Source organism: Symphalangus syndactylus, chromosome 16 (genome assembly GCF_028878055.3).
Source record: "Symphalangus syndactylus isolate Jambi chromosome 16, NHGRI_mSymSyn1-v2.1_pri, whole genome shotgun sequence".
NCBI lineage: Eukaryota > Metazoa > Chordata > Mammalia > Primates > Hylobatidae > Symphalangus > Symphalangus syndactylus.
Genome location: NC_072438.2, coordinates 59,877,311 through 59,949,399, shown reverse-complemented (window position 1 = coordinate 59,949,399; position 72,089 = coordinate 59,877,311). Strand labels below are relative to the sequence as shown.

The 72,089-nt window shown below is 35.9% G+C and overlaps 1 long non-coding RNA gene across 1 annotated transcript; it reads left to right on the top strand.

Annotated features, from left to right (window-relative positions):
- Positions 1 to 45,633: 45,633 nt before the first annotated feature.
- On the top strand, positions 45,634 to 50,504 carry LOC129464878 (uncharacterized). The gene is made up of 3 exons (XR_008651792.2): positions 45,634 to 45,721; positions 45,808 to 45,884; positions 50,315 to 50,504. It is a non-coding gene; the product is annotated as an uncharacterized lncRNA (long non-coding RNA).
- Positions 50,505 to 72,089: the final 21,585 nt, after the last annotated feature.

Below are 72,089 nucleotides of genomic sequence, written 5' to 3'. Positions count from 1 at the left end.
ATATGTGCCACATTTTCTTAATCCAGTCTATCGTTGTTGGACATTTGGGTTGGTTCCAAGTCTTTGCTATTGTGAATAGTGCCGCAATAAACATACGTGTGCATGTGTCTTTATAGCAGCATGATTTATAGTCCTTTGGATATATACCCAGTAATGGGATGGCTGGGTCAAATGGTATTTCTAGTTCTAGATCCCTGAGGAATCGCCACACTGACTTCCACAATGGTTGAACTAGTTTACAGTCCCACCAACAGTGTAAAAGTGTTCCTATTTCTCCACATCCTCTCCAGCACCTGTTGTTTCCTGACTTTTTAATGATGGCCATTCTAACTGGTGTGAGGTGGTATCTCATTGTGGTTTTGATTTGCTCTGATGGCCAGTGATGATGAGCATTTTTTCATGTGTTTTTTGGCTGCATAAATGTCTTCTTTTGAGAAGTGTCTGTTCATGTCCTTTGCCCACTTTTTGATAAACACTAGAAGAAAACCTAGGCAATACCATTCAGGACATAGGCATGGGTAAGGACTTCATGTCTACAACACCAAAAGCAATGGCAACAAAAGCCAAAATTGACAAATGGGATCTAATTAAACTAAAGAGCTTCTGCACAGCAAAAGAAACTACCATCAGAGTGAACAGGCAACCTACAGAATGGGAGAAAATTTTGGCAACCTACTCATCTGACAAAGGGCTAATATCCAGAATCTACAATGAACTCAAACAAATTTACAAGAATTTTCTAAAATTGATTACAGACACCAAACCATATCCAGGAAGATTAGAGGACAGCAAACAAGATAAATACCAAGAAATCTACACATAGGCATATATATTCAAACTGCAGAAAGACAAAGACAAAGAGAAAATCTTGAAATAAGCCAAAGAGAACCTTACCTACAGAGCTATGGTCTCCAACTCCCAGGCGGAGGGCAAGTGAGAGCATTACCACCTGAGCTCCGCCTCCTGTCAGATCAAAGGTGGCATTAGGTTCTCATAAGAGCACAAACCCTGCACATGCAAGGGATCTAGGTTGTGTGCTTCTTATGAGAATCTAATGCCTGATGATCTGAGGTGGAACAGTTTCACCCCCAAGCCATTCCCTGCCCTGCCTTCCTGTCTATGGAAACATTTTCTTCCACAAAACCTGTCTCTGGTGCCAAAAAGGCTGGGGACCACTACTATAGGGGAACAAGCATGAGAATTATAATGAGTTTCTCATAAGAAACTATGCAAGCAAAAAAAGAATGGAGTGAAAGATTTAAAGTGCTGGAAAGAAGAAAAAAATAAATATTTGACTAAAATTTTATATTCAGTGAAATTAACCTTCAGAAAGAAGGAAATAAGGACTCTACCAAACAAACAAACACTCGTGGAATTTATTACCTTACCAACAGGCCTGATCTAAAAGAAATTTAAAAAGAAATTTTTCAGAGATAAAAAAGATTATATAGGTTAGAAATTCAGATCTATGTAAAAAAAGGCACTGTCAGAAAAAGAATGAATGAAGATAAGGTAAATTGTTTTATTTTTAATTAATCTAAAAATTATGGATTATTTTTAAAATAACAATGTATTGAATGATTATAACATATAGGTAAGTAAAATAAATGACAATACTGTAAGAGACGGGAAGGAGGAATTGGGAATATTCTGTTATAAGGTACAGGTACTACACATGAAAATAGTGTTATCTGAGGGTATATTTAGATTCATTAAAAATATAAATTGCAGAATCTAGGACAACCAGCAAAAAAAATTTTATAGAGGTATTATTAGTCACCGATTGAAACTGATAGCATTTGCCCGAGTGAATCAGAGTGACTCCTGAGAGTTGGCACTGAGACTTTCAACCAGTTGGGCTCTCTGCAGCAGGAGATCTGAGTGGTGTGTTCCTATGGCTGCCACATAATGTATGTGTGTCTGTGTGTGTGCGTGTTTGCAAGTGGGTGTGTGTTTATGTGATAAATGTTGCCTTTCAAATTAGTGAAGAAAGGAAGACAAGTTCAATAAATGGCACTGAAAAATATTGGCTAGTATAAATGCTACCTGATAGCAGCAACTCGATCATATTTTTACCTGGATTTCCACCACCTAGAACTATGGCCAGTATATTACAGTAGAAAGTAATGGGAACAGGGTAATGTTGTAATATCGGTTGTGGTGATAGACTCACAACTCCATAAATATACTAAAAACTATTCAATTTTACACTGTAAATGGGTGAATTGTGTGATATGAATTATACCCTAATAACCCTATTAAAAATATAATCTAAAACAATGTTATGTATTTTCTGTAATGGCATATAGATGCACATAAATTAACTGAAAAAGCTTACACACCAAGTTTATAATGATGTATCTGAGGAAAAAGAGGGGACAGAATTTACAATATTCTTAAAATAGACTTTAGCTGTATACTTATTTCAATTTTTTAGGTATTGTGCATTTGAGTACTATTAGTGTAATTGATAACTAATTCTCAAGTTATTTGCCTAATAGAGGGTTTTTCTGCATCAGACCTATTGAAGGACTTCAGTAAAGTGAGGTTCAGACTTCTCCATCCCTCTTCCCACTCAAATGTCTCACCACCAAATCTGGCAGAAAAGCTGGGTATGTTGGAATGGTATTCTTGTCAAGTGCAAAGTAGAAATCTTCTGGAGGCGATGGCAGGGAGGGAATCTCTCTTTGTCACCCAGGCTGGAGTGCAGTGGCACAATCTTGGCTCACTGCAACTTCTGCCTCCTGGGTTCAAGCGATTCTCCTGCCTCAGCCTCCTGAGTAGCTGGGATTACAGTTGCCCACCACCATGCCCGGCTAATTTTTGTATTTTAGTAAAGATGGGGTTTCACCATGTTGGTCAGGCGGTCTTGAACTCCTGACCTCAAATGATCCACCCGCCTCAGTCTCCCAAAGTGCTGGGATTACAGGCATGAGCCACTGCTCCCAGCCTAAAGTAGAAATCTTGAGAAGTGCATTAAAGTGCTGCCCAAAATGCTACCCTTCCACTGAGCAGCAACTTGATCTTCCAGTAATGTAAGGTGGCAGCCCACAGCCCATGTCACACTCACTCCACTCATATTCAGCTGTGCATTGTATGAGGAGTGATGTTCTAGTTTATGAGCAAGCTAAGAAAGTTGCTTCCATCATGCCTGGCTTACTTATTTTATCTTCACCTGCTCCAGCTCCTTCCACCTTCCCCACCCAAAACCCTGAAATAATGGGCAGGGTCAAATTAATAATAACTAAACAAAAATATCAACTTGAATTCATTTTGCCGTATAAAAGATATGCTACTTAATGTGTGACAGGCCTGAAATATGTAAGAGATTAAATAAAACAATTTTAATATCAAAACTCTGAAAGAACAAACTACTCAGCTAGACAGCCACACAGTAAATCCGCAAAAGAAATTTCAGCTTAATGAACATATTAAGATTACAATGGGCAGTTTTTCCACAGTTTATAGAACAACCAGAACAGCACTTCAAATATTTTCCTCCTCTTCTAAGATCTGTAGAATTTAATTCACAACATCTAGAATTTCCAAATTAAAATCACCTTTAATGATAGAACTTCAGCCAGCCATAGAAACAAAGAATGTTACATTGTCTAAGTATAAGTAATTATATTTATCAAAGCTATATCTATATTTAAATGGCAGATCTAAAAACAAACGGGGTTTCTGTAAGCCAGAAAGTAATTAGTCTCAGGTGTTTTCTGTTAATAAACTAGGATAAACGTAGGGCCAGACTTGCAAAATAATTTTTCTTAATTGAAAAAATCAAGGGTTTAATTTTTACTCTTTTCCCAAAGGTGATCTGGAAAACTGTGTTCTCTATTAAAGAAGAGAATGTAATTTCATTTATCCTTCAAGCTTTGAAGTATCACTTTATTTTTCCAAATAACCAGGTGGATATTGAAATGATGTAAATTAGGAAACTGATAAACCAGATCTTTCAATCAACTATTAATTATTGGCCATCTATTTTGTATATATGACTCTAGGAGCCAGGGTCCAACACACTATTTACTAAACATGTATCTTGCCTCAGAAGATTTCTAATCTAAACTAAAATATATGAAACAACATGCGTCAGTGGTATTTTGTGGGATACACCCTCTATGTCTGATTAAATGGTGAATAAGTGTAGTAATCGTATTTATGGGGGACTACTGTCATAAGGAAACGAGAATGGAACTGGAACTTGGAAGATGTCTGGGAGATTCAGAGGTGAAGAGGATAAAGAAGGATGCCAGGCAAGTCAACCATCAAGCCAATAATAGGGTTCAGACTGAGGAGTGTGATATGCTCAGTGATTTGAAAAAGTACTTTCTGATATAAGAGAAAGGTGTCCATAAAAGAATAGAGGAAAGTAGGTAGGACAAGTGGAGTAGGATCTGGCTAAAAGAAGTCTTAAATCCAGGCTGAGGAGCCTAAACTTACCTTGATAAGAAATAGGGTATATGGAAGCTTTCAGAGTAGAAGACAGACCTCGTCAAAGTGGTAGGTCAAGATCGGGTTGGCTCTGATTTTGCAAGAGGGAATTCCTCTAAATAATTTTATTATAGCATTATTATCTAGATGGAAGTAAAATTGGATTTAAATTTTTAATTAATGTTAAGTTTTCTTTAACTACTTACTATTGCAAGTGTCAAAGAAACATATGAATAAAAGATAACTTCTGATATTCGATCTCAGGTAAGCATACCTGATGGAGAGATGCAAGATGGAGAACATTATGAGTTCACCTGCAAACACATTGACTTGGTGGTTACAGCAGGGAGCTCATGTTAAAATCTCAGGAAACATATGTATAGAACCAGAACTTAGATGAGAATTATCTGGAAATGGATATTTGAAACTCATCAGCATAGTTGAAAAGGAAGTCCATAGAAAAAAAAAAAAAAAAAACAGGACTGAGGTCCCAAAACTGGAACTCAGTAGTATCAGTGGTTAAAGAAGAGGAGCCAGCTAAGGAAAGCAAAACGCACTAATCAGAGAAGCAGGAAGACAAACAGGACATTAGGACATTATTTCATGGAAGCCAATGGAGTAAGACAGTTCAAGAAGGGTGGAGTCACCAATTTCGGATGCTACAGAATCATCAAAGAGAATGAGAACAAAGAAAAGGGCCATGGGGTTTGCAATTATACACACACAAACACAAACACAAACGTGTACGTCATTGGCGACCTAGAAAGAATACACATGGTGAAGTTTTTTAAACTGCATACTAAAAAGCACAAAATTTGATTTACACTAGCATTTAAAATGCTGTTTCTGTTTCTCCCTGAAAGACAAAAAGCTAGTTTATCGGGCATTTGCAGTATTACTCAATACCTCAACACAACTGCAGCTCTATACAAAGGGATTTATAACAAGAGGCTTAAGATATTTAAAGTAATTTTATATGATAAAAATGTTAGTGGAATATAGTACTATACACAATTACCTAGTTAGTATGTTATCAATGTAGATTATATAAAGGGGCACCTAATGTAGTGACAAAGTCCACGTCATAAATCTTCAAGCTCACTCCCAACAAATAGTCAAAAGTAAGTATCAAAAATCTGCAAATGCCAAGATCAAGTATGCTGTTTTAGCTTCAATGTAGCTCACTGCATTATCATTCATTTTGTCAAATATGCACTTCATATTAAAAAGTCTATATGATTCACCAAACACAGTACCCTAAAGAGTTAACTGTGGTTGGGAAAATGTGGAGAGTAAGTTAGAAATCTATGACTGTTAACTTAATTACAGAATGGCTTTCACAGGCCAGTAATTATTTTCCTATTTTTTCTAACAAGGCTAAATTGCTTTATCTCCAACACCACAATAACATCGTTAAAGTTAGAAATGAAATTAATAATATTCCAGGAAAATGGCTCTCTTGACCGTAATAATAATATTTTACCCTCTTTTAAGCAAGAAAATGTAGTCCTGTGAGAAAAAGCATTATTTTGGGAGCAAACTTGGCTTCTCCCTGTAGCATTGCTATACCACCTCAGCTAAGTCCTTTAACTTCAGTCATTAATTTTCCTGTCTCTCAAATACAAATAATGATTCTAGCACTATTAACCTCATAGAGTTTTTATGAAAAAAATGAGAAATTAATGTAAAAATATTAGCCCTTATAGATTCAATCCATTTTTTTCCAGGCTAAAAGTAATGATTACTTAAAAATATTAAAATGTAAGTGTTGGTTTTGTGAAAACAGGCAGCTCTGCTGCCAATTTTTGCACAATGGAAGCTTTAGACCAATTAATTATTAAAAGAATAATATAGGTTTGATTTTTGTAGCAGAAAATGCATGTTCATTGCATTCTAATTTACTCTTGACACATGAATTGTAGCATCTAGAAGGCTGAAAGAAAATACACCATTTTTTCCCGTTTTAGGCTTCACCATCTTTATAGCAAGCTTATCTTCTGAATTTTCTCTTTCCATAACTGCATTAGAATGTTTATATTAGCTGTCAGAGAGGGAGTAAACCCTAAAGCCACAAGCAGCCTGGCTAGCTCAAGGGAACAATGGCAGAGCTCCCATTAGAGGGTTCTTATTGTTGGCGAGAGTAACTGTTCACAATCATACTTTAAGACTCCCTGTAACTAAAGGGTTTGTTTTGTATTTGTATGCACTCTAAGCATCCTCCTTACATGAAACATTACTCATCAATGCATATGGTCCATTAACATTTGACCACTGTCCACATGGCAAATGCTGTATACTCCCTAGGAGCAGGCAAGGGGTTACACAAAGGCTGTAGGGAGTTCTAGGGTCAATAGATCTTCCTAACTGACTTAATTAGGTACTAATTAACCATTATGAATAAAAGTCTCATTCTGATCAACATTTACTAAAGAATTAGTTGAGTCAGTCTGATTTTTGCATTAAGCAACTACTGCTGTGTAATCCCCCTCACCTTTTTAAATAACCCTGGGACATTTCAGAGAATTACTCAATTATTTTCATTCTTCCTGGGTATTCTCCCCTCAAGAATCCTTCAAAATGTTCATGCTGTTATCACCATATATATTAGTTGCACGCATTTAAATGTTATGGGTTATAACATATTATGCTTTACTTATACCCTAAATCAGGCCAAACTCTTTTTCAAATGTTTGGTTGACCTCTACCAACTTCTCATTCCTTTTTCAATCAATGTTTCATCCATTCCAAGCAGTTATTAGAGATAGCAATTGCTAAAAACCTAAGCAGAAACCTCAGAATCCACTGCTGTTCTATTTTAATTTTCAAAATCTGGAAGCATCTAAGATATTTTATTATTTCCACATATCACTAAATCTACAGATGTATTCCAAGAAAATGTTATTTTAAAATTCCAAACATAACTACTTAACAATCATTGAATCTTCTGTTAGCCTATTGTTTATAATCTATATCAGGTTTTGATTAGTAAGGCATCTAAATAAATTTGGAAACAAGCTTTTATTCGCTTATATAGAGCTGAGCACAGAATTGCTGTTTAGTTATAATTTTAATTTAAATACCCTTATATTCATTTTCTGCTACTCTGTAACAAATTACCATAAAACAACACCCATTTATTATCCCAGTGTTCTGTAAGCTAAAAATCTGGCACCAGCTCAACTGGGTTCTCTGCTCAAGGTCTTATAAAGCTGAAATCAATGGATGAGCTATGTTCTCACTTAGAATCTTGATAAGGGAATAATCCATTTCCATTTCCTTTCAAGGTGTTGACAGAATCCAGCTCCTTGTGGATGTAGGACTCAGGTCCCAGTTTTCTTGCTGGCTGTTGACTAGAGTTGCTCTCATCTCCTATGGGCCACCTTTATGTCCAAAATAGCTCTCTTCGCAACACAGCAAACTGCTTCTTGAAAGTCGAAGACAGTGAGAAATAAAAATGCAGTTCTAAGCTCCCCAGCCAACTCAACAGATCCCTTCTTGGCAAGGAACCCCTGAAAAAACTTAAAATCTGAGTTCCTGGTCCTGACAGGATGGAAGGTGGAACAGGCCTCCTTATACCTCCTCCCTTACTAACTGCCATTCACAGCTGATTTCGGCCAACAACCTGACTGCTGCCCCTCTTTTTTGTGGTTTGGACACAGCCACTGACCAGCATTCCTTCCTGATAAAAACCATTGACCAGGGAATGGCTCTGTTCAGTCTACGAAAGCTGCACACAGAGGGCCTTATGGGCCTCTGCTCCACTGTTTGATGTATAGAGCCTGATTGATTGCAATACATTTAAATGTTAAATCTCTACCCAAAGTGAACATGGGGTGCATGTTGCATACATGTTAGCCTACGCATGTGTGCACCTCCTCTTCATGAATATTCAGAGATCCTCCTATAATCTGTTGAATATGTATGTTAGCCAACACATTCAGCATAAATTCCTGTCTCATTCTTCCCTCCCTCAAAGTGCTCCTCTCTGCTTTCACCAGGGGCTGTGCTTCCTAGCCTGGGAGATAGCCAGACTGCAGGCTACAACCCTTTATGAGAAACAGTACTCTTTTTTCTAAATTTATGAACCACCTCATTCTTCAGTTGACAAAAGCATCTGCAGCTGCTACTTCAGGTCTTTCCAAAAAAGCTCACTTGATCAGGTGAGGCCTATGCAGGATAATCTTTCTTCTGATTATATTAACATTACCTGATTACATTTGCATATCCTTTCACCTTTAACAAACACAGCCTAATCACGGGAATAATATTTGTCAAATTCATGTGTTTTGTCCAGAGTCAAGCAGAGGAGATAACTCAAGGACATGGGTGATATAGGGCAGGAATCACATGGCCATCTTAGAATTCTAATATACTCTAATTTTTAAAAAACTAATAATTAAGACAATGCTGATATTGTTGTTGATGTTACTGTTTTTATTTTACTGGAGTCTACTTGAAAATGACCTCAACTCTTCAGGGAATTACAAGAAATATAACGGGAAACTTTTGCTGAAAACATCTAACAGTCATGATAGTAAGCTATATTTATGAAGGTTGCCTGATTCCTCTTGATATTCTAAACATTATCTTGAAGCAAGATTGTTTGGGAGTTGGGATACATGCAGCACATTGCTTGGTCCCTCAAAGTTTTGAATTTATTATTCTTCACTTTCCTATTACCTCTCAGTCTACACTGCTTAGAATAAACACCCCTAAGAATGGCATCATAATGATCGTGATATGGTTGATGCTCACGATATAATATGGTAACATCTTTATGAAAGAGATTTGCACCAGGCATGGTGGTGCGTGCCTGTGGTCCTAGCTACTTGGGAGGCTGAGGCAGGAGAATCACTTAAGCCCAGGAGTTCTGGGCCATAGTGCCCTATGCCAATTGGATGTCCACACTAAGTTCAGCATCAATATGATAACCTCCTGGCAGTGGGGGACCACTGGTTGCCTAAGGAGGGGTGAACTGGCTCAGGTCAGAAATGGAGCAAGTCAAAACTCCCATTCTGATCAGTAGTAGGATCACACCTGTGAATAGCTACTGCACTCCAGTCTGGGCAACATAGTGAGACACTGTCTTGAAAGAAACAAAGAAAGGGAGAGAGAGAGAAACAAAGAGAGAAAGAAAAGGAAGAAAGGAAGCAAAAAGAAGAAAGGAGAGAAAGAAAAAAGAGACGGAAAGAAAGAAAAAAAGAAAGAAAGAAAGGAAAGAAAGAGAAAGAAAAAAAAAGGAAAGAAAGAAAGAGAAGAAAGAAAGAAAGAAAGAAAGAAAGAAAGAAAGAAAGAAAGAAAGAAAGAAAGAGAAAGAAAGAAAAGAAAAAGGAGAAGGAGGAGGAGAGGAAAAAGGGAAGGAAGGAAGGAAGGAAGGAAGGAAGGAAGGAAGGAAGGAAGGAAGAAAAAGAAGAAAGATTTGCCTTAGGTTTCAGTAGAAGGAATAACTGTATGTCTTCTGGAAAATTAGTTTGTATTATATGGATGTTGACTCGTACAACAGACCAAGATGCCAGTTTTGTCTTAGCTACCAGGAAGCATAAAAGTAAATTTATACCATACACCTAGGAAATACGAAGACATTTTGGGTTTTCTATTTTTATTTGGGTATTCATCTTTATTCTAATCTTAATTTATTTTCTTACCTGTGTTTTCTTTTTCACTTTGAACTTCTCTGCTTATTTTTTTTTTAATCTCATGGTTCAACAGGCGTCTTTATAAATTCCCTTAATTTTTTTCTGAAATAATCAATTAATATTTATCAAGCATTTTAAATTGAGCAATTTTAGGCACTGCCGCAGTGCTTAAACAATAAAACACCTTTTTTAATTTCTCCCTGAAAAAAGAGATTAACTAATGGGTTTGTGAAATAACTAAAAATGCACATAAAAGAAAATTAGAAACGTGTTAAAAGTAATATAGAAATTAGCATGTGTATTAACCATTATAGCATACAACAGTATAACACTTTATAGTATAAATGCTCCTTTTGAATAAACCAAATGCCATCAGGCCTTACTTGTAGTACAGATGAAATCATATGAATTCTAACAACACAAATTCCTCATCTTGCATCTATCTGCTCATGTAATGTCCTAATTCTATTGACAATGTCCACTCCAACTATTTTGAGGAGTTCCCCAAAGGTTGCCTCATCCTCAACCCAGTCTGTCAGCCACAGTCATCATTTGATACATGTCTTTGTGATCTTCTATTTCTGATCTGGCTCCTATTTTTCAACTCTAGTGGGTTACATAGTATCTTAAGATGTTTCTTGTGATGCTTGGGGTATCCAGACAAGCAATGATTTCCTCTAGTCCTGATCTGCGTTTGACTTCCTCTTTTCCTAATTGAATACCCTTTATTTCCTTCTCCTGCCTGATTGCCCTGGCCAGAACTTCCAACACTATGTTGAATAGGAGTGGTGAGAGAGGGCATCCCTGTCTTGTGCCAGTTTTCAAAGGGAATGCTTCCAGTTTTTGCCCATTCAGTATGATATTGGCTGTGGGTTTGTCATAGATAGCTCTTATTATTTTGAGATACATCCCATCAATACCTAATTTATTGAGAGTTTTTAGCATGAAGTGTTGTTAAATTTTGTCAAAGGCCTTTTCTGCATCTATTGAGATAATCATGTGGTTTTTGTCTTTGGTTCTGTTTATATGCTGGATTACATTTATTGATTTATGTATGTTGAACCAGCCTTGCATCCCAGGGTTGAAGCCCACTTGATCATGGTGGAGAAGCTTTTTGATGTGCTGCTGGATTCGGTTTGACAGTATTTTATTGAGGATTTGTACATCAATGTTCATCAGGGATATTGGTCTAAAATTCTCTTTTTTGTTGTTGTGTCTCTGCCAGGCTTTGGTATCAGGATGATGCTGGCCTCATAAAATGAGTTAGGGAGGATTCCCTCTTTTTCTATTGATTGGAATAGTTTCAGAAGGAATGGTACCAGCTCCTCTTTGTACCTCCGGTAGAATTCAGCTGTGAATCCATCTGGTCCTGGACTTTTTTTGGTTGGTAAGCTGTTGATTATTGCCTCAATTTCAGAGCCTGTGATTGGTGTATTCAGAGATTCCACTTCTTCCTAGTTTAGTCTTGGGAGGATGTATGTGTCGAGGAATTTATCCATTTCTTCTAGATTTTCTAGTTTCTTTGCGTAGTGGTGTTTATAGTATTCTCTGATGGTAGTTTGTATTTCTGTGGGATCGGTGGTGATATCCCCTTTATCATTTTGTATTGCATCTATTTGATTCTTCTCTCTTTTCTTCTTCATTAGTCTTGCTAGCGGTCTATCAATTTTGTTGATCTTTTCAAAAAACCAGCTCCTGGATTCATTAATTTTTTGAGGGGTTTTTTGTGTCTCTATTTCCTTCAGTTCGGCTCTGATCTTAGTTATTTCTAGCCTTCTGCTAGCTTTTGAATGTGTTTGCTCTTGCTTTTCTAGTTCTTTTAATTGTGATGTTAGGGTGTCAATTTTAGATCTTTCCTGCTTTCTCTTGTGGGCATTTAGTGCTATAAATTTCCCTCTACACACTGCTTTGAATGTGTCCCAGAGATTCTGGTATGTTGTGTCTTTGTTCTCGTTGGTTTCAAAGAACATCTTTATTTCTGCCTTCATTTCATTATTTACCCAGTAGTCATTCAGGAGCAGGTTGTTCAGTTTCCATGTAGTTGAGTGGTTTTGAGTGAGTTTCTTAATCCTGAGTTCTAGTTTGATTGCACTGTGGACTGAGAGACAGTTTGTTATAATTTCTGTTCTTTTACATTTGCTGAGGAGAGCTTTACTTCCAACTATGTGGTCAATTTTGGAGTAGGTGTGGTGTGGTGCTGAAAAGAATGTATATTCTGTTGATTTGGAGTGGAGAGTTCTGTGGATGTCTATTAGGTCCACTTGGTGCAGAGCTGAGTTCAATTACTGGGTATCCTTGTTAACTTTCTGTCTCGTTGATCTGTCTAATGTTGACAGTGTGGTGTTAAAGTCTCCCATTATTATTGTGTGAGAGTCTAAGGCACGGGCAAGGACTTCATGTCTAAGACACCAAAAGCAATGGCAACAAAAGCCAAAATTGACAAATGGGATCTAATTAAACTAAAGAGCTTCTGCACAGCAAAAGAAACTACCATCAGAGTGAACAGGCAACCTACAGAATGGGAGAAATTTTTTGCAACCTACTCATCTGACAAAGGGCTAATATCCAGAATCTACAATGAACTCAAACAAATTTACAAGAAAAAAACAAACAATCCCATCAAAAAGTGGGCAAAGGACATGAACAGACACCTCTCAAAAGAAGACATTTATGAAGCCAAAAAACACATGAAAAAATGCTCATCATCACTCGCCATCAGAGAAATGCAAATCAAAACCACAGTGAGATACCATCTCACACCAGTTAGAATGGCAATCATTAAAAAGTCAGGAAACAACAGGTGTTGGAGAGGATGTGGAGAAATAGGAACACTTTTACACTGTTGGTGGGACTGTAAATTAGTTCAACAATTGTGGACATCAGTGTGGAGATTCCTCAGGGATCAAATACCATTTGACCCAGCCATCCCATTCCTGGGTATATACCCAAAGGATTATAAATCATGCTGCTATAAAGACACATGCACACATATGTTTATTGCGGCACTATTCACAATAGCAAAGACTTGGAACCAACCCAAATGTCCAACAACAATAGACTGGATTAAGAAAATGTGGCACATATACACCATGGAATACTATGCAGCCATAAAAAATGATGAGTTCATGTCCTTTGTAGGGACATGGATGAAACTGGAAACCATAATTCTCAGCAAACTATCGCAAGGACAAAAAACCAAACACCGCATGTTCTCACTCATAGGTGGGAAATGAACAATGAGAACACATGGACACAGGAAGGGGAACATCACACACTGGGGCCTGTTGTGGGGTGGGGGGACTGGGGAGGGATAGCATTAGGAGATACACCTAATGCTAAATGATGAGTTAATGGGTGCCGCACACCAACATGGCCCATGGATACATATGTAACAAACCTGCACGTTGTGTGCATGTACCCTAAAACTTAAAGTATAATAAAAATAAAATTTAAAAAAATTAAAAAAAAGAAAAAAGAAAAGTAAAACATTTTTGTTCATTAGCTACAGGATTCTAGAGTTGATATTACATTAAAGCGATGTTATAACAATTTTGATGTCCACCAATGATCATGGCTCTGTAACTTACACAGTTCATAGATAACGTTCAGCTTATTTCAAATTGCTTTCAGGTGAGGCATTGGAATTACAATGCCTAGTTAATCCTATTTAGTGATCTTCAGATACGCCTTTATGTGCATGGATTCTAGAAAGGTAATAAGTGTAGGACTATGACAGACAGTACAGCTGTGTAGGTTGTGACGAGTGTATCAGCAGAATGTCTTTGAAAGTATAAACTCTCTAACAGAGTCTCGAAATTTTTGACAGTGTGCTTTCTGTAGATAATTCATATCCAGCTTCACTGAAAACCTTTACTTCAAATATGCTAGGATTAAATTCACACAGGGAATTGGAAAACATTAAAAAGTATGCATGCGCTTAAAGTAAGGTTTTCACAGATGTAATGTCCCCTAAGTAATGACCTATGGTAGTAACACTCATGACTCAATGAAGTACCTCCTTATAACAGGTTTGAAAATCTTTCCCTCTGTAGGAGAAGTAACTGTATTCTTTTACTTTTGTAGCCACATTTTAATAGGTAGTACTATGTTTCTCTTTCTACTTTGATGTAAGATATTTCAAAGTCATCTATGTGCAGAAACGGAAAGAAAAAATGTGACAATCAGCTCTGGCCTTCATGTTTATCAAGAGAAAACAAAATAGACCACAATACAACAAATGACATGTTCTATAGAGTTATAAATGAAGTTTTGTCTTAAAGCCAGTTGGTGTGACAGTGTAGACATGTGAACAAAACAATAATAATTTTGAAAAATGAAAAGCTATTTAAGTAATGAGTCTCAATGGGCCTGTCTCCCTTAGCAAGGTTTGTAGATCACCATCTACTAATTAAAATTAGAATAACTGAAAGAAAGAAGGTTTACCTAGTTTAAAAGCTAACTCTTTTAAATTAGGCCATTCTAATACAGTAGATCAGGTGATACGTAAAGGGAGCCACAGTTAGGAACAGATGGGAAGATTACTATATTTGAACAACTTCTTGGGCATCAATATCTAAAGAAAAAACCTAAGCAAAAAATCTCAACTTAATAAAATCTCATACTCATAGATTTTTCCTCCCAGAGGTGCAGTAGGATAATTCAAAATTTTGTACTTTCTTCTATGTTAAATTGAGTTTGTCTTTTTCATGTCAAGACTGACTACACACCAAAACATAAGTAATCATTTCCATAGATTCTTAGGAAATGAACAGCTGGCTCATATTTTCTAATGATCATCATGTTTATATGTTACCTCCAGACTGGGCCTGGCATGCAGGTATAGTAATTTGGGGTATTTTGATGGCTGCTACCACCAAATGGAATATATGGTGTTCCAGATCAATTGTTAAGACACTTGAAAACATCAGATGGTACAATCTGTGATGCTTGAGGTATTCACTAATAACAATTTGCTTCAGTCTACATTTAGAAACATCTTACATGGGGTTTCTCATGAATAATCCTCAAATATCTAAAGTAGATTAACCTAATAGAATTAAGTTAGAAAAATTTTCTTGTTCTTGCTGGTGGGTGTTAATTTGGCTATATTAAAAAGACCAACACGTTGCTCTAAATACTCTGAAGCTGACTATTAGACTAAAAGATAGATAAACTGACCCACAAGAGGATAGGGAGATCTGCCTTGTTTTCCTGACAACTTTACCCAAGTGAAATGTTCTTCCTGGTATGAAAGGATTAATCCTCGAGGGAAATTATTTCCCAGCATCCAAAGCATATCAGATAACAGAACATAACTTTCATTAACTTAACACACTACTATGTGTCAGATTTTACATAGCATCTGCCATCATGCATGAGAATTACTTCCCAACTAATGGAAGATTGACGTTAAGCAATAAATGGCACAACTTCAAAATAGTTGTGTCATTCATTGTATAGAAAATGGCAATGAGGCCAGGTGCGGTGGCTCACGCCTGTAATCCCAGCACTTTGGGAGGCCGAGGCGGGTCACCTGAGGTCAGGAGTTCGAGACCAGCCTGACAAACATAGTGAAACCCCCCTTTTTACTAAAAATACAAAAAAAATTGGCTGGGCATGGTGGTGTACACCTATAATCCCAGCTACTCGGGAGGCTGAGGCATGAGAATTGCTTGAACCCGGGAGGCAGAGGTTGCAGTGAGCTGAGATTTTGCCATTGCACTCCAGCCTAGGCGATGAGAGTGAAACTCCATCCCCCCCAAAAAGAAAGAAAATGACAAATGTTCTAATAACACACATAGTTCAATCTCTAATTTCTACAAGCAATTATATAATAAAATATAAATCTTAAAATGAGACCCAAATAATTTTGGAGAAAATTTTAAGCTATTTAAAATAAAAATGAGGGTAAGCTCTCTTGCATAAGCAACAAACACTGACAAGGAAGAGTGAAAAAAAAGTTCAAAACAGAACAAAACCAAAATGGAATAAGTAACAAAAAGAATTAGTGTAAATTCCTACAACAAAACCTGAGCCTTCATTTATGTTGGAAATAAATGAAAAGGAAGCCTAGAATTAAAACTTGAAGGAAAGACTGGCAAAATAAGGTTAGAATTTTTGGAACATAATACCACAAATACTTGAAAGAAGAAAAGTGTGATGAATGTAAGTAAGAATTATCCCATTTAGCTAACATTTATTAAGTAGTCTTATGCATCTGGTATTGATTTTAAGAAAATCACAGATTTGACGTAGAAACGATGGACACATATTTATATGTTTAAAGCCTCTAAGATTTTCTCCATTGCTTTATATGTTTGTCACACTACAAATGAGGAAATATCTGCTCAGTAAAACCTTTAAAGTATTATTATATTATGCACAAACACTATTTAGCATTTTACAGAAGTGTGTTTAAGGATGTTCCACAAAACACCTCCCCTCTGAGAGCCCCAAGTGGCCACAGATCACCCAGGGTTGGTAACTCCCCTTTGTGCTTGTTGTATGAATTCCTGTGAACTCCTCAATTCCTCTCTCACAATTAATGGGATAATATGCCTAAATAAACAAGAAAGGGAAGACCTTTAAAAGCTCTACTACTTCAATAAAAGGACTTCATTTTGTGTTATTGAACCTCAGAGTTGACAATTTACTATGACTGACAGGGTAGACATTTCCCTCCCCACTTACATGCCCCTGGTAATGACACTCACTTCACCATACTTTGAGAGTTTTCATACATTTGCAGCTAAAGTCATTTGGCCTTTGTTTGGCCTTGCGCCTTCAGGGGTTAGAGGCATTGACCTTGGAGGAAAGATTTAATTAACCATAGCTAGACCAAAGAATAACTAAACAAAATAAAAAAGCACAAAGATAAAGGAATGAGAAAGCACATTAGATGATCAAATGAGGACGTCATTAAACAAATGAAACCTTAGATTGAATAATTGGCAGAATTTTCTGAAACAAAAGGGCTCTTAAACTCTCAAGTACTGTTGTCCTGTGAGCAAAGTGATTGAGTGGCCACTAGGGTCAGGTGACACTAGATTGTCATCCCATGGCAAGCTGAGTTGGATTAACAACAGAAAACAGACCAGGAAAATTCTTTTGGTCATTAATACTCAACTGTGTTTATGGGAACAAGTCAATGTTACTTCTTTCTCACCCTTGAAAAGTGCAAAGAGGTACAGGTAACTGTACCCGTGATCAATCCTCATTGCCCTCTGGGTAGAAATTTTGCTTTTACATTTCAGAATCACCCAGACCAATGAAGGGTTTCTTCTATCCTCAATGTCTGGAATATTGCCTTATCCTTAATATTTGGAATATTGCCTGGCTCTGTAAATGTGAATGGCATATGAATACATTTGGTTAAAAAAATGCCAGGAAAAATTACTTTAAAATAACCTCTGGATATTTTCTAATTTCTGATTCCAGATCTTTCTGATTTCATTGCCTGTGTTTCTGGAAGAATGATGCAAAGGACTGTGGTCATTCATAAATGTTTATTGCTCATTAGATACTTAAGTTTCACTGTGTCTCACCAAGTATAACGTTTTCCATGTTTTGCAAAATTTAATAAGTTACATATATTTAGTCTTTGTTTATTTCATCTTCAAGCCCATCGAGGTGCCACTTCTCAAGTTCTGTGTTGAGCACTAAAGTGCCCTTAATAAATGAGTCCAGATGGAGTGTGTGTGTATGAAATAAGTTTGGGTGAGTTCGTGAGATATAGGCCACAAAGTGTTATACTCAATCACTCCATAAGATTCCACATAGCCTGGAGTAATTTTCCATAGCAAAATCTGAATAATGTTACTCATTTGCTAGTGGTCTAAATGTCATAATTAGGACATGTTGCTGCTATAGAACTCTAATTACTAATAAAAAGCAACTTTCATCATGACTTTCTCCCGTTTAAGGCAAATGATCATTATATATAACTCTAGCCTTTCAACTCCTTGATCATTCCAATAAAGTATTTCTGAAAATGCCAAACACATTGCTTAGTTTGGGATTGTTGTTCTAACTGGAGACTAATGATTTATGTCTTTTTCAAATCTCATACATCTGGAATTGTTACCAGGTGAGAAGCAAAACAGTGAAGAGTAGATATCTCAGCAGCCGTTACCCATGATGCCCTACTATTGCTGACAAGACAGGACATGTTTTCCTTCTCTTTTACTGTCTTACATGAGTGCCTTTGCCAAGCAAGTCAAAGGAACATAATCTAGTCAGGTTCAACTGCAGCATCTATTGGACGCACAGGATCTCTCTGCAAATATATGTATCTGTACCTAAATATGTACATAACATCAGGTTAGGCTAGCTTTTGAAGTGACAAAGTGGGCTGGGCACAGTGGCTCACGCCTGTAATCAAAGCACTTTGAGAGGCTGAGGCGGGAAGATCATGAGGTTAGGAGTACGAGACCAGTCTAACCAATATGGTGAAACCCCGTTTCTACCAAAAATAAAAAAATTAGCAGGGCATGGTGGTGCACGTCTGTAATCCCAGCTACTCGGGAGGGTGAGGCAGGAGAATCGCTTGAACCTGGGAGGTGAAGTTTGCAGGAAGCCGAGATCATGCCACTGCACTCCAGATTGGGCGACAGCAAGAGACTCTGTCCCAAAAACAAAACAAAACAAAAAAAAAGAAGTGGTAAAGTGGGATGCCTCCATGATATAATACAGAGGACAGCCCTGTTTTTTTATGAAAAATAAAAAAAAAAAAAAAACCTCCCTGTTGTCTATTACAATTCCTGAAAGTCCATTATCCGAATTGCCTTAAACTCTGATGTGTTCCCAGTGAAAATCAAAACACTTTGAAAATAAAACATGGTAACACACACCAGCTAAAATCTTGATTAGCTGAGAGGAAGCTACGAGCAGATCATCTGAGTAAATTACCTAACCGAACCTGGGTCCACTTGTCCGGTACATCCACACAGAGGTTTGCAGCAAGAGAAAAGAGGATATTTATTTGCAGAGTGTCAGGCAAGGAGAATCAGGCAGCTCATGCTTAAGATCTGACCTCCCTAGAAGTTCACAGGCAATAGTTTTTAAAGGAAAGGGTTTCAGGGAAACACAAGCTACAGGCAAAATCATAAATCAATACCTGGAGGTTATACATTGGTTTGCCTCAAAAGAGTGAGATATTTTGAAATGGGGGCTTATGAGTCACAGGTGGATTCAAACTTTGATTTGTGATTGGTTAAAGAGGAAAAGCTTTGTCTAAAAACTTGGGTTTAGCAGAAAGGAATGATGATGCCTGGGCTGTGGATATGACTCTCTCTAGGCCTCCAGGAAGAAATTTAGAACAAAGAATGGCGGTCAGAATTCATTCCTCAGTTCTCCCTTATCTGAGGTCTACAAGCCAGCAGATAGCATTTTCCATTTGGTGGAGGCTTGGGCTTTTGAAAAACAACTCTGAGACACATATTAAGATGTTATCTTTAGTTTCTGTAGGAAACAAAGCATCTTGTGGTTCTTAATTCCTTGACTATTATTGTAAGCTTTTATTACCTTCTTGCTTATCAAGTTGCTCATTTACTTCTGAAGCTTCCTCAGATGCCTGGAGTTTCTGTTGAAGAAACTCAAGATTCTTTTTTATTTCCATGCTTGGAGGATGGGAGAGCAGCAGGCTAAGAGAGATCCCTACTCTGTCTTAGGTATGCAATAGTAATAGCATCTTAGAACAGTGAATAGTCATTCACTCATTCAGTTGGAAAACAACCACTGACAGGGCACCTATTTTATTCTAGGCAATAATACCATTTGGGGACATAAAGATTAGTGTGATTTCCGTAGTCCAACAGATTAAAGTTCACTGTAGGAGACAAGCTAGAAATATGGCAATCAGTGTAGGGAAAGAACCATGACTGCAGAAGACAGAACTACAGAAGTGCCTGGGAGGGGTACTAATCCCAGACTGGGTTTGAGGTGCAGCAGGAAAGCTTCCCAGAGGAGACCAAATATGAGTGAAATCTTAAAGAAGTCAGCCTGGAACATAGCCTTAAAGAGTTTCATAGTCACATGTTATATTAATTAAAAAAAAAAATACTACAGTTAGCCTGCTTGACTCCCAGAAAGTCAAGAATAATTTTTGTGACTGTTCAAAAAGTGACATCCTATATGAAAGTGGTCTTATTATAAGTTGCAACATGATCCAAATTAACAATCAGCAGACATATACCATTTTTCTTTCTTTCTTTTTATTTTATTTATTTTTTAACTTTCTTTAAGTTAGATGATACATGTGCAGAACATGCAGGTTTGTTACATAGGTATACATGTGCCATGGTGGTTTGAGGCAGCTATCAACCCATCATTTAGGTTTTAAGCCCCACATGCATTAGCTATTTCTCCTAATGCTCTCCCTCCCCTTGCCCCCCGACCCCAAAAGACCCCAGTATGTGATGTTGCCCTCTGTGTCCATGTGTTCTCATTGTTCAGTTCCCACTTATGAGTGAAAACATGCAGTGTTTAGTTTTCTGTTTCTGTGTTAGTTTGCTGAGAATGATGGCTTCCAGCTTTATCCATGTCCCTGCAAAGGACATGGTCTGATTCTTTTTTTATGGCTGCATAGTATTCCATGGTGTATATGTGCCACATTTTCTTTATACCATCTATCATTCATGGGCATTTGGGTTGATTCCAAGTCTTTACTATTGTAAATAGTGCTGCAGTAAACATATATATGTATGTGTCTTTATAGTAGAATGATTTATAATCCTTTGGGTATATACCAAGTAATGGGATTGCTAGGTCAAATGGTATTTCTGGTTTTAGATCCTTGAGGAATTGCCACACTGTCTTCCACAATGGTTGAGCTAATTTACACTCCCACCAACAGTGTAAAAGCATTCCTATTTCTCCACAGCCTCACCAGCATCTGTTGTTTCCTGATGTTTTAATAATCACCATTCTGACTGGCGTGAGATGGTATCGCATTGTGGTTTTGATTTGCATTTCTCTAATGACCAGTGATGATGGGTTTTTTTCACATGTTTGTTGGCCGCATAAATGTCTTCTTTTGAGAAGGGTCTGTTCATATCCTTTGCCCACTTTTTGATAGGGCTACTTGTTTTTTTCTTGTACATTTGTTTAAGTTCCTTGTGGGTTCTGGATAGTAGACCTTTGTCAGATGGGTAGATTGCAAAAATTTTCTCCCATTCTGTACATTGCCTGTTCACTCTGATGATAGTTTCTTTTGCTGTGCAGAAGCTCTTTAGTTTAATTAGATCCCGTTTCATCATGCTACCTGACTTCAAACTATATTACAAGGCTACAGTAACCAAAACAGCATGGTACCAGTACCCAAACAAATATATAGACCAATGGAGCAGAACAGAGACCTCAGAAATAATACCACACATCTACAACCATCTGACCTTCAACACACCTGACAAAAACCAGCAATGGGGAAAGGATTCCCTATTTAATAAATGGTATTGAGAAAATCAGCTAGCCATATGCAGAAAATAGAAACTGGACTCCTTCTTTACACCTCATACAAAAACTAACTCAAGATGGATTAAAGACTTAAATGTAAAACCCAAAACCATAAAAACCCTAGAAGAAAACCAAGGCAATACCATTCAGGACGCAGGCATGCAGAAAGATTTCATGACTAAAACACCAAAAGCAATTGCAACAAAAGCCAAAATTGACATATGCCATTTTTCTAACTTGGCCCTGTTTATGGAAATACTAGCAAGTACTGTGTCCTTTTTGTGACTTAGTTTCCTCATTGATGAAATATGTAGTTGGCATCTCCAGTCCTAATTTGTTTAGGGTACCTTCCCCAGGTTAAGGTTGGGATTGGTACATTGTCCACGTTTGCTGGGATAGACAGGGTCCTGTCCTTGCCACCTTCAAAAGAATAAGGGCTTGAATATAGATGTTCATGACAAATTTTATTATACTTACTTCAGCATTTCATATAGTGTCAACCAAATCTTTTTGTCCTTAGGAAGTAATTCATTATATTTATCAGCACATTTTTAAAGTTTTCTTTAGAAACCTACTGTTTAAAGAACATTATCTAAAGGAAAAAAATACGTTAAATACTACAGTTACTAGAACTCAATTTAGTTAAAAATATGAAATATAGAATATAATTATAAAATGTCTTTAAACTTTCTTTTAGCAGGCTCTCATTAATGTACAGCATATCTTTAAGAAGACCTAAAGAAAAAATAAGCTATTAATGTTAGATTACATATATGTACCTTACTAAAAGTATTTCTCTTTCAGAATTATACTCTCTGAATAATGAGTGAAATTTCCAAAGGAAAAAATTTATATTAATAAAAATAGTATTGTCAGCCAGGTGCAGTGGCTCATGCCTGTAATCCCAGCACTTTGGGAGGCCAAAGTAGGTGGATCACCTGTGATCAGGAGTTCAATACCAGCCTGGCCAACATGGTAAAACCCTGTCTCTACTAAAAAAATGCAAAAATTACCTAGGTATGGTGGCAGGTGCCTGTAATCTCAGCTACTTGGGAGGCTGAGGCAGGAGAATTGCTGGAACCTGGGAGGCAGAGGTTGCATTGAGCCGAGATCATGCCATTGCACTCCAGTCCGGGCTGACAACAGCGAGACTCCATCTCAAAAAAAAAAAAAAAAAAAATAGCATTGTCAAAAGCCCATTCAAAATATATGTATTTTTTCATATATACAGACTTTGTGTAAGAATAGGAGTTAAAAAATGTTATTTTTCCTTTATAATTGTCTTATGACAATTATATCTTATGAGGGTGAAATAATAAATCTGAAGAGAATACACACTAATGAAAGCATGTGTTCCCAAGGGCATTCTTTATATGAATTTTTGGGCTAAGTCAATCTTCAAAATATATAAGCAGTATTGAGAGCCATGAATCTGGGTAAGAGATGTAACTAAGAACAGGACATCAAAAAATTGTTAAATTATCATGGATAAAGTAAATTACTTCTTAAGATAAAATACATCAAGTGGTAGAAACAAACATGATCAAGTTGTTCATTTGAAATAGACTAGGAATGTATGACCTTCCTGGAACAGTTAGTTTCCTTTGGAATAATATAAATGTGTTTGATGCACAAATATTCGTAGCAGGGAGTCTGCTGTGATCAGTAAGAGTAAGGGTGTGTTTATGTGAAAGCTTAAGTATTGCTCTGAATACTTGTTTAGTTAGTACCATAACTGAGAGAAATCGGCTGTTTCATAAATATGTTTGTATATCATAAGCAGTATTGAATATAGCAGTCCTTCAATATAACTAAGGTCATGGTAAATCTGGCCATTTCAGAGGACAGATTAGTTTTGTTATTTTAATAACAGATTAATAAATAATGTTATTTCTACAACATGTTCTATCGTTTTTTGGAAACTACAACTAGTTCTTTAAATATTAAGGTTTGATTAGATTCTCTTTGGCATCAGTTTTCATTATTTGGAAGAAGCTAGCATTGTGTAGAGAACTGTAAATCTCAAGTTGTTATGAGTGATTATAAAGCCCTTTGAATTTTAGAACACTACATTAGATTCTAACGATAAAATATAGGCAAATGAAGATTTTCCATAAAGTTAATTAAGAAGAGTAAGCTATAATTATGACAGCTATGGTTTTCTTCACTAACTGTTCTTTATTAAAGCTTAATATTTTATTTATATTTATATTTACATAAATATTTATATATACTATCTATATATTTATATTTATATAAGTATTTATATATACATATATAAATATATATTTATAACTATACAAATGTTTATATAACAAATATCTATATGACAAAATCTATTAATCTAATTCACCATATTAATAAGCTGAATGACCAAAAACTAAAACCATTTGGTAAAACTCAACATCCATTCCTGATTTTTAAATAAATCTTAAATAAAATTTGAGTAAATGGGCAAGTGATTAAACACTAGAAACAATTGCAATTGTTTTGGAATAAAACAAGCACTATTAGTTATCTATTGCTGCAAAATGAACCATCACAAAGCTTAGAAGTTTAAAAATATATATTTATTATTTCATAGTTTTTGTGGATCAGAAATTAAGTATATATAAAATGTATTTATAAATATATTTAAATATTTTATATTTATAAATATAAATTATTTATATTTATATGAATATAAATAATTCATATAAGTTTAGAGTATTATCTATTATATATTTATATTGTATATAATATTTTATATCATTATAGTAAATCTTTCTCATTCATAATGAATCATAGAATAATTAATGACAAGATTTGCAAACTATTTCTCCAGTTCATTGAATTTGAAAATAGTCTTCCCACAAATCGTTCATTCTCATCATTAGCTGTCATCTCGTAGTGCCTAATTTCTTTCTGTTCTGAAGCTGGGAAAAGAGGAACAAAACTACGAATTAATGGTAATAAAGCTTTAATGAATTTTGTTTTGGAGCTGCTGAAAATGTCAATTGAACAATGAGAACTCATGGACACAGGAAGGGGAACATCACACTCCAGGGACTGTTGTGTGGTGGGGAGAGGGGGGAGGGACAGCATTAGGAGATATACCTAATGCTAAATGACGAGTTAATGGGTGCAGGAAATCAACATGGCACATGGATACATATGTAACAAACCTGCACATTGTGCACATGTACCCTAAAACCTAAAGTATAATAATTTAAAAAAAAAGAAAAGAAAATGTTTTTCTACCTGGGCAGGTAGCTAGTTTGCCTTCTCCTAGTTTTAAACAATGGGGCAAGGATTTCAGTGCAAATAGTTTACCTGGGAGGTGATTCTTTAAAATACCAGGGGAGCATTGGAGAAGAGAGACAGTACAGGGAAGCAAGTCTATAAAAGATACAACATCAAGTAGGTTCCTGCTGTAGTCAGCTGGGCTTCATCCAGATAACGAATTATGGGAAACTCAGGATTATTCACCTGAGTGAGGAAGAAGCTGGGGTATTTACCTCTAATTTGTAATACTTTTATGGATAAAGGATGAGGCCTGAGAATATAGAAATAACCAGAGATACCCAGAAATGTTAAAGAAATATAAAAGTATTTTGTTCAACAACATAAAATTATTAAAACATGGATATCATGTAGCTAATTTTAGACAATATGAAATATTATCACAGATTAAATATAAAATTTAAACAATTGTAGAATTGAGAGAATGTTCAAATATTCACTTCTAAAAAACACCAGCCCTGGTTGGAACCACAGGTGAAGTCAATTCAGCCCTCCAAAAATGGAAAATTTCAATGCTTTTTATACTTTTCCATGGTATAGACTGACAAGACTTTTCATAATCAAAATACATACAGATACATCATTTTCAAATGTAAATGTAAAATCCTAAATAAATCATATAAAACATAATTCTACAATATATTTAAAGACTAATGTAGAGAAAATAACTGGAGTTTATTCCAGGAATATAAGGATGATTCAATATTACAAAATCCGTTAATATAATTCACCATATTCATAAGTCAAATGACCAAAAACTAAGACCATTTGGTAAAACTTACCATCCATTCCTGAATTTTAAATAAATCTTAAATAAAATTTGAGTAGATGGGCAAGTGATTAAACACTAGAAATAGTTGTAATCATTGTGGAACAAAACAAGCACTGTTAGTTATCTATTGCTGCAAAATAAATTATCACGAAACTTAGAAATTTAAAAAATATATATTGATTATGTCACAGTTTCTGTGGAACAGAAATTCAGTAGCAGTTTAGTTGTGTGCCTCTGGTGCGGGTCTCGCGTAAGGCTACAATCAAGGTGTCAGCTGAATCTATAGTCATTTAAAGCCTTGACTGTGGGGAAATTCTACCTTACTACTTATACCAAAATAAAATTCCTGTGATCAAAGATTTAAACATGCACACACACACACACTTACACATACAGTAAATATGTTCCCTTTTTTCTTTTTCGATCTTTGGTAGGAAGTGCCTTTTTAAGCAACACTCAAAACCCAGAATCCGTAAAAGTAGGTACACTGTAAATACATTCAAATTTCTTTGTAATAAGTACACTATAACAAAAGCACACCATAATATAAAACACACAAAAGCACAAACTTAGAAAATACTTTCAATATACATCAGAGTAAGGAAGAGCTGATTTCCTTAATAAAGAAAATGCCTTACAAATAAATAAGAAAAACTAAAATTTTATTAGACTAATGTACAAAGTAAATAGATTCATAAAGAGCTGAAAATAGCTCATTTGTACGAGGTTGTCAGACTTAATCATCATTTATACAATCTCAGTATTTTTATATCTTCCTTTGTCAGATTGGCAATAATTTTAACATGTGAGAATTCTGTGGCAAGGATCTAACTAAACATGCAATCCCCTACACTGTTAGTTTAAATAGTTTAAATTGTTATAATTGCTTTTGGGTTCTGTTTTGTTTTGTTTTGTGCTATTTTGTTTTTTTGAGACGAAATTTTGCTCTTGTTGCCCAGGCTGGAGTGCAATGGCGAAATCTCGGCTCACTGCAACTTCCGCCTCCTGGATTCAAGCAATTCTCTTGCCTCACCCTCTCAAGTAGCTGGGATCACAGGCACACACCACCACACACATTTAATTTTGTTTTAGTAGAGACGAGGTTTCACCATGTTCGTCAGGTTTGTCTCGAACTCCTGATCTCAAGTGATCAACCCATCTCGGCCTCCTAACATGCTAGGGTTAGAAGCGTGAGCCACTGTGCCCGGCCTCTTATAATTGCTTTTGAAGATAACTTTTTTTTCCACTTTTATTTTATGTTCAAGTTACACATGCAGGTTTGTTGTATAGGTAAACTTGTGTCATGGAGGTTTGTTGTACAGATTATTTCATCACTCAGGTACAAAGCCTAGTAACCCAATAGTCATTTTTTCTCGTCCCCTCCCTCCTCCCAAACTCCACCCTCAAGTAGGCTCCAGTGTCTGCTGTTCCCCTCTTTGTGTCCATGTATTCTTTTCATTTACCTCCTACTTATAAGTGAGAATATGTGGTATTTACTTTTCTGTTTGTGCATTAGTTTACTAAAGATGATGGCCCCCTGCTCTATGCATGTTCCTGCAAAGAACATGGTATTCTTTTTCATTACTGCATAGTATTTTATGGTGTATATGTACCACATTTTCTTTATCCAGTCTACCACTGATGGGCATTGAGGTTGATTCCATGTCTTTGTTATTGTGAATACTGCTGCGTTGAGCATACACATGCATGTGTCTCTGTGGTAGAATGATATATTAATATATTTCTCTGGGTATATATCCCAGTAATGGGATTGATGGGTTGAATGGTAATTCTGTTTTTGGTTCTTTGAGGAATTGCCACACTGGTTTGCACAATGGTTGAACTAATTTACACTCACACCAACAGTGTATGTGTGTTTCCTTTTCTCTGCAACCCCACCAGCATCTGTTACTTTTTGAGTTTTTAATAATAGTCACTTTGACTGGTGTGAGATGGTATCATATTGTAGTTTTGATTTGCATTTCTCTAATGATCAGGGATAATGAGCTATTCTTCATATGCTTATTGGTTGCAGGTATGTCTTCTTTTGAAAAGTGTCCTTTACCCACTTTTTAATGGTTTTTTTTTCTTGTAAATTTGTTTGTGTTCCTTATAGACGCTCAATAGTAGAACTTTGTCAGATGTATTGCTTGCAAATATTTTCTCCCATTCTGCAGGTTGTCCATTTACTCTGTTCATAGTTTCTTTTGCTGTGCAGAAGCTAAGTTTAGTTAGATCCCATTTGTCAATCAGAGATGGCAGAAACAAGTGGAAAAACACTCCATGCTCACAGATTGGAAGAAACAATATTATTAAACCAGCCATACTGTGCAAAGAAATTTACAGATTCTATGCTATTCCTGTCCAACTGCCAATGACATTCTTCAGAGAACTAGAAAAAAACTATTTAAAATTCATACGGAACCAAAAAATAGTCAAAAATAGCCAAGGCAATTCTAAGCAAAAAGAAAAAAGCTGGATGCATCATGCTACTTGATTTCAAACTATAATACAGGGCTACAATAACCAAAACAGCATGGTACTGGTGCAAAAACAGACACATAGACCAACGGAACAGAAATAAGGCCACACAACTACAACCATCTGATCTTTGACAAAGGTGATAAAAACAGGCAATGGGGAAAGACTCTATTCAATAAATGGTGCTGGGATAACTGGCTAGCCACATGCAGAAGATTGAAATTGGATTCCTTCCTTACACCATATACAAAAATCAATTCAAGATGGATAAAAGACTTAAATGTAAAAATCTCAGACCAGAATAACCCTGGAAGACAACCTAGGCAATACAATACTAGACACAGAAACTGGGAAAGATTTATTGATGAAGACAATTTTTAATTAAACATATGCCTGATATTTGACCCAGCAATTACCTTACTAGAAATCTATCCTAAAAAAATTTCTGCCATCTGATATATCTATAAGTTTATTTACTTCTGCTTTGCTTTTAATTGCAAAGAGCTGGAGCAATCTGAAAGTCTATCAACAGATGACTAGTTAAATAAGTAATAATATATTCATACAATGAAATATAATGCAGGTCTTAAAAGTGAAACAAATCTTAGTATACAGCAAATACAGAGATATCTAAAGATTCAATTAAGATTATTTTTAAAGGGGGCAAAAGAGTGATTATAGTATGTGCCTAATTATATATCTATATTTTAAAAGATATAATTAGAAAACATAATTGTGTGTATATATGCCTACTTTTGGGAAATAGAATTGAATATTAGGTTGGGAAAGAGACTAGCTTTTCATTCTATCTGCCATGTATGGTTTCACTTTGAAAATTGTTAGATGATTTTTCATTATTTACTTTTACTAAATACATAAATTACAATAATTAAATCTGAATAATTCTATTATAATTAGAATTATATAATAATATACTTGAAAATTAAGAAAATAGTGATATATTCAGTAATTTTTGGAACAAAAGTAAAGGCCAACTTTTTCCAAAGTATGTTTTGTAGAAACGTAATCTTGGAAATGATGTTAAAACAACAACGAAAACAGACATAACAACTATACCAAAAAAGTGTTCTTCAGTCAAAATAATTAGAAACACCAGAAGTTCTGCCTCAAACAGCAAATTATGTGTATTCAAATATTAAAGCCTCTTACAAATCTTGCAGTAAAGAAACTTTTCTGGTTAACCAAATGTATTAGTCCATTTTCACACTGCTGTAAAGATACTACCTGACACTGGGTAATTTATAAAGGAAAAAGGTTTAATTGACTCACAGTTCCACATGGCTGGGGAGACCTCAGGAAACTTACGGTCATGATGGAAGGGGAGGTAGGCACCTCTTACATGTCGGTAGGTGAGAGAAAGCGTGTGTGAAAGAAGAACTGTCCGAGGCTTATAAAACCATCAGATCTTATGAGGACTCACTTGCTATCATGAGAGCAGCATGGGGGAAACCATTCCCATGATCCAATCACCTCCCACCAGGTCCCTCCCTTGACACGTGGGGATTCTCGGGATTGTAATTTGAGATGAGATTTGTGTGGGAACACAGAGCCAAACCATATCGCCAAGCATTTTCCAAACATCTATTCATCTTTCATTTGTCATCTATTAATATCTTACAAATCATACTTGTAAAATCCATTTATAACTGTACCAGAGGCAATGAATGCAATCATTTTAGCTATGTTTAAGAACGGTGTCGAAATACTCATTTCAGACTAGGCTGTCAGAAATTCTGGTAGTATGGCATCTTGGCCACATCCCTAGATGCCATGGTCCTTCTCTGTCTCTCTGGGAAGTAATCTAATACTGAGAGGGGTGTGCTGACCTCACCTGGAGGATGCGTATAAGGCTAGAATTCTGAGATCTGTGCTTGAGAGAGCAGTAGCTGCTACAGGACTTTGCTCTCTTTGGTAACAAGCAAAAACCAAGATACTTTTGGTGGATAAGGATTACTTTTCCCAGAAGCTGGGCAAAAGTCTTATTTGAATACTTCAAGTCGCAGAATCCTTTGGAAAGGGGCTGCCCTATGGACTTGCTTTTGGTGGCATTGTTTGTTCATGCCAGTGCTGTTAGAACTAGAGGGTCACTGCTCCACTGATCTGAATTTTTCCCAGCTCCTGCAGTTGGAAGAGATGCAGTTGGCATGCAGGGAGACCTTGGAGAGTAGAAACTTCTTTGACAGGAGTTTCTATCAACAAGGGTTAGGGTTCACAGGGTAAAGACTTTCCAATTCATCATTTTTTCTTTTTATTTTTCTGGCAGAAAACACCTGCATATTTATTTGTGACAATCTAATAAAACTAGGAATCAAAAATAAAATGTAGCATATTGGAAATTAAGAAACAGTAATGAGTAGCACCTGAATTAAAGAGAAACTGAAAATAAAATTTACTACAAGACATTCAAAGGTTGCACTTATGAGAAACTTTATATCCTGAATGCTTAAATTATTTCAGAATTATGGGGGACAAAATTGAATAGTAAAGACAAATGCCTGCATGTAAGGCAGGTTTGATTTTTTTTGTTCTACACGATTATCTCTCATAAATGAATCGTTACATATTTGAGTTCTTACAAAGTATCTCAAATTATGTGTCATGCTCTCAGTATGTTGTAAGCAATGATTATCTAGTTGAGGAGGACATATTAGCCTTAAATGATAGCCCTCAAGGCAGTTTGGGATGCTTTGGGATGCTTATCAAGTTTACCTGACAGGGTTGACTAATGAAGATAGCAAATAAATTGAACAAAGATTTGGTAATTATTCCAGTGCAAATTATTTATAGGTTTTGTATTTAATGAGAAACATGAATTTTTAGAATTATTCAGAGTGAAAATATACTGGTTACATTTCAGAGATAATCAAAAATATGTCTTTAGAAGAAATGAGAAAAAAACTGTCTTATGCCATGCAAATGAGATTTAACTGTGTGAGGAAATACCAGGGACCATCAGCTGTGGATTGAAAAGGGGCTGCATCTTAAGCAACTTAGGCCATGTGAAGATTAAGTGCATTACGAAAAAGTACCCGGTGACTCATCAGGTGGAACTGTGGCAAAAAATATTGATGTCAAAGATGCATATAAAGAATTCAAATAAAATTGCTTCAAAAATATGAGAGAAGGAAGAGTGATATTCCTAAACAAATTCATGTTTCTAACTCCTGTTAGGCAAAATGGAAACCTAGAATTTTTTATGGGTCCCTCCCTTACCCCTACCGTGGGTATATCACCAAAGAGGAAAAGTTACAGGTTAAAAAAAAAGATGCCAATATTGCCAAGCCAAATGAATGCCAAATGAGAGAAGGAATTCTTATACAGGACAAAAAACACACTGTGAAAAAACAAAGCATGATATATTGAACAATAGTAAAATTAATTTTTATCAATTGGCATTTTCAGAATAATAAAAGGGCAAAAATTGAAAAAAGAGGTATTTGTGACAAAAACTGACCGAGCACTCATATTTAAATATTCAAGGAATGTTTACGATTCAATAACAGATGACCCAATTCAAAATGGACAATAAGTACTTCAAAATAAAGAAAATATCTAATAACCAATAAACTTATGAAAAAGTTATCAAAATTAGAGGAATTGATACTAATTTACTGTAATTTTCCAAGAGGAAAAATTACTACACACTGTCCAGAATGTCTAAAATTAAAAGACAAAAAATACCAAGTATTGGCAAGAATTTGAGCAACTGGCAATCTCACACGCTGCTGCTGTAGAATACAGTAATCTGCTACAATCTGCTGCTGTAGAATACAGCAAACTGCTACAATCACTTTTAAATTGTTTTGCATTATCTTCTATATTTGACTACTATATATCTCAAAACGTAACAATTTCACACTCAAGTACTTATTCAGTACAAATTCATGAACATGTACCTGAAGCATAGATATAAAAGTGTTTATACTCCCAAAGCAAAAACAACCCAAAGTCTGTCAATTATAGAATAAATAAGTAGTGTTTTAGTCATATAATAAATACTGTAAAACAATTAAAATGAACAATCTGCAACTGTGTTCGACCACATGGATGAATTTTATAAACCAAAATTTTAGTGAAAGGAGCCAGATACAAAACAACACATACTCTATGATTCATTTTTGTATAGTTGAAAACAGACAAAACAAGTCTATTGTGTTAGAAGTCAGTGTAGTGAGTAACATTTGCTTTGGAGTACTGGGGTGCTGATTTGGACAGTGCAGAAGGAGGTGGTGGTGATGCTCAATTTCTTGAGCAGATTGATTGTTACTTGGTTAATTCCATTTTTGCTCATGATTTATGTACTTTTCTTACTTTTCAACTAAAAAATTAAAAGTGGATTAAAACCTAAATGAATAAAATCAATCTTTAAAATATTTAAAAGAATATGTAATTTTTGTAATATTTAAAGATACTTATGGATAAAGGTATAATAACCAAAAAAGGGTACTTAGAAGCCACAAAGGAAATACAAAGCATACTTTACTAATAAAAAATAACTTTTCTATGGCAAATATCTCTATAAACAAATTCTAATGAAATCTACTATACCAGGGTATTTGTTCCACACAAAATTAAGTTTTACTCTTTCTGATGCATATAAACCACAAAGCCTAATAAGCTAATCATACAGCCTAACAGAAAAATGGACAATAGAAAATGGCAATGATTCATGAAAGAAATACTGCAAAAGGTCTAAGCATAAAATATTTCTCCTCACTGATAGGAGGACACAAATTAAACGGTTCAAGAAGAACTACAATATAATTTGGGTAGTAGTAAATAATCTCTTGATACTTATTAAAAGCAACAAATCTATTCTTTGACCTTGCAGACACACTTTTGAAAATCATAAAAAGTAAAATCATAAAACTATGTGTTCAAGTATTTTCATTTCAGCACTGTTGCCTGTGGCAAAATGTTGTAGTGGACAGAATCCCTGAATATCCTCCTCTGTCTCTCTTTTTCTGTCTCTCTCTCTCTATCTCTCTCTCTCTCTCTCTCACACACACACACACACATACTTGAATAAATCATACTTACAGAATACTATGTAGCTATAAAACAAATGTGTTAATCATCAAGCTGACCTGGATGGTTGTCAGGGACACATAGTCTACCTAAAAAAGCAAATTGCAGAGATCTTGTTTTATCATGAAAAAAAATTTAAGTGCAGCAACAGAAAAAATTCCAAATGCATATATGCAAATGTATGTTTGTAAATACTTATGAGCAGACATAAATATGTGGAAGAAAACACATCAGGTTGTTAGCATGATTCCCTGAGATAGGGTATTTTTTTATTTTTAATTTTTTTCCTGTGACTCATTGGTGTCTTTATGAAAGACTAATGTGGACATTTGGAATTGATAAATTTTGTTATCATCTAGAAAAACATATATTTTGAAGAACTCTTTTCATAGCTGTTGAATCTTCTCGATGCCAGTTTTACTTTATTTGGCATGCTTAATGCTACATCTACTTCACATTTTAATAAACATCTTTGAAGCACTTTCTTAATCTTTCTCAATTCTTGCTGGCTTGACCAGAAAGAGCACTTTTTCTGGAAGTGTGAAATCAGACACTTACTTAAGGAGGTATATTTTGGTGAGAATTTCTTTTTGTCACACAAAAGTTGTGATGGTTAGAGATACCATGTAAATGCCTTGTCTTTCAATTTAAATAAAAGCATAATTAGAACCAATGTCATTTTAACAGTTTTAAAAAGGTGTATTCTGTTTGTTATCTATATCTATTTATCCATAAATTAGATCCATATCACTTGTGGGTTTTCAAAGATTTTTTTTCATTCTTTTCATTCTTTGGGCAGCCAAAATCCAGGATGGTGTTAAGTTTCTTCATTTTGTCAATTATATATAAAAAATTAGAAACAACATGAATCTGCATTTCTTGGATGAAATAGCTTAATAACAAACTATTTTTCAAGATTTGTATACTAAAAACTAGTAAAGGTGTTATGTGTTTCAGTATCTTCTCTCTTATTTGAACATGGGTTTCTGAAAGGAGCCTATATAATAATATAAACGATATGTAGTAAATGAGGCACTGTATTGGCTTGGACTGCTAAAACAAATGACCATAGACCATTGACTAAACCACAAACATATATTTCTCACAGTTCTGGAAGTTGGAAAGCCAAGATGAGGGTGCCAGTATGGCTAGCTTCTAGTGAGGGTCCTCTTGCAGGTTGCAGACAGCCAGCTTCTTGGCTCCTCACATGGCAGGAAGAAGGTGATCAAGCTCTCTGGCCTCTTCTTACAAGGGCATTAATTACCTTCTGAAGGCTCCACCTCCAAACACCATCATATTGCTGACTGGGGGGACATAAACTTTCAGTTCGTAACAGGTACCCTTAACTGTTTCTCGTAGCTTCCATTCTAATTATGATCCTCATCATCACCTCAACGTTTGATGACAAGAAGAAACTTTTCCTTGGTTGAAGAATTTATCAACAGTTCAGAAGTTACTAAAAAAAATACTATTTTACTTGCAATTTGATCTCTTTCAAAAGGGATCACGTTTAGATCACAGTCTTCAGAATGATTAACATGTATGCCTTTTTTAGAGAGTTGATTTTAATGATCTATCATTAATAGATTTTAAATAATATATATGTATTTACTTATTTCGAGTCATTGATAAATTTGCGAAACTGTTTCTTAGGGTTTAGGATTCAAAGTATGGTAACAAAATAAAGCCAAGCAGTACAGTAAATGCACACTGGGTGATATTTCACTAACTAAACAAACCTTATTTACTACTTGTATTGCTTAGGTTTAAAGACAAGAACATTACAAATGGTTTTAAAACTCATAATGATTCAAAATCTTAAAAGGAAAATAAATGCACAAACCTTCCATTAACTTCCTTGTCATTTTTTAATGTTTTTCTCTTCTTATGTTTTTCTACTGTTGGGCAAGGTGGGCAATGTGTATTCTGACATATAGACTATAGTGGTAAAGAAAAAACATTGCTATTAAAAAACAGAAAAAAATAAAAAGAAAGAAAAAAGAAGATAATTTTTGTTAATTCGTAGTATAAGTTGAATTAAATGTGCTACCCAGTAGCATACAAAATCAATTTTTAAAAATCGAGTACTAGAAATATAAAGGGAAAATAGTTCCTACCAGACTAGGACTTTAGATTCAAAGACACTATCTTTAAGCATACTGATCTCATATTACAAAGAATGTGAAGGAGTTATTTAAAGAAAAAAGAAATAAAAATGTCAATTCCTTCACAAAGGAAAAATTTATATGTAATTTAAAAACAAATTAAACAACTACTTTAAAATATGCTATTTGTTCAATCTCAAGCCTTTTTAATCAAAAAAGGGTTTTGAAATCAGGTGAATAAAAATATATATATAGAATATATAAACAATGCAGATGTTAAACTGTAGGACAATGAAAGTTTAAAGAGTTAGAGAGACAGGAAATAAACATGGTAATAAACACATTACTAGAATACTCATCTTAAAGATAACCTACATCGTTGTTCATGAAGCTGACCTTCTTAGTTCTTTTTTTTTTTTAACTTTCATTTTAGGTTCAGGGGTACACATGAAGTTTTGTTATATAAGAAAACTCATGTCACAGGGGTTTATTGTACAGATTATTTTATCACCCAGATAAAAAGCCTAGTACCCAAGAGTTATTTTTTCTATTCCTCTCCCTCCTCCCACCCCTAACCCTCAAGTAGACCTGTGTCTGTTGTCTCCTTCTTTGTGTTCATGAGTTCTCATCATTCAGCTCCCACTTATAAGTGAGAACATGAGGTATTTGGTCTTCTGTTCTTGTGTTAGTTTGCTAAGGATAACAGCCTCCAGCTCCATCCATATTCTCACAAAAGGCATGTCTTATTCTTTTTTATGGCTGCATAGTATTCCATGGCATATATGTACCACATTTTCTTTATCCAACCTGTTATTGATGAGCATTTAGGTTGATTCCATGTCTTTGCTATTGTGAATAGTGCTGCAATGAACATAAGTGTGCATGTGTCTTTATGGTAAAATGATTTATATTCCTCTAGTATATACTCAGTAATAGGATTGCTGGATTGAATGGTAGTTTTGTTTTTAGGTCTTTGAGGAATTGCCACACTGCTTTCCAAAATGGTTGAACTAATTTACACCACCACCAACAGTGTATAAGTGTTCCATTTTCTCCACAACCTCATGATCATCTGTTATTTTTTTACTTTTATTAATGATAGCCATTCTGACTGATGTGAGATGGTATCTCACTGTTGATCTTCTTACTTCTACTAAATATCTGAGGAATTATTTTAGGTCTCCAAATCATGTCTGTTATTCTTTCAGCTGCCAATAATAGCAGCTAACTTACTATGCTTCATTTTAATAACTAGATAATTGGCCTCCTGGAATAATATTTAACTGGTCCATTTTAAGATCCTTTGTGAAGTCATTTCCAGTCATTTCAAAAGTATAAACATTTGCTCACTTGTAAACATCTTCAAAGCTTGGGCAAGAACACCAAGCATGTCAAAGTTCTTGTTTCTTCCCATCTCTGACTTCAAAAACATATAAAAAAAAGATGGGAATTAATATTCAGCATGACTTGGGTGATATTTAACCTCTGAATCAGTTTAGCTTCATTAGTTTAAGTTTTTAATAATACAAAAAGCATAAAAGTTTCAGATCTTAACCCAATAATCTTTAGTGACGTTACACTTCATAGTCTTGCTTCAGCTCTTTATGTAATCATCTCGTGTGATTTTCTTGTATTTGTTTTCAAAATATTATCTGGCAACCCAAGCCTCTTGCCTAAATAACATATTTTCTATTTAGTGCATACCATGGAAAAATTGTCTTTAAAGACCAAAGGCCAAAAACTACATACAAAACAGTAATAAATTAAAAAATAATTTTACAATACTCATACCCTAGAAAGACAAGCTCACCTGATTCACGGATTCCACATGGGCTTTGGTACTACAAAATAATTATTACTATTCTTCACTTGGCTGTAGTTCTGGAGGCAAGACCCTATCTGGCAATTGTTCCAGTACAAAAGGAGAATGGTAGCAGGCTAGGGGATGGGATAGATGTCACCAAAACCAGAGAAATGAGCAGATCCCAGAGTGTGTGAGTAACTAAGTCCAAAAAGCTTGGAAGGAGATGTTCACCAAACCAAGTGGGTTAGAAACAGATGTAGAAATTGACCTACAGTGCCAGAAATCCAGGAAATCAGAGGATGAGAGTAATTGCAAGCAGGTCCAGGGAGAAAACAGAGGTTTTTGGTGTAAAATGGCATATGGTTTGCAGCCCATGATCCAGCTGGGCTCAACTTTTCACAAACATTATCTGTGAAGGCACAGGAAGATCACAAAAGTCAGAATACTGTAAACCAGAACTGACAACCTATTGCAAGTATCTGTGAGAAATTTTCATAAACTAGAAGGTAAAAGAATTGAGTTGAAAATTGTGATAGGTATTTCTACCTTGCTTTACTTAATTAGGAGTAGGTAAATTTTTCTCTTTCCTGCTATTTCCCTGGTCCAAAAATAAATCCGCATCAATCAGAAAACTAGGCAAATATATTTTTACTCTGGGGAGCTATATTTTGAAATTCATCTTCCTGCCCCTTAACTCATGATTATTACTACCATGACAACCCCTTTTTGTACATACGTTTGGAGATTACAGAAAACAATGTTATAAAGTGTGTGTTGGGGGGGTGGGTGAGGAGTTGTCTAGTGATGATGTACAACATTCTGAAAGGTATAATCCACAAAAATTAAATGTTATGGAAAGATAGTAATGAGGAAGAACTGATAACATTGAACACTCTAAATTTTGAAACCACTTCATTTATTCTGAGTGCTGCAAAATGAGGCAAAACTAGGTACCGGAGGCCCTATCTCTGAACAGTAACACATCACTGGCTATTTGTTAATGGATATTGGGCTAAGAGTTATGTATTTCAGCATGTGTTTTGGTTGTAGATGTGGGAGATAAGGGTCCGTTTGCAACTACATAGAGCTTAGGGTCAATGGCACCCAATCAGTGAAATTTGGGATATGCAAGATAAGTATATGGTGAAAAGAACATTTTTTTCAGTAAGGCATTGACTGGAGCTACTCAAGTCACCTCAATGAGGCAAGGTCCCATGTAAGTTTTGCAACTATTCACAGCTTTCTAACACCCACTAAGAATGAGATATTTGAGGCAAAGGACCCTCTGTATCACTTTCCCTAGGCCACTGTTGGTATTTTGAGAATGTGAATGAGGCAGCAGTACCACATTTTTATTTTAAATTTTCTGATTGCCACAAAAAGTAGTAACTAATTAATTATTTTACTTTTATTTGAAATAATGATCAATGTGGGGTGAGATTTGGGAAGCAGAGTGGACAAGCATAAGCATAGATTCAGCTTGTCTTCTCCATGAATAATATCATTGATCTCACTGTGTGGTTTAAAGGTGGACGTGAAAACAATATTTTTCCAGGTATTTATTATTTTCTTTTTCTTTTGTCATTTTTTGCTGTGTTTAAGGTCTACAATAATGTTTTGATATACATAAGTAGTAAAACGATACCTATGAAAGCAAATTAACATATCCATAACTTCACATAGTAATTTTTTTTGGTTTGGAGTCAGAGCACCTAAAATCCACGTTCTCTTAGCAAATTTCCATTTACACAAAACAATATTGTTGACTTTATCCTCATGCTGTGCATTAGATTTCTAGATTTACTCACACTATGTAACTGCAACTCTACCCTTTGACTTATCTCTCCCCTTTCCCTTCACCATGGTAACCACAGGTCCATTATTTCCGCATATTCAACTGTTTTGTTTTGTTATATTTTTAGATTTACATATATAAGTGAGATGATGCAATATTTAAAGCAATTTTAACAAGAGGATTTCAGAACTGTGCTTGTTAACAGCAGCCTCAATAGATTAACTTTGAGGCTTGATCTGAATATATATGATTTAAGATATTTGCTAAAACACCAAACACACCTAAACTTCCTCTTGATATTTCATAGGCATTGCTTGTAAGAGAAGCAGATCACAGGGCTCTGCATAAAGTAATCTTTTTTTCTTGTCCCTCAAGGCTTTATGCCCAAGTATCTTTCTGTTGCTAGAATCATTGATTTGGGTTTTGCCACTTACTTAATCTTGGTCCTCAAATCCAGTTGCCCAATCGCCTTGCTGACTTTACCCTATAGCATCTGCCTGACTTTTGTTATCTTAGTTGAACTTTTTGAGTAAAACTTTGGGCCCATTTAGTAGCCTCCTTCCTATTTTATCAGCTCTACTTATATCATCTGCCCTGTGGCTGCACAAGTCCTAACATCATCTTTCTCTCTCTCAATTAAAATGAGACTATCACTTGCATTGACAAATTTACTTGGTTATTGTGATTATATGTTGGCAAAAGCCCAAAAACAAAACAAATTAGTAAATAATCATGCTGTTTGCAGCTTTCATTTCATATACCTTACTTGATTTCCAGATGAAGAAATCTGATGTCTATGGAAGGCCAGAAAGTTAAGACAGTACTGAGTTCTCTTTTAGAGAAGATAAGAATGTAAACAGATATAATTAAAAAATTATGAAATTTTTTCAAAAGTGTAGGCAGACAATGGGTCATAATACTGCCAGATATATTCAAAGCTAATTTATTTGGGAATGCTTAAGGTACTTTTATTTTTAAGTACGAAAACGTTTATTGCTGTATATTCTGAAAAAGTGTTGTGCATTTGTTTTCTGCATATTGAGAGGATTTTCAGCAGAAGGGTTGCTGCTTTTGTGTGAGTTTAAATCTTCACACTTAAATCTTTGCATCTGGAGAAGTTTAGGTTTAGAAGATCTTTCAACTGCTCTCCAACCAACCTCACTGCACATTGTGTATCATTCTTTTGTGTCTTTTCTCTCTTCAATAGTGCACACGGCTCAGGTAAAGAGTAGATGTAAAAAAACATAAATACACCCTGGAAGTTTCTTGATTCTTCAAACCATCTTAAAATAGAATTTGTAAGCCTAAATTCACATTGAGTCTCAAAGTTTGTATATGGTTAATTTACTGTTCTATCTGTCTTGATGCTGAACCAATGTTTTTGTTTGTTTAATGTGAGTGGTCTTTCTAATCCCATTAAGTGGAAACAAAGTTTACAAATGTAAATCCATTTTACTTTGATTTAGTACTTTTGCAAGACCAGGCTTCACAAATCAAGGACTGAACTTTGACAGCAAGAGTAGTTTCAAAAGGTGTTTTTCTCTCACCTTTGGGAGAAAAGGAGTAAGATCTTTTTAGGGATTTCTTTTTTTTTTTCCTCCAAAGATAAACACTGGTGGTATGGGAGGATGAGGGGATTGGACTTGGCAGAGCCCTTTTGTTCAGAAGTAAATGTAGAGCCTACGCTGAGATCCTGCAGATGGAATACAATCTGTGAGATTATTCCTGTTGTTTTTCTACTACTAAGACAATTATCATTCTTTGAAGGGAAAAATTAACAGGGACTCTGTTGGGCATTGAGGAAAAAACTTTGAACTCTGGGTCAGAAGAAATGGAACAAGCCATAACCACTTGGAGCCTCACTTCTCATATGTATAAAATAATAATAGCAATAGTGATTAGTATTTATTGAGCAGATGGAATTTCTACTTCTAATCCTCACAATAGCCTACTTGACTTTCTGGAATAATTTATTTAGTCAAATTTACGTGAAAATGCCTGACATACTATATACTATTGTTCTGAAAATCAAATGGGGCAATTCTTATAAAACTATCTGAAAATTAAAGTTACAATTCTCAGTAGGAAGGACTCTTGGCTATCTTTCTTGAAATCATTTTATAGCTATTTTGCATAACTCAGTTGCTCTCAGAGGAAAAAGAAGTTGTATACAGATTATAAATAATAATTTGACATTAATAAGCAACGTAAAAATAAGAACATAGAGACAAACACTTTTTCCCTTGAGTAACAAACGACTTTGAAGAAGTCAGTGTAATACCTTTGACAGATATTATTAACAGGAAATTGTGTAATTAGTATACTTCATGTCTAGGGAGAAAAATTTTATATTTTTCTCAGGAACTCTAATAAATATATCATTATAAGAATAAAGATGAATCTAAAAAATAACCTAGTTAATATGACCAATAAAGAGTAATAATGGGTGGGAGATAAGTGTTTTTCTAAAATATGTTTATACTTTCATTTCAAAAGTTTATACACAAAATTATAATTCTTTTTATATTTTTGGAACAATGTTAAAAATCATATAGCAAGCATGAGAGACAGAGAGAGAGCTAAGCAAGTAGGAATAAACTTTAGTCCTCAACCTCAGGCATGCAAAAATATATATATTTTTAAATTTTTCTACAACTTCATTTTTGATGCTGAGACTCCATGCTATCCATCTGGGAAAAAATTCAATTGTCATCATTACTGGTGTCCTTCCTATCTTGATCCCTTGGTTCTTTTCCAGTGCGAAGGCATTGGGGGATGTTCATTGGTATAACTGTTTAATCATCCATTCCTCTGTTTGTACAACCTCTTCAGGTCTCTGTTGCTTCTAGGCCAGATGATATGGTTTGGCTGTGTTCTTACCCAAATCTCATCTTGAACTGTAGCTCCTATAATTTCCATGTGTCGTGGGAGGGACCTGGTTGGAGGTAATTGAATCATGGGTGTGGGGCTTTCCCATTCTGTTCTCATGGTAGTAAGTCTCATGAGATCTGATGGTTTTATAAGTGGGAGTTCCCCTGCACACATTCTCTTGCCTGCTACCGTGTAAGATGTGACTTTGCTCCTCATTCGTCTTCTGCCATGATTGTGAAGCCTCCCCAGCCATGTGGAACTGTGAGTCAATTACACCTCTTTCCTTTTTAAATTACCCAGTCTCAGATATGTCTTTATTAGCAGCATGATAACAGACTAATACACCAGGTTTTGATGAGAGAATGTTTTCCTATTTAATCTCATTCACATCAGGGATCTTGCTGCTTTCCTGGTTACACTACCAGAAAACACAGATCTTTTTCTCACCTCCTTCACAAGCTCAGGGGATCTCTATTCTTGAGTGAGGGTCTCCCACCATCCATGGTATGATATTGTGAATAGATAGTTAGTCTTCAGCTCTAAAACTCTTGCAATCTCCAGATTGATAAAAATGTATTCTGTATGTTAGTGAGATGACTGGTGGCTGACACCTAAATAGCCTCAGAATGGGGGCTTGTCACCAGAAAGACAAAGGCATGATTATAGGGTTGGGAATTTCAGCCCCATTTCCCAACTTTCAGAGAGGGAAGAGGGGCCAAAGGTTGAGGTGATCAACAATGGCCAATGATCTAATCCATATAGCCATGTAATGAAGGCTCCACAAAAAAACTAAAAGGACGATTTGGGGAGCTTCTGGATAGCTGAACAAGTGGAGATTCCTGAAAGGTGGCACCCGAAGAGGGCATGGAAGCTTCATGCCCCTTCCCACGTGTCTTGCCCTACCCATGTCTTTATCTGGCTCTTCATGTGTGTTCTTCGTAATACCTTTGTGATAAAAAACTAAACACAAGTAAGTGTTTTCCTGACTTCTGTGAGCTGCTCTAGTAAATTAATCAAACTGGGAAAGAGATCATAGAAACCTTAATTTATAGCCAGTTAGTCAGAAGCAAAGATAACAACCTGGGACTTGCAAATGGGTTCTGAGGTGGGTGCAGTCTTGTGACACTGAGTTTTTAAACTGTGGGATCTGGTGCTGCCTCCAGGTAGATACTGTCAGAATTGAATTGAATTAGAGGACACCCAGTTTGCTGGAGAATCTGGTGTCAGAAGTGTGCTGTGGTATGTGAGAGTAGAAGAAAAGCAAGCTTTTTTTTTCTTTTTTTTATATGGACACTCCTATCCTTGTGTATGTCCAACACATACTGTCTTAATCTGTGAGTCTTCTTTTACATGCTTTAAACTTCTTTAAGACTTACATGTTTATAAAACAAAAGCCAGAAATATTTGCAATTTATTTCTGATTTCTGCCTCTGCTTCTATCCTCAAAACTGTTCAAACTGACAATTTTCTTAAAACAGATCAAAGCAGAGAGAAAAAATGTATAATTTACTGTAATATGTACAATTTTAGTATGTATAATTTAGTATCTCACTGTGGTAGCATGAATAATCACCCCCAAAGATGTTCAAATTCTAATCACTAGAACCTGTGAATGTCACCTTATATGGAAAAAGATATTTTGAAGATGTGAATAAATTAAGAATCTTGAGATTAAGAGATTATCCAGGTGGGTCTTATAAGTTCCTTGTAACGGGGACCAGGAGAAGATAGAGTCAGAACAGTAGCAGGTGATAAGTTGATGGTAGCAGATACTGGAGTGGCGTACTCTGACAATGGACCACAAGTCAAGGAATACTCTGATAGAAGCAAAAGGGAAGGAAACTGATTCTGCCTCCAGATCCTCAAGATCCCCAGTGAAACTGATTTTCGACTGCTGACCTACAGAACCAAAAGAAAACAAATTTGTGACGTTTTAAATGTCTAAATCTGTGGTAATTTGTTACAGCAACAGGAAACTACTAAAGTCAGAATCCCCTCACTTAAATGCTAAAAGTTCTCGAAACCCAAAGCTTGATAATAAATTCTTTTCTTACATGTTTTCTCTTAACTGGAAGAATTAAGATATTCTTAAATACTTTTCCATGTGATACATTAAATTATTTCTCTAAAGATTTCATATTTTAATATTAACAAACTTTGTTTTTCTTTGCAAAAATTACTATACATCTTCAAAAAGCATTTAATACAAGGACAAAGTTGGTTCCCATCCATGAAGTGCTCTATCTGATAGTTTTAAATAGGTTTGATCTTGATAGTTCCATATTTATTCATTAACTCAGAAAGAATTACAAATATTTATTGTTAACCCACTGCATTTTAGACCTTTTATCTAGTTCCTGTGGTCATAATGATAAATAGAAAGAAATAATCAAAACTACAAAATTATTAGTGCAATAATAGAAATATATGAAGAAAGCTCTGATGTTGCAGGGCTGAATCTTATGTGAACCAATGAACCAGTCCTAAAGTATTTACATTGTCCAAAATTGAGTGTAATCTCCTGAATTTACTTAGTTTGACCAATGGGGTATATGCAAGCATAATTTAAGTAGAGACTTGATGCACACTTGCTCATTGGAGCTTGTTGTTTAGGAAATCTTGCTCTTGAGATCCAGACACCATGTGAAGAAGTTCAAGCTAGTCATGTGGAAAAACCCACATAGAGAGGGAAAGAGTTTCCATACTATTAAGGCATAGCACTTGGGCACTATAAAACTCATAGACAAAAGACTATCTCTAAGATATCTATTTGCTTGGCTTTGGATCCTGCTAAAGAGCTAAACATGGAGGAAGCTGTCTTGAATATTCCAGCTCTAGCCACTGTCTGACCGCGAGCAAGAGCAGCACAAGAATGGTGCAGCTTCGCCCCTGCCAACCTATACAATTGTGAGCAAATAAAATGGTGGATGTTTTATCCCACTAAGTTTTTGGAATGTTTGCTATGCAGCAATAGATAATTGAAATAGAAATTAGTATCTGAAAGTAGGATACCACTGTAATAATAACCAAATACAGGGGTGGTGGCTTTGGGACCAGGCAGTAAGGAGATTGTTGAAGGAAGCTTGAAGTGTGGGAAGGAGAGTGCTATCAAAAGGTGGAGGGGATTGGAGCTGTGTATTGGTAGAACAATTGGGAGGCTATCACTTTCAGTAAACTGAAAGTGACTATCAATCTGTAGTCTAGAGAAGGTGATTTTCAAGGAGAATATTGCAAGTATAAATGGTCTTTTTAAAGTATTTCAAAAGAGAAGTGAACTAAAGGGGGAAATGTTCAGTTTTTGAACATAATTTAGAGGAATTGTTTACAAATGAGAACTTGTTGGGTTGGAAAGCAAAACTGTTTTTCATTCCCAGGCTTTCCATTTGGCAAAAGGTTTTCAAGGTAAAAACAGGTCTCAGTGCAAGTATCAAGCACAAGGTAATGACAGTAAATCATGATTTCAAATAGTAAAAAGTCAAGGAAGGGTACAGCTATAAGACCTCTTTTAGAGAACTGAGAAATATTTAAGATGGTGCTTTATAAACTTCTCTGCCATAAAAAAGACTTATAGGATGTTAAGGGTATGTGTTTTATACTCTTATAATTTGATACTCAGGAAATCCACAAAGCTTTGAAAGGAATTATATTAGCTTGCACTAAAAGGAACAAAGATATTTAAAACAAAAAAAAAAAGATTTCTAAATCCTACAGGCCAAACATAGCCTGAGAAAACTATTCACATGCAAATGCAGTATATTATCATAGAAAATAAAGACCCCAGAGGGTGGAACAAAGAGCTGCAAAACAAAACAAAACAAAACAAAAACACTCTCAGAGAGTAGCACTGAGTTCTAATGAACACACTATTTTTGCCCCTAGAACAATAAAGAGGGCTAGATTCTAGAATTTCAAAATTAGTGACTGTTATGTGCCTCTCACCACCGCAGAGATCATTTTTAAAGAAGATATTATATTGTGGTTTATCTGTCCCTATCTCACCATTATATATCCCTATCTGAACCTCAGCATACCATATGGGTAATAGATAACTTTAGTTCACAGATCTTCAGATCAGGGATAACTGCACCAGAGGAGTCTTATCCATTATTTGAATACCATTTCAGCAATGACATTCTGGACTCTATGCCTGAGCCTAATGCCATAAAGGAATGAAGCTTTAGCAGTCTTCTGGGAGGGGCAAGTAAGTATATTTTCTATACATATACTCCCGTGAACAGTGAAAAATGAGACAAGTTAGCCTACCATGGTTTCACTGATGCTGTTAGAAGATATAAAACTCATAGATCAGAGCAGAAAGATAGATTATTCTTCTTAAGAATAGAAGTATCAGAGCATTTGCATTTTTGTGCTAGGTGCACAAGTCTCACTTCTCACAGGGTGAGGTGAAGAGGGCCACATACCACCTGCACATGCAGCAGGTTGTGTTACAGGAGATGAAACCCAAGTCCAGGGAACCCAAATCTTTCATCATTGACAGGATGCTTGCTTGCCCTTGCTCTAGATACAGACATCAATTTTATTATACTGGCCTTTTGCTCCAGATAGAGCCACTATGTTTTCTTCAGAGAGTATTTATTATACAGATACTCTCATAAAGAGGGTCCAGAACAAAGTCAGCTGGTGCATCTACTTGTAAGAAGTACAGAAATGCAAGACACTCATGGGGATTATCTCCCAGCAATTACTTTCAGTTATTAGCAAAGATTTCTGTTTGTTTGTTTTAGTACTAGACATATTTCTTTTTATTTTAAAAACTTTAATCTTTTATTATTATTATTATTATTATAATACTTTAAGTTTTAGGGTACATGTGCACAATGTGCAGGTTTGTTACATATGTATCCATTTGCCATGTTGGTGAACTGCACCAATTAACTCGTCGTTCAGCTTTAGGTATATCTCCTAATGCTGTCCCTCCCCCCTCCCCCCACCCCACAACAGTCCCCAGAGTGTGATGTTACCCTTCCTGTGTCCATGTGTTCTCATTGTTCAGTTCCCACCTATGAATGAGAACATGCGGTGTTTGTTTTTCTGTCCTTGTGATAGTTTACTGATAATGATGGTTTCCAGTTTCATCCATGTCCCTACAAAGGACATGAACTCATCATTTTTTATGGCTGCATAGTATTCCATGGTGTATATGTGCCACATTTTCTTAATCCAGTCTATCGTTGTTGGACATTTGGGTTGGTTCCAAGTCTTTGCTATTGTGAATAGTGCCGCAATAAACATACGTGTGCATGTGTCTTTATAGCAGCATGATTTATAGTCCTTTGGGTATATACCCAGTAATGGGATGGCTGGGTCAAATGGTATTTCTAGTTCTAGATCCCTGAGGAATCACCACACTGACTTCCACAATGGTTGAACTAGTTTACAGTCCCACCAACAGTGTAAAAGTGTTCCTATCTCTCCACATCCTCTCCAGCACCTGTTGTTTCCTGACTTTTTAATGATCGCCATTCTAACTGACGTGAGATGGTATCTCATTGTGGTTTTGATTTGTGTTTCTCTTGATGGCCAGTGATGATGAGCATTTTTTCATGTGTTTTTTGGCTGCATAAATGTCTTCTTTTGAGAAGTGTCTGTTCATGTCTTTCACCCACTTTTTGATGGGGTTGTTTGTTTTTTTCTTGTAAATTTGTTTGAGTTCATTGTAGATTCTGGATATTAGCCCTTTGTCAGATGAGTAGGTTGCAAAAATTTTCTCCCATTCTGTAGGTTGCCTGTTCACTCTGATGGTAGTTTCTTTTGCTGTGCAGAAGCTCTTTAGTTTAGATTAGATCCCATTTGTTTAGTTTAGTTTAATTAGTTCCCATTTGTCAATTTTGGCTTTTGTTGCCATTGCTTTTGGTGTTTTAGACATGAAGTCCTTGCCCACGCCTATGTCCTGAATGGTATTGCCTAGGTTTTCTTCAAAGGTTTTTATGGTTTTAGGTCTAACATGTAAGTCTTTAATCCATCTTGAATTGATTTTTGTATAAAGTGTAAGGAAGGGATCCAGTTTCAGCTTTCTGCATATGGCTAGCCAGTTTTCCCAGCAGAAAGGATCCCCTTGCCTTATCTACCACAGGCTAAAACCTTGCCTTCTAGCTCTTGGAGTAAGGTGGCAGAGAAACCTCATCTTCTTCCCTTTCTTGGCATTTAGTTTCCACAGTAGGGACACTGTGGAGAAATGAGGGTGTGGGCCAAGTATCTGTGGTGGAGAGATTCTCTGACCTCACTCTGGTTTCAATTGGTCTCACCTTTTCTCCTAGCGTCCTATTCATATGATGCTTAAGTACTACACAGACTTTTTTTTTCCACCTTGCCCCAGGCTCTTTGCCTGCTCCAAAGTACAGTCTTGACTCTCTTTGACAAGTCAAAGGTACAAAATCCCCAATCCTTTCTCTAATATAAACATCTAATCACTTGACCTCTTTGACCTCTTGAGCAGCTCTGCAGCTCATCCCACACCACTAACCCCCATGGTATCCTTTCTTGCACATTCCCATAACCCTAAGGGGCCCTATTTTATTCCCAGACACATTACACTATGACCCTTTGAAAACTTGAAGGTGTATCCCATTCCACCAGACCTCCAGGCCTCAAAAATCTCTATACAAGGAAAAGCAAAAATATCTATGTTCAAATTGCAGAGGGTACATGTCAAGTTCTCCTAATTTTTCTCATACCTGAAAAAAAGCAACTGAAGAGAATAGTGTAACATACTCTGAGATTTCAGATGTTTATTCTGAGGATACTGTCACTAAAATCTTCCCTAGCTTTGGCCTGAGTTGGGATTTTAGTCTCTGCATCTCAAAAAGTCTCTAGTTGGGAAAGACAGGACACCAAGCACCTCTTTCTGCAGGAATTCCCCAGTCTCTATGAAAGATTTACTTACAGTGCCTAACTTTGTTTTGGGGAGGCAAAGCAACATTGCTCATATATATTTATCAACTGACGGGCGGTAGTAAGACTGCTTCCAATGTCTCTTGGCAAGCCCTGCAGCACTGTGGCTAGATTCTACTCTAGGCTACTTGGAGACATCTTTCTGAACCTGCAAAGTAGGGTGCTAATGACCCTTTGTTTTCAGCTTTATGCTTTCCCTACAATTTTTAAACAGAAAGAAAAGTCACAATCAGTATTTTGACTGAAAAGACAATTGACAATATAAATTACATTATGATAATCTATTCTTATTGTGTTAATGTTTTATCATATTTTTGTTGATATTGTTATAACATACCCCTAATATATACTGGAAAAGTGGATTACAAGAAAATTCCTCCCATGAAACAGACATCTGTTTATATAGCAGGCATACACTATTTCTGCCCTCCTAAGTTTTCTTGTTTATCTGAGCTGCTTCTGGATTGGAGATTCACATGACAATCATAATTACAATAGTAGACCCGAAGTGGAAAACTGAGGATGAGCTAGAATACTATGTATTCCAAGTATATTTTAGATAACTTCCAGTGATTTTTTTGGTTCTCTTTAGAAGTCCTTTATTTTCCCAGGCTGCATCGATTCTCTACTCAATTTGTCACCATAATGATGTGAAGCTTTTTCAACTCTCCTCAAACCCAGCTCAAATCCAATATTAATCACATATTGCTTCCTTCACTTATATCTCAGGATCTTTATTTTTAGTGTAAATAAGGACTACCTATGACCTTTGCTGAAATTCAGATTCACAAATCTCTGGCATATAAATTTTATTAGCTCAAGAATTTAAAAATTTTAACAAAATTTTTGCATAATTTGAATGTAAGTGATACATTGGGCCCTCTATTTTCCCACCCATATAAGGGGTGGCATTCTTCAAAGTATTATAAATACTTTGGAAACAGCATAATCTATTAGATGAAAGTACTGGCTTCAGAGTCAGCCAGGTGTGCATTCAGATCCTGGCTCCATTATTCCTTAAAGCATTCTTCATTTTTGAAGGAAGATAGAACTTTATTGACAGCTAAGGGCAATGGAAGGTATAATTGCCTTAAATATGATAAGCAGAGTGTCAAACACTTCTGCAAAGAGTGAGATAGTAAATATTTTCAGCTTTTCAGTAAATATTTGATCGGGCACAACTACCCAACTCTGTTGTGGTAGCATCAAAGCAGCCATAGAGAGTACATCAGCAAATGAGAGCAGCTGTGTTCCAATAAAAATTTACTTACAAAATCATGTGCTGAGCCAGATCTGGCCCACAAGCTATAGTTTGTTCACTCCTCTAAAAGAACATGAAAATGATAAAGTCACATTTATGAATGCATTGATTACAAAATATAATTCAGCTATCATTTTGTAATCCTTTAAATAAGTTGTCCTAAAAGATAGAAAATGAAAACAAGACTTGATTATGGGGTTATATTGTGGAGAGATTAAGCACTACTGTGCCAGATTTTGTATCTCTAATTGCTACACATCTTTCCATATGACGTGGTGGCAGTTATTTTAAAAATGAGATTTGAGGTAGAGTGCATTACTTTTCTATCTTCAGTAATTAAATTATAAACCTATGCTCTTTGGCATGTAGCTTTCAGTGCTTTCCTATAGTTTGTGGAACAAATTTTCCAACCCCTTGACTGTTTTTGTTTTTTTTTTTATGTGACTTTCTTTGACCAGTGGAATATTAGCAGATGTGACATGAACAGAAGTTTATAAAACTACAACATGATTGGCCCCGTACTTTTGAACCTATGGTAGCACAAGAAGGATATGCTTAGACTAGCCTGCTGGTCCCACAGGAGGATATGAAACATGTGAGGCAGAGCCATGCCCAAGTGAACTCGGCTGGTTCCAGAGTATGAATGAGAAGACCAACAGAACCGTCCATGCAAGACTGACTCGGACAAACGTCAGCCAATCTGAAGATCTGTTGGATAATTGATTCAGTGTTTTAAGCCACTGAGTTTTGGGATACTTTTTAATGCAGCATTATTTTGGTCAGAGTTAAGTGGTTAAAGAGTCAATATTCTTATATATATTACACACAGTGAGATAGACAGACTGATACACATGTGTGCACACACACAGAGAATAATATAGGTCTAATGGCTTAGAATTTACACTTTCATTTCCTTCTATTACTTGACATATTTTTTATTTTTCAGTTTCCATTGCTGGTTTCAGGAAATGATGCTAGAGAGGTAGGCCAGAACAAAATAGAATGGGGTGTGCCAAGAAAGATAGAACACAAGTAGACATAAGAAGCCACTGAAGGATTTTAACCAACATCTCATATTTATACTGTAGTTTAAAGTTGTCATATTGTCAACCAGATATGCATAAGTAGAGTTTTATTTTTCATAAAAGAATTATTTGTACGTATAGCTTCATATCTGCTAATGGAGAAAATAACTTAAGCTTGGCCCTGCCAGGCAACCCATTTTCTTCCAGTTTAAAACTTTGTCTTTTTCAGGTTAGCTAGGCCAATTCCAGGTGCTCCTCCTACCTTCTTTCTCCCGTTTCTACACCACCCTTCTTTTTCATCTCTCCCTGGGAGGTATCTGAACTTAAGGAAAAACTCATTAACAGTGGGGATTGGAGAGACCTCTGTTCCACTAGTTGCCTTCTGGGCCTTTTCTGGTCTCCACTGTTGATGTATCCATCCCTTCTGGCCTTTGGGTGCACTGAGGCATCTTGCTACTGTCTATGGTTATGCCATAGCTCCTAGTCAAAAGGCTCATGTTCTTTTTATTTATTTTTTTTTTTTTTGACAGAGTCTTGCTCTGTCACCCAGGCTAGAGTGCAGTGTTGTGATCTCAGCTCACTGCAACCTCCACCTCCAGGGTTCAAGTGACCCCAGCCTCCCGAGTAGCTGGGATTACAGTTGCCCACCACTGTGCCCAGCTAATTTTTAAAGACGGGGTTTCACCATCTTAGCCAGGCTAGTCTCGAACTCCTGACCTCGTGATCCACCAGCCTCGGCCTCCCAAAGTGCTAGGATTACAGGCGTGAGCCACTGCGCCCTGCCAAGGCCCATGTTCTTAATACTTTCCTAGTCTCACTCCCATGTGTTTTCGGATCTGCTTTATCACATTTACATGACCTTGGCAAATAGGAACTTATGAATGTTTCCCATTCACATGTATGCTGTAGGGAACTAGAATCAAGGGTTATCTTGAGCCCATTCTTTTTGCTTAAATACATTGCATACATACAGGTGTTCTTTAAGTTGGTACTTTCCTAAAGGTCAAAAGTAAAGGGAAATACAAACTTCCGCTTTCAGCTGGGTTTGAAAGGTTAAGAAGAAGACAGAATCTAAGGTAATGCCTCTCAAACTTTAACAACTTATGAATCATTTAGCAATCTCTTTAAAATGGAGACTTTTATTTAGTAGGTCTGTTTTGGGGCACAAAATTCTGCATTTTGAACAAGTTTCCAGGTAGTGCTAATACTGCCAGTCCATGGACCACACAATGAGAAACAAGGATCTCAAATTCTAAAGCACCTGAAGACTAACTGGAAAGCAGAGTTAATGTAGAAGAAAGGGCTTAAGATAGCTTACCACCCTCTCAACTGGCCTTGCCAACTCTTTAGAACTGTTTGACTTTCTTCCTCAGAAATCCTGAAACCCACCAAATTTACTTTCAAAGTTCACATTCATCACTCTGTATTGCAGCTGCTTTCTGTTACACTATTTAAAACAGTTTTCTGTGCCTAATTCTTTTGGTACTGCTTTTGCCCAATCCAGCTGAGCACAGAAGATTCTCAATAAATGTATGATGAATAGTCTGTGCTCTCAGATTAAAAGCTATGGAAAATATTCCAGTATCTTTATCAAATATCTTCATAAGTTTAAACACAACAACAACAACAAAACTTCATCAACTAGTTTCCTTGTACTGATAATGTAGAGTGAACAACCTAATCACCCACTTTTTGGTTACTAAATTTAAAAAAAAAAAGAAATTTATATATACTTTGGAAAACTGAAGATATTATTGAGATTTCCCTTTCCCTCTCTTTTCTTCTCCATCCCCATCCTGTACTTCTCGCCCTATAATATACATCGGCTAAGTGTTGGAGCTCTAAAACTAAAATATTATAATCAATCTAAGATTGAATTTTGCTATATATTTATAAGATTGTAATTCATCTCACATGTTTACATACTATTCCTCTGAAATGATTAATAATATAAAGTAATATATATAATGTGTATTATATATTCTATTCATCTGTTTTACGCTGCTGATAAAGACATACCCTAGACTGGGATGAAAAAGAGTTTTCATGCGCGAGTCGGGGGCTCGCACGAAAGCCGCCGTGGTGCAATGAAGGTGAAGGCCGGCGCGCTCGCCGGCCGAGGTGGGATCCCGAGGCCTCTCCAGTCCGCCGAGGGCGCACCACCGGCCCGTCTCGCCCGCCGCACCGGGGAGGTGGAGCACCAGCGCACGTGTTAGGACCCGAAAGATGGTGAACTATGCCTGGGCAGGGCGAAGCCAGAGGAAACTCTGGTGGAGGTCCGTAGCGGTCCTGACGTGCAAATTGGTCATCCGACCTGGGTATAGGGGCGAAAGACTAATCGAACCATCTAGTAGCTGGTTCCCTCTGAAGTTTCCCTCAGGATAGCTGGCGCTCTCGCAGACCCGACCGACCGACCAGCCAGCATCGTCCTGATACCAAAACCTGGCAGAGACATAACCAAAAAAGAGAATTTCAGACCAATATCCTTGATGAACATTGATGCAAAAATCCTCAATAAAATACTGGCAAACCGAATCCAGCAGCACATCAAAAAGCTTATCCACCATGATCAAGTGGGCTTCATCCCTGGGATGCAAGGCTGGTTCAACATACGCAAATCAATAAATGTAATCCAGCATATAAACAGAACCAAAGACAAAAACCACGTGATTATCTCAATAGATGCAGAAAAGGCCTTTGACAAAATTCAACAACCCTTCATGCTAAAAACTCTCAATAAATTAGGTATTGATGGGACGTATCTCAAAATAATAAGAGCTATCTACAACAAACCCACAGCCAATATCATACTGAATGGGCAAAAACTGGAAGCATTCCCTCTGAAAACTGGCACAAGACAGGGATGCCTTCTCTCACCGCTCCTATTCAACATAGTGCTGGAAGTTCTGGCCAGAGCAATCAGGCAGGAGAAGGAAATAAAGGGTATTCAATTAGGAAAAGAGGAAGTCAAATTGTCCCTGTTTGCAGATGACACGATTGTATATCTAGAAAACCCCATTGTCTCAGCCCAAAATCTCCTTAAGCTGATTAGCAACTTCAGCAAAGTCTCAGGATACAAAATTAATGTACAAAAATCACAAGCATTCTTGTACACCAATCACAGACAAACAGAGAGCCAAATCATGAGTGAACTCCCATTCACAATTGCTTCAAAGAGAATAAAATACCTAGGAATCCAACTTACAAGGGATGTGAAGGACCTCTTCAAGGAGAACTACAAACCACTGCTCAATGAAATAAAAGAGGATACAAACAAATGGAAGAACATTCCATGCTCATGGGTTGGAAGAATCAATATCGTGAAAATGGCCATACTGCCCAAGGTAATTTATAGATTCAATGCCATCCCCATCAAGCTACCAATGACTTTCTTCACAGAATTGGAAAAAACTACTTTAAAGTTCATATGGAACCAAAAAAGAGCCCGCATCGCCAAGTCAATCCTAAGCCAAAAGAACAAAGCTGGAGGCATGACGCTACCTGACTTCAAACTATACTACAAGGCTACAGTAACCAAAACAGCATGGTACTGGTACCACAACAGAGACATAGATCAATGGAACAGAACAGAGCCCTCAGAAATGATGCCGCATAGCTACAACTATCTGATCTTTGACAAACCTGACAAAAACAAGAAATGGGGAAAGGATTCCCTATTTAATAAATGGTGCTGGGAAAACTGGCTAGCCATATGTAGAAAGCTGCAACTGGATCCCTTCCTTACACCTTATACAAAAATTAATTCAAGACGGATTAAAGACTTATATGTTAGACCTAAAACCATTAAAATCCTACAAGAAAACCTAGGCAATACCATTCAGGACATAGGCGTGGGCAAGGACTTCATGTCTAAAACACCAAAAGCAGTGGCAACAAAAGCCAAAATCGACAAATGGGATCTCATTAAACTAAAGAGCTTCTGCACAGCAAAAGAAACTATCATCAGAGTGAACAGGCAACCTACACAATGGGAGAAAATTTTTGCAACCTACTCATCTGACAAAGGGCTAATATCCAGAATCTACAATGAACTCAAACAAATTTACAAGAAAAAAACAAACAACCCCATCAAAAAGTGGGCAGAGGACATGAACAGACACTTCTCAAAAGAAGACATTTATGCAGCCAAAAAACACATGAAGAAATGCTCCTCATCACTGGCCATCAGAGAAATGCAAATCAAAACCACAGTGAGATACCATCTCACACCAGTGAGAATGGCCATCATTAAAAAATCAGGAAACAACAGGTGCTGGAGAGGATGTGGAGAAATAGGAACACTTTTACACTGTTGGTGGGACTGTAAACTAGTTCAACCATTGTGGAAGTCAGTGTGGCGATTCCTCAGGGATCTAGAACTAGAAATACCATTTGACCCAGCCATCCCATTACTGGGTATATACCCAAAGGACTATAAATCATGCTGCTATAAAGACACATGCACACATATGTTTATTGCGGCACTATTCACAATAGCAAAGAGTTGGAACCAACCCAAATGTCCAACAACGATAGACTGGATTAAGAAAATGTGGCACATATACACCATGGAATACTATGCAGCCATAAAAAATGATGAGTTCGTGTCCTTTGTAGGGACATGGATGAAACTGGAAAACATCATTCTCAGTAAACTATCGCAAGAACAAAAAACCAAACACCGCATGTTCTCACTCATAGGTGGGAATTGAACAATGAGAACTCGTGGACACAGGAAGGGGAACATCACACTCCGGGGACTGTTGTGGGGTGGGGGGAGGGGGAAGGGACAGCATTAGGAGATACACCTAATGCTAAATGACGAGTTAATGGGTGCAGGAAATCAACATGGCACATGGATACATATGTAACAAACCTGCACATTGTGCACATGTACCCTAAAACCCTAAAGTATAATAAAAAAATAAAAAAATAAAAAAAATAAAAAATAAAATAAAATAAAAAATTAGCGAGGTATAGTGGCATATGCCTATAGTCACAGCTACTTGGGAGGCTGAGGTAGGAGGATCACCTGAGCCTGGGGAGACTGAGGCTGTAGTGAGCTGTTATTGCACCACTGCACGCCAGCCTGGGTGACAGACCCTGTCTTTAAAAACAATTATATATAGACACATATATATATAAACAATCATTATATATATCAACATATATTTTGTTAAGATATGTATAACAATATAATATGTAACTGTATGTAACTATATATTTTATAAAAAGTATGTATATAAAATATATATATAAACAATCAAAAAAAATAAATAAATAAAAATAAAAATAAAAAAAAAATAAAAAAAAAAAGAAAAAGAGTTTTAATGGACTTATAGTTCCAGATGGCTGGGGAGGCCTCACAATCATGGTGGGAGGCAAGGAGGGGCAAGTCATGTCTTACATGGATGGTGGCAGGCAAAAAGAGAGCTTATGCAGGGAAACTCCCCTTTTTAAAACCATCAGATCCCAAGAGACTTATTCACTCTCATGGGAACAGCATGGCAAAGAACTGCCCCCATGATTTAATTACCTCCTACCAGGTCCCTCCCACAACACGTGGGGATTCACAATGAGGTTTTGATGGGGACACAGCCAAACCATATCATATGTTATGGAAAGTTTTCTAACATAATGCTTCTAGAAGCCTTTTTCAAAATATAAAAGTAATTATTATAGTATAATCTGTACAACATTCAAACAACCAGTTGGTGAGGTTATAAATCAAATGAGAGAGGAGGAACTGATCCAAGTAGCAGGAACACATTTCCAAAGTAAAATTTGCAACAGAGCATGTCGAGATCATGGTTTTAATTTATGAATGGTATTATTATCTTTAAACTATTATTTTCCAAGCTCATATATGGTCTTTTTGAAGGTTCCCTGAATGTTACATTTGATTTTAAGATCTAATCCAAAATGAAATATAGAATGTGCTTTGTTTTCTATAAAAATGTCAATGACTATCTCTTAAATTAGTCGAGGAAAGACAAATTACCAAAATTCAAACTTATCTGAATTATTTTTAAGTGATTCCAGGCAATAAATTCATAGAAGCCATGGAAAGTTTTAGCTTCAAATCACAAAATTGCAAAAAAATGTGTAAATGGCTAAATATAAGGGGGGTTATGGAAAATATTTGGTCACCTTAATTATAGGTTTAAATGCCACAAACAATATAATAATAGTTTTAACTTACTTTTTTTGATTACTAAGCAACTAAACCAACTTTACAAATGTTAAATTCAATAAATTCAATATCTCTTTAAAGCAGGATTTCTTTCTGTCCCTGGGCATCATTTACTGATAGATAAAAACAGAGTAATAAATAATTGGCTTCCTGAAGGCAGGTAAGGCAACCTCCATGCCAGACCGGTTCTGAAAACAGTAACCAAAATTCCCCCCATTTTCTTGTTTTTACTCTATAACTGTTAATTATAATAAACCATATGGAAATGTTTTCCTTAAATGATATTCTTTCTCTATTGTGTTTTTGTTAATATTTTTATTTTATCTCATTTATTAATATGACGATGAAACAGTTTGGCATCTCTTTTTCCACCACTCAATGTTATTTTCAACAGATTGTTTTCTATTATTTGACGGTTTTCTGGAAACCACATACTCATTCATGTTTGATGTGGTCAGATCACTGTGGTGAACTGAAGACTGAAGACCACCATTACTATTTGTTTAATGTTTACATTTTGTTTAATAGGGGTTTCCTATTTGGGACTACTTTGGGAAATGCATCTCAGATAATTATGGAAGGAAAACAGTGTAGAAAAGTATAAACGATGCAATCCTAGACTGGAATTCTCAATCTTGTCTTCCAGTGAAGAAATATGTTTTCACTACCTTTATGTCCTTCTGTGCACTATTTCTTTAGTATAGAAATATTTTGTAAGGTAGACAAAAGAATGTATGTGTTTAGTCTTTACAGATTTTATTTTCATTGATTTCACAAGTTGTAACAATGTTTTGCCTGAAAGCTCAGTTATATTATTCTTAGATTTCATTTGTTGGCAGCCACTGTTAGTTTATTTATTTAAAAAATATTTTATGTAGAAAAAGGTGCTGTGGCTGTATCCTGAAACCTTAGATGTTTCTCCCATTAGACTTATCTATTTTGTTTGTGACATGATAGCTTAGCAGGGCACAGTAGACCATTAGGAAAATAAGCAAATTCTTATCTGGTAGTCATTAACAAGAATCACTCATTCTCATTTCTCTCCTGCCTGGAAGTTGGTTCTTTTCTCATCCTGGAAAATATTTTGATAGAGAAGTAAGTGCTGGTGAAAAGTGAGTATGTGGCAGATGGACTGGAACGGAGAAGGGACTAAAACTACGTTTGTCTATGTAATCATTGAGGGGGGTTAACAAAGACAAGTCAGTGACTAGCTGCTGGCATTATTATATATCAGGGCTTAAGTTTTGATGTAGAAATAGCAAACTATGAAACACGTTCATCGTCCATCTCTTCTGCCTTTTTGAAGGGACTTCTAAGTTCTGTCAGCTAATAGCTTTAGATAACAGAGTTTTAATACACTGTATTGATAACAACTATTATTGTTATCAATAACAAGGACCTTTTATTCCTTTATCAATATCAAGGACCTTTTATTCCTTTTACTGAAAATGTCCTGTAACATGCATCATTGCTGACGTTAAGTATCTTCTGAGTGACAAAACTGGCAGAGGATGGGTTTACAGTAGTTTATGTTTAGTCCTGTGAATTAGAAAAATTAAGAACAACATGTTCTTCTTATAAAGTCAATATCATTGAAATTAAATTAAATTACAGAAAACTTAAAACTTAAGAAAACTTAACAAGTACTTGATATTTATAAAAGTAATTTAAGTATTACTTGTCAAGCTTTAATAATGAGCAGATTCCTTTTAAAGGGAAAAAATGCTGTCACAGACCAGTGAATAAGAGATTCATGAATCCAAATTTGAGATTCCTCAATTTAAGAAAATATCTTTCAGGTGTAAATTATCACTGAAAAAGAAAATATTTTGGCTTTAAATATAACAAAACAAAGTTTTTACAGATTAAGATCAAAACAAAAGCAGAGAAAAGTCCTATGGATCTTGTAGATCCCTAAATAAGGGCTCTAATCTGAATTTCTGGATGAAAACAAGATACTTGGGAGCATATGACTTATTTAATAAGTTGCTGAAAGAATTTATACATTTTCTAAAATTGCCTAATTTAAAGTTGGTAATGTCACAAAGCCTGTGAGTGAATATGACTCAATCTGCATTTCAGAGAACTCAGTAATATACATAATTTGTAATAACATATTTATGTAGTAATTATGACATGTTCCAGCATCATCATTTCGACAGAGATCAGTGGGAGCAAATAATTAGATTATCAATGTAGAGGAAATGGTCACTGAATCACAGCCAAATTTTAATGGGGCAAAGTATTATAAGATATGGGCCCAAATGATTACTTTTTGTGGAAAGATTAATAAGTGTGGATATTGGCCATGGGAGGAGAGTCAGTGACTCTTTGGTTTAATAACAAAATAATGAGGAATTCGTCATCTGAATTCTTGCTGAGCTAGTTACTTAAATACACCCATGGGAATGAAATGAGGTAATGGTGAAAGCCTTTTGAAATCCCCCAAATTGTCCTCATTTAGAAGAAAAACTCCAGAGCCCCTAATTTCAATTAACTATTTTCTAAAATACTGAAGGAAGAAGGTGTGGTTTGTTATACGGAGGTTTTTACTTTTCTCTAGCAAGTCTCAGTTTTCTGAGAGCCCCACATTAAAAAAGAAATTCCAAGTTTAGTGGAAGAGGCAGTGAGGAGAGAAGCAAACGGATATTTAGCTACCTCCTTCCCTCAGAATTCTATGTACAAACCAGAACCAAATGCTATTACCACCACATGAAAGAAAAGAGGAAGGGTGGTTGGCCATGCTAATAGAGCTTCTATCAGACATTAACCCTGTGTGTGGTGGTTCCAGAAGCCAGTTCTCTAATTCTTGACAATTTTTTCATAAGCACTGACTAAGGATCACAGAAGGGGCCAGATATTCTGATATCACTGTAAATCCATCACTCAGTTTATTTAAACATATCTCAATTCTATGTAGACAGAAAGTACAAACATATTTGCAACCTGTTTGTTATTCATCATATTTGCTATATTTTATGGAATGCCCTTTGTGTACCAGGTGCTATGCTAAAAGCCTTACATATCTCATCTTAATTAAACCTTACACTAATGCTAGGAGCAGGTATACAGCCAAATATGTGCGATATAGTACATGAGAGATACAAGATTTGAAACCCATCTGTTTCTTATTCCTACATTCTAAGCCACTTCATTATACTGCTCTTCCACTGTTTTTGCTTCTATATAGCCATTTAAGACTAGGTGATATATTCCAAAGGAGTTTGTTGACTCATAGGTTCATTTAGATTGTAGGTTTTAAATCTAGATGGTAATTCACACATTTGGGATTTCAAGTCCAGTCGCAACTGGTCCGCTTCAGTTGTTTATTTTTAAAAATCCAGCAAATATGATTTTTCCTTTTCCTGTGCTATGAATAATCATGTGGACAGTTTCCACATGAATAAGAACTCATTGTATGAATAGTATATACAATGACTATATTATATGTTTTATATATTGTATATTATTGTATAAATAGCATACTTACTATTTATATAATGAGTACTATTTATACAATGAATATATACTGTAAAAATAAATATATATGCTATAAAATATATATAGTGTGTGTGTGTGTGTGTATATATATATATGTAATACACATCTTGGCTTGTGTGGTGTCTTGACCTGTGTTATTACAAGAGAAAATGAAACCAAGAGGACAAATTTATTTATTTATTTATTTTTTGAGATGGAGTCTTGTTCTATTGCCAGGCTGGAGAGCAGTGGCACGATCTTGGCTCACTGCAACCTCCACCTCCAAGGTTCAAGTGATTCTCCTGCCTCAGCCTCCCGAGTAGCTGGGACTACAAGCACACACCACCACACCCAGCTAATTTTTGTATTTTTTAGTAGAGACAGAGTTTCACCATGTTGGCGAGGATGGTCTTGATCTCTTGACCTTGTGATCTGCCCACCTCAGCCTCTCAAAGTGCTGGGAATACAGGCATGAGCCACCGCGCCTGGCAGACACATTTATTTTGCTACTTAATCAGCCATAACCTAGATGTCATATCATTGCAGTTGAGTATAAGGCTGGAGAGGTAGATTTTGGCCACACACATAAACACACACATGTATATACACATAAATGTATAACTGCACACATTCATCAGACCAGTGGGAATCTGGGTCATGGTATTTCATGGGCAAAAGATTTGGAAAGATTTGATTAATAAAGTAGGTAATGACATTAGACTACAAAAATTATTCTGGAAATCAATGATCTCAATGTATTCTTGATTCCTCCAACTGTTGTGTCAAATTCCAGTCCGAGCATCATATTTTAAGACTATTGTAAGCCTATGACATCAGAGGACAGTAGCAAGATGATAGGGACCTAAAATTGGTACTAATATTAAGATGGTGAGAAACTGAAGGTGAGTTTAAGAAGATGAAAAAGATGCTTAGTTAAATGACAATTTTCAACAAATATTTAAAAGGTTGTTATGTAGAAGCAGGAAAGAACTTAGCTCTATGTGGTTCTCAAGGGCAGAACTAGGACCAATGGCTAAAAGCTACAGGAAAGTAGACATCAAGTTCAACTCAGGAAAAACTTTCTAGCAATTAATACTTTTCAATAGTTAAACAGGTGACCTTAAATTCTCACAGAATGGGAAAAAATGAAAAGTACCCTAGAACTCTTTTAGTCTTGTTTCTTAATTTTATGGATGAGGAAATTGGGGTTTGGCAATAAGTGATTTGATGAAGGTGATGAAAACCAACTGTGGATCCAGAGTTATAACGCTTTCTCTCTTGTTGTACAAACTAATGTTTTGGGTTTTTTCCTTTTTTTAATACTCCATGCCATCTCGAAAGCAGTGAACTTGTCATTGTTTTTCATTTATTCAGAAAATGTTTAATAACTAATCACATGAAGCCCAGTAGGGGCTTTGTAAAATCCTGATAACTTTGAGCAGACTTTCTTGAAGGAGACGTACTCAATTTTTCAATTAGAGATGACTAACACAGAGACTGGCATGTAGCTATTGTTAAATCAATTGAACAAAACTGAATAAAATGGAGGATTCTTCCATACACTCCCCAAATCCTTCTGACTCTCAGCCTAATAGCATATGAACTAGAAAACAGAATTGGTTCAGAAACGGAGGTCTAAGAGTGAGAGTATGATACAGGCAGGGTCAGTAGAAAAGAAATGAGGGGAACGAGAAGGACTGCAGAGAAAGCAGGAGGAGCAAAAAGCAAAATCGTAACAGAGTCAGAGTTATGGGATCTGCTTTGGAAATCAAAACTTACATTAAGGAAGGTTTAAAGATAAGCATGCCGGAAAGTAGGGGGTTAACAATAGATTTCTTCCTAAGTCACATGCAAAGTAATTTTTTAAAATGTTGTAGTGAAAAGGTAACAAAAAACAATTTAACACTCTCATTCCTAAGCTACTATTTGGGGATAAGACCAATTCTAGTCCTTAAAGCATCTTCTACGATGCTCCTTTTCATCTTATATTAAATCTTTTCTGGAGGAAATGTGCATTAGTTCAAATAAAGCTATTGTTCCTGGTTAAAAGAGTAATGCCAACTCGGACTGGTTTTGTGGGTTTATTCTCCACTTGAGAATAGAGGCTTCAACTTTGTTAGCAAACCATATTGTTTTAAATTAAATTTTCAAATAAATATACTTGGGTGTGAATTCAACTGAAAATATTTTGCAAAACTAAAAAAAGAAAATCCCAAACTCTAAAAACATTCCAGTGGTTTTGAAAAGCTGAAACATGTTGAGGGTTAGTTATTGCCAAGGATTTTAAAATAATGATTTCTAACCACACCTGCCCCACAAAACCTAGCTGCTGTTCAAGGCAACTTTCCCTCCCATACATAAGTTAACAGTGACATCTCGTGGTCAGTTTTTACTTAAAAAATATACAGGCAAAGTACAGGAATACATACTTTCATCATTACAAAAATATCCAATTTCTCCTTGCTCTTCCAAATATTTCTATGGTACTTATCCATTATGCAAATAATCTTTTATATTTTTAATTTTTGTGGGTGCATACTAGATGTATATGTTTATGGGGTACATGAGATATTTTGGTAAAGGCATGCAATGCGTAATAATCACATCGTGGAAAATTGGTGGATAGCCATCCCCTGAACCATGTATCTTTTGGGTACAGACAATCCAATTATACTCTTTTAGTTGTTTTAAAATGTACAATTTAATTATTATTGATCATAGTCCTCCTATTGTGCTATCAAATACTGGGTCTTATTCATTGTTTCTTTTTTTTGTACTCATTAAACATCCTCACCTCCTCCCATTCCCCCAGTACGCTTCCTAGCCTCTGGTAACCATCCTTCCATTCTCTGTCTCCATGAGTTCAATTGTTTTGATTTTTAAATCCTATGAGAACACACAATGTTTGTCTTTCTGTGCCTGGTTTATTTCACTCAAATAATGACCTCCAGTTTCATCCATGTTATTGCAAATAATCAAATCTAGTTCTTTTTTATGACTGCACATATATACCACATTTTCTTTAACCATTTGTCTGTTGGGAGACACTTAGGTTGCTCCAAATCTTGGCTATTGTGAACAATACTGCAACAAACATGGGAGTGCAGATATCTCTTCGATGTGCTGATTTCCTTTCTTTTGGGTATATACTCAGCAGTAGGATGGCTGAATTGGATAGTAGCCATATTTTTAGTTTTTTGAGGAACCTCCAAACTGTTCTCCATAGGGGTTGTACTAACTTACATTCCCACCAACAGTGTACCAGCGTTCCCTTTTCTCCACGTCCTTGTCAACATTTGTTATTATTGCCTGTCTTTTGGATAAATGCCATTTTAACTGGGGTCAGATGATATCTCATTGTAGTTTTGATTTACATTTCACTGACAATCAGTGATGTTGAGCAACTTTTTATATGCTTTTTGACATTCTTATATCTTCTTTTGAGAAATGTCTATTCAAATCCTTTGTCTGTTTTTAATCGATTGTTAGATTTTTTTCCTGTAGAGTGGTTTGAGCTCCTTATATATATACTGGTTACTAACCCATTGTTGGTTGAGTAGTTTGCAAATATTTTTTCCAGTTCTCTCGGTTGCCTCTATGTTTTATTGATAGTTTCCTTTGCTGTGCAGAAACTTTTTAACTTGATATGATCCCATTTGTCCATTTTGACTTTGGTTGCCTGTGTTTGTGGGGCAAGAAATTTTTGCCCAGGCGAATATTCTACAATGTTTACTCATAGTCGTTTCATAGTGAGAGGTCTTAGATTGAAGTGTTTAATCCATTTGATTTGATTTTTGTGTATGGTGAGAGATAGGGGTCTAGTTTCATTCTTCTGCATGTGGATCTGCTCTACAGGATATACTTTCATAATTCTAAGTGGTATATACTGAGTGTTGTAAGTGAAAACTTCCCACAAATATGAAATTGATATATGAATGTTGAAGGAGAGTGGGAAAATCATGTCTGTGAATCTTGTTAAGATGAATGAAGCTAAAATCTTCATTTTCCTGATCCCTTCATCTTTCTTATCCTCATGACATCACAGAGTACTAGGTAAACGTAATAAACACAATAACAGTTAAAATTTGTTGGACAGTCATGATGCATCTGTTATCCCTCTAAGCACTTTGAAGTGGTATTATTGCATTTAAACATAACAACACCCGCATCGAGCAGTTATGTCGTTATTTCCATTTTAAACATGAGTAAAAGGGGCACAGAAAGGTAAAATGACTTCCCCAAGATGGCAACACTAATCATTGGTAGAACTATGATTTGCCCAAGGGAATCTGACTCCACTGGATGTACTTATCCACTAATCTGAAAAAGAGATGCTGCTGGATCAGAACACATGGGTCATTATCCTCTAGCTAACCTACATTGCAGAGTGAGTCATCACCTTAGGTTTTATTCCTAGTGTTCCCTAATAATCTTAAAGGCCACACTCATAAAAATTCCACCTCTCTTTTTATACGAAGTCACTGTAGTCATAGTGATATTTTCTAATTAATTCAACATGCAACTAATTTAAGAACTTGAACGCAACAGACTGATTTCAAATCTCAAGAATGAATGAAGAAAATCAACTAGTTTTTCTTGTAGATCTCCAGGTGCTATAAATTCTAAGGATCTTTCTCATTCATTTCTTGAACTAGAAATTGAAGTCTCTTCTCTTTTGTGATGCACTAAAGTTCAATTTCTCTATATAAAACACAATTTGAGGTATTAATAATTGAAAGATAATGTACAAAAGCCAATTACGAGAATGTTGAGGGCTGCCTGTGTGTGTACAGATATGTGTGTGTTTGTATGTGCATGTGTGAACTTATAAATACACACCCATAGACCCTGTTTTTATGCAACCCAAACCCCAGTGTGCATTATTCTAATAACTCAGTCTATAAAACTTACCCTCTCATCTTCTCTTGATGTTTTGCATACCCTTCTGGGGTATCCCTGTCTCTTCTACTTCATTGCTGGAAAAAAATTAAGCATTCTCTAGATTTCTGTCAGTAAATTTAAGTTTCTTTCTTTTTTTTTTTTTTTTTTTTAGTAAATTTAAGTTTCTATACTTGGCTACCCTCTTAGCAATATCTAAGCAGAGTTTAACCTAAAAATTTAGAGCAAAAAAAATTTTAATACAGGAAATTATTTTTCTGTACAATGTAGGCAGACAGTTTGCCTTCAGAAATTCAGAAATGCAGCTTTTAGAGGGAGGTCAGCATCATTGGTCTCAGCTACCTGCACTACAGAAGGAAATAATTTATTTCATAGGGAAAAACATGAAAAAGACTTATCTCACGTCACACACAGAAATGAATTCCAGCTGAACTAAAGACTAAAATGTGAAAAAAGACAAAATTATTAAAATTTTGGAAGATAATATATCATAATGTCAGATTTGTGAAGTATTTCTTTAACCAGATTTTTTTAAATGAGCAAAACATAAATATGGTCACATTGAAGTTTAAGAACTTCTCTTTATCAAATGTAATACTGAAGAAAGTGAAAAGTCAAGCCACAAGCTGGGCAACATATTTGCAAACTATTTAAAAAAAAAAAGATGAACAAATCCTGAACAGGCATTTCACAGCAGAGGAAATAAAAATGACCAATAATTGTATTAAAACAAGCTCAAATTCATTAGTAGGCATGGAAATGCAAATTAGAACCACAAAAAGATGTCATTTTACCCAATGAATGAAAACTTAAAAGTCTGACAATAGCAAGTGTTGCTGATAATAAATTGCTAGTAAGTGAAAGAACTGTTCAAAACTGATATATAACAGTTAAACTAAAACACTTTTAGAAAACAGTTTGACATCTTACTAGAGTTGAAGATGATTCAGCCACTTTTATTCCAGCCACTCCATTTCTAGCATACACTACAGAGAAGTGTATATTTAAGGAGGCCTGTTTAAAATAGGTCAAAATGAGAAGCAATGCAAATGTTAAACAATAGGAGGATTATCTACTGAGAGCTATCCATGGAATGTAATGCTATATAATGTAAAAATCATCAAACGACAGCTACAAAATTCAACATGGATATATCTCATAAACTTAAAGTTGAATGACCAAACCCCTTACAGAAGAAAATACAAAGCATGCCTTCATTTATATAAAGTTCAAGAACATGCAAAACTAAACAATTGAAAAGCCATAAAAGTTGTTCACTGTGAAAGTGAAACGTATTTTGAACTTTTAACAAATAATAAACGTAAAATTCAAGACAGTGGCTACCTCTGGTGGAGAAAAGGAGTGATAGGATTGGGGTCACAGCAGAGGGGGAACTCTTCAAAGCAACTGGTAATGTCCTATTTCTTGAGTTGGAAGGTAGGCGTTGATTATTTTGTTTTATTCTTTAAATTTTACAAAAATTTGTCAATATTATATTATATCTGTTCAATATTAAATTACAAAATTTAAAAGGACTCGCTGGTTCCACTTCCTCACCTGCATAACCTGGCCTCTCCTACTACTCTTCACTACCATCTGAGTTATCTTTCTTGTATGCAAACATTTCTCTGCTCATAGTTCTACAATGGTTGTCCATCCCCTACAGGAGTGCATGTAAAATGTATGTAGCATACAAGGCTCTGCATAAAGATAGAGTCATTAAAATATCATTAATTTTCCAGTTTACCCTTTCCAAATTTGAACTTGGGCACAGACTATTAAAATTCAGTGTAGAGAATCAGTACAACCAGAATTCGACTTTGGAATCTGTACATGATCAGGTTTATTCAGCAAGTGATTGTCCACTTGATGGGATAATATACAACGCATGTATTCAGATTCTGGTGAAACATTACCTTTCTTCCACATTTCTTACTTCTAAACCAAGTTTTGTTCTGATTTTTAAAAGAAATAAGCTGACAGGCACGGTGGCTCATGCCTGTAATCCCAGCACTTTGGGAGGCTGAGACGGGTGGATCACCTGAGGTCCGGAGTTTGAGACCAGCCTGGCCAACATGGTGAAACCCCATCTCTACTAAAAATACACAAAATAAGCTGGGTGTGGTGGCAGATACCTGTAATCCCAGCTACTCGGGAGGCTAAGGCAGAAGAATCGCTTGAACCCAGGAGGCGGAGGTTGCAGTGAGCCGAGATCATGGCTCTGCACTCCAGCCTGGGCAACGAGAGTGAAATTGTGTGGAAGGCAAGGGGAAAGGGAAGGAGGGGAAGGGGAAGGGGAAGGGGAAGGGGAAGGGGAAGGGGAAGGGGAAGGGAAATCTGTAACCAGTAAAGATAAATTAGAAATTACAAGGAGGAAAAATACCAATAATCCCATCATTTGCTTTCATCTTTTCTTAATATTTTATTGCACTTCTTTCCTGGCTTTTTCCGTGTCATTCTGTGTGTATGTCTTATCCAATCATGTAGTTTATACATTTTTTTAATCTTGGGTTTTAAACTCATCTTTATTTCAAAACTATTTTACTATTTTAAAAATGTTATTTTAATAGTTTCATAGTAGTCTTAATTTAAATATACTACAACTTATTTTATCAGTCCTATACTATTAGGTAGATATATATCTATATATCTATATAGAGAGAGATATCTATCTATATACCCCTCGCAATGATTATACAAAATTGGGCCTAGAGGAAGGGGAAGAGGCAGAGTGGTGACTCAAATGCAAGAGAGAAAGAAGTTTAGAGGAACAGGGTTTCTTTCACTAATTGTGAAGAGAGAGAGAAAACTGTTCTGGATTCACCAACCAAGTGGTCATAGAAAAACGACTGCCCCCACCTGCAGGTCAACAGCCCTGGGTACTTTAAATCCTCATGACTGGGAAGTAGGGATTTAGATCTGCAGAAGATTGGGTGGAAATGATGGTGCCATGATTGGTGAGCTTCTAGTCCTTGACCTGGGCAAAAATAAACTTTTTCCAGAGAGTAGGAAAGCAACCCACTGTCACCATTAAAACTTGTGTGTGTGTGTGTGTGTGTGTGTGTGTATTTAATATGTTAAATTATATTGAGTCACTCTGATTGAATTATAAATTTTTTCCTCAGGGTCAGAAGTAATGGACATTTTAACAGACTCAACTATATCACCAAAATACTCCCTAGAAAGGTGGTAACAATTTACTTTCCAGTTGTGAATATCACACTTTTGATGCCTATTCATAAATTCTTTGAGACTATTTTAATTACTTGAGTTATTTTAGAAAAATATTAATTTTAGGCCAACTTAGATCAACATAAATTTGAAGGAAGTATGTTGAATAATGAGAGGAAAATTATTGTTTTTCTCCTATGTCATCTTACAGACAAGTTTTCATTAAATTTGGATGACTTCACTTGCCAAAGATATTTGATATATCAAATGCAGCCATATGTTCTAAATATAACAGATTACTGCCATGTGCATGAGTTAAGGAACATTGTATTGTGTAAGTTGAAAGAACATTTAAAATATATGGTTAAATTTCAAATAATTCATGTTGCAGATGTTTTCATATTTCAATGGCAGAGAAATAGGAAAATACGTAGCCTGGTGTTTGGGGTGTAATCAGTTTGATGGTACACCTAAGCCATATTGAGATCTGGTCCTATCTCCAAAAGAGTATATTTAAATTCAGTGGTAACTCCTCAGAAAGTCTTTGTTAGGGAGGAGGAAGCAGAAACTACATGTAGATAGAGAGAATAGGATGCCAGGAAACTCATCAGTGTAATATTAAAGGAAGCATTGTGTACATGACCTCTTGGTGCCTCACTTACGGACTGTGAATAGATTATGAGTGGATTAGCATTTCTATTGATCCTAGTTTTATTGTTTGTTATGATTTTTGGCATTAATTTTGACTTTTAAATATATTATATTTTTAAATATATTTTATTTTATGTTGATTATTGGGTTTTTAAAACCCCTCCTTAAGTTTTGCACTGGAGGCAAGTAAGACACTCAAATTACTCCTGTCTCAGTAGACTTGCCCTTGGCTACCTTTTTCTTCCCTTATTTGTCCAGAAGCTTAGCATAGTCATGTGGCTACTGAAAGTCAGAATTTTTACTATATCTTCCAAGCCAGACCTTTCCCCTATGGGCTCTTTTTTACGCTTCAAAAGGCCTCCCTCTTTCTTATCTCACAAACATCAAAAGAACTCTTAAATACATTCTATTTCTAGGTGTTCTTATCCTAGCTAGTTGAAGACAATATAATAGACAATATATTGCACATGAATGTTGAAGGGTAATTAGGTAATTATATTACTATTGCTAGGGTAAATGTATGTGTTAAAAAGAATCTACCTAGAGATAAACTCTCTTCTTATCTATTTCGACAAAAATATGTATGCTTCTGGTGGTATGAAGACAGCTGTGAACAAGACATATAAGATTCCCATTCTCGTGGGATTTAACTTATGGAAGATATACAAGCATAAAGATTTGATCAGGATTGATGACATCTCATGCACTTTGGCAAATAATGAGGAAGGAATAATAACAAAAATGCTGGTAACAGAGTCAGTACCTATAAACAATCTTGAAAAGATAGGCTTGTCTGATCTGGGTAAGACGGCAGAAAATGAGATAAACGTAAACTGTTGAATTTGAGTTTTAATGATAACTACAGAGAAGGGGCTGTAGCTTAGTCATAAGTCATACACTTTGCTACACGGGAACTCAGTATGAATTGACAGTTTGAAATGGTTCCACCCCTAATTCAGATAATATGTAACATGGTGGTGGGTGTTTCCAGGGTTGTTGTTTCAGGGATGCAAAATCATTCTTAGATTTGATGATTTGCTAGGACTCACAGAACTCAGAAAAGTGGTGATATTCATGGTTATAGTTTATTACAGTAAGTTAATACACATTAATATTAGTAAGGAAAAAATGTGCATAGGGTAGAGTCCTGGAGAAAACAGATGCTACCTTCCAGTTGTCCTCTTCTATTGGAGTTACATGGACAATGCTTACTTCTCCCAGCAATAATATGTGACAATTCATACAAAGTGTTGCCAACTAAGGAAGCTTACTTGAGCATTTGTATCCAGAGTTTTTTTTTTTTGCGGGTCAGTCACATAGGCACAGAGTGCTTGCCTGATTGACTTTAGTTACTTGTTCTCTAGTCTTCTCAGAGGTCAATCTGATAATATGTGTTCCAAAGCCCCAGGTAAACACAGATACTCTCATCAAGCAGGATATACCAAGGGACTAGAAGTTATCCCTCAGAACCCCCAGGGCCAGTTATTTTATTTATCTATTCATCTACTTATTTTTGTAATGAACAGAATTTTAACACTCTGAGTCTGATGAGTTAAACCTTTACTGCACAGTTGCTTAATTCAGCAGGACAAAAAATGTCATAAAGGAACCAGGATCATCTTTCCATTCTGTCATTCTTGGTGTTCCTGTGATGTCTCTTTGCATGATTGTAAATGGCTAAAACAATTCCAAGCATTACATGAAGATATAACAACTATTGTTGAAGATGATGGGGTACCTCCCTTTATTAAACTGGAAAACCTATCCAAGAAGCTTCAAGAAAAATTGCCCTCAACCATTGTAATGAAGGTTAATCATGATATACCCCATGGCCTGAGGGGACTGTTACCTTTCCTGAGCACACTGGAGAGTAAATGCCTGAACACAATTCAGGTTCTACTAGTTAGGAAGAAGAGGACAAGAGAATGGTCACTGGATTCCAAAACTATCTGCCACAACCAATCCATGTTTTCACAGGAATCAAAATTAAATAAGTCAGAAGTTATAGGAATATTAAGCTCAATTTGGTATAATGAAAAACACTGGATTCACACACTACTTTTTATGTATTCTTAATGTAGTACCTATTACATTGTAATCAAATTATCTTTCAACGAAATGGTATTTACAGGTATGCTTTGCAGTCCTCAAGAACAGGGACAAGTCATATTTCTTTTTTTTTTTTTTTTTGAGATAGAATCTCGCTCTGTCACCCAGGCTGGAATGCAGTGGCGTGATCTGGGCTAACTGCAGGCTCTGCCTCCCGGGTTCACACCATTTTCCTGCCTCAGCCTCCGGAGTAGCTGGGACTACAGGCTCCCACCACTGCGCCCAGCTAATTTTTTGTATTTTTAGTAGAGACGAGGTTTCACCATGCTAGCCAGGATGGTCTCAATCTCCTGACCTCATGATCCACCCTCCTCGGACTCCCAAAGTGCTGGGATTACAGGCATGAGCCACCATATTTCTATGCCTAACACTTAACATACATTAAACATTAAATAAATCATTGATGAGAACATAAATGAATTAACAAAGTAGTCCAAAAAATAAATAGGGAAATAGGGATACTCTGGCAGTAGGTGACTTCATCATTCACTTGATAAGATACAAGAAAGAAGCCAGGTATTAAAATGGGTCCTGATACAAAATAACCTTTACATATGCTTCCAATACTAGATATTTTAAAAATGAAATTGCTATATCATGAGGATAAATTGGTTTCTAGTGTTAATAATGTACTTCCTCTTCTTGTATTACCACCCCCAAATAATAATATTAATAAGAACATAATGCTTAAAGGGCATTTTATTT